Here is a 72,089-nt window from a genome sequence, read left to right as displayed (position 1 = left end):
AAGGAATGGGGTACTCACTGCCAGCTTTTTGAAGCTTATTCACTCACCTGTCTAGGTATCCTTTTTAGACAGGGAGAGATTATGTGCTGTGTACTGACTCCATCTACTTCAAATAAACTCTGTAGGTATAAGTGTATTCCATTACAACTTTACAATGTTCTCTTTCCTATAAATGATTTTTTAAAATTTTTCTTCAGAATAGTTCAGCTGACTCATTTGGTCTCCTCAGTTTCAGGATCCAGAATTTCAAATAGTTGGATAATTAAGATGAAATAAAATATGTTTCTGTATCTTACTACTTTTTGTTCTGTTGAGAGACGTGTATAACAACTGAGTGCTATTCAGATTTCTTTGTCTTCTTTAGGTTTTTGCTCTTTCTTTTTTTTTTTTTTTTTTTCCATTTCTGATTATTTGAGATGTCTCACTTTGTAGTTTAGTCTGGCCTGGAGCTCACTGTGTAGCACCAGTAGCTCTTGAACTCCAGGCCATTCTCCTGGCTCGGCTTCCCAAATGCTGAGATTGCAGGTGGGCATCACCACTCCTGCTCAATATTTTTAGGATAGGCAAAGATGTTCTATCGTGAATCTTTCTACCATCTTGCACAGCCCTTCAGTGTGCCTCTAACTGTGTGGCTACATAAACATGCATGAACAATGTGGAAGCCTCTGTTACTAGGAAAGAAGAAAAGACGGCACCCTGCATCTCTCCCCAAATGGAGTGAGGTGAGGTGATAAAATTTAATTGCTTTCTCCTGAGGAACATGTTCTGCTTTACCCCATTTTTGTAACCTATTCTGAGTCATTTCACCAGTTTTAATTGATATCCCTTACAAATTGTGTCATAGATTTTAATAATAAATTTTTGAAAGGATTTCATAAATTTGTTCAACATTTCACTGTGAGTTTTGGGATTCCCTGAAATTTTAATTCTTCATATGAATCATCCAAACTGCAGTAGTTGAAGCTCAAGAAATCTGTGTCTGTCCAGCAGTGTGTACTTGATAGGTAACAAAGGAGGGGAAGTAGCTGGAAGGTGGGAGCCAGTGCAAGCAGAAAACCAACCAGGCAGAGTGGCCTAGAAACCAAGAGTTAAGTGCCTGAACAAGATGTTTCCTAAAAAGATAAACAAAATGGCTGTAACTCCTTTGTTCTTGGGACCAATCAGAAAGTGCTTTCATTTGTAATCCTTTACACGGACCTGGCACCTTTCACAGGACTAAGCAGCAGGTGCTATTCCCAATCCTTCGTTTACCTATGAGTAGGAAAATCCAGAAGACTCCACTTCTGATATTTTAGTTACATCTGGTAAAGAGGATAACACGGTTTTTCCATTAGACTACTTACCTCTTGTGTGAGACTAATGAGTTTTGGACAAATAATTATCCCAGTGCCATATCTAGAAGAGCTACAGAGCAATCAAAGTACATTGGGTTCCAAAAGTACCTTTCCCTTTTATCCTCTCTTCTACCGTGAGACTTCTTAGCCACTACTCACGTCCAGAAGAGGGTACATATTTCTATCTTCAACATATCTACAGCCTTGCTGCCTTTTCTGTGATTTCCAAATCTTTGTTCAGGACACCAAGGAATGAGAACTAAGCCCCTTGAGACCACATCTGCTACCATATACATGAATTATTAAATTCTGTATCTTTTGCCAAAGGGACAAGAACTAAAACTCAGAGTGAGGGGGGAGAGCAGAGTAGGAGAGGAGGTGAGAAAAAAAAAGATGGTTTACATCCATGGACCAACTCCCCACGCAAAATTATATCATTACTCTCAAATATTTGACAAAAGAGAAAGAAGTAAAAAGTACATTCACGTATCATGCCCAAGTACAAATTCCCTATAATGAATGTTATTATTGTGTGCACCTGAATTGTACCAATAAATCTAAACAAACTAATATATATGTGTGTGTGTGTGTGTGTGTGTGTGTGTGTGTGTGTGTGTGTATTCTATCAAGTGAAATAGAGATTTCCTTTTTTTTTTTTTTTTAATCTACCTAAATCAGGTAAAGAAACTCTGGCTAGAAGGTATTATGACTTTCCCAAACTTGAGGAGATATTAAGCACTAGGTATTAAACTCATTAATCTATTGACCCCAGAAAAGGTGATGGTTTTATGATATCACACAAAAAGGTGGATAAATTTTGGAAATTAGTCTATTTTGTGTGGAATGGTTATGTACTTGCAGATATTTGGAAAATGAGAACATAGCTTACTTCTCAGTTTTAAATTATCCATTTTATCAATTTGCATCTTTACTTTCATAGTTTATGACAAGTTTTCTCCAAAAAACAGCAAATACCAACATTGAGAAGTGATCTGATTCTACAGGGTATTCTATATCTAATCGGCAGTTCTTCCCTTTCTTCATGGTCATTATATTAAATGGTTCATGGGCTCTTAAACAGTGGGACTTCAATATTTTGATCTTCATAATGTCATTTACCTTTATGATTGTTTTAAATAGGAGAAAAATATCACATAAATGAATGAATCTTTTTTGTATTGTTACTTTATATAGTGTGTTTGTCATTTTGCCTCAGAAAACTGAACAAACAAAAAATACACAGGAGAAAGGCAAATACCACGTTTACAGAACTGATCTTTCAAGTAAACATGTTTTTTCCCCATGCCATCTTTTAAAATTAAGTGTTATGGAAGAAAATTTGCAGCAGAATGTCAACCCCTTGTTCAGTATAAATAATATATTTCCGCATGAGACTAAGCAGGAATATGAAGGCTGCACAGGAAAGTATATGGAGGAAGCCAAATAAATTAAAATGTTGACAGCATTTGCCTAAGTCACAAATTCATTTGCATATTAAGGCTCAAAAGTAAAATCAAGACCTGTACATTCTAGCAACCAAATATATTTCCTACATGAGAAAATAGCAGAAGCAATGAAGTTAGGCTGCAAAACATGTGGATATAAAGCTAGTTTCTATTCATCTAATGTTCTTCTAAGTAAACTAGTCGAGAGACTTTAATCTCAGTGGAGAGCAAGTTGTTAAAGGAATATTTTTAACAGTTGGAGAGAAAAGGAAGAAGACCTACTGATATAAAAAATCTTTGAAGATATTTTAGAAAGACAGTAGGATCCAGTCACCCAAGTCTTTATTTCAGAGTGGCTACATTAAGATTAAATAAAACAGACTTATATATCTTAAAAATCATTTGATTAAAGTGAGACCTGTATAAGAACTAAGCACTATTCACACTGTTTAATTAAAGGCAATGGCAGTTTATTGTGAATCACTGTAAATTCTTGGTTAGAATTTTTAACATTCTCTAATTAATTGAATTTATAATACATGGCATTTGAAAAATAATTTACAAATATGATGTAATGTTTCATCTTCCAGGGATAAAAGAAAGATATTTTCAATAGAATCTTCTGATATAAAATCAGTTTGCTTTTCCAATAGCTGTGTGTTTATGGGGGAGACAGTATCAGTTGATTTTAGACATTTATCACATATAACATTATATCATAGGATATTAAAATGAAATTATATACAGTTTACTCATTAATTTATTTTTTAGTCAAAATTTAGTTGTAACTCTAAAATCAGGCTTGAGGTGTGTTAGAGGTCTTATGTGAATTAACTTCCATATATTGTCAAGCAAAAATTTCATACTGAAAAAATGTCCATTTTGCATCTATTTATTGCTGTGACTTTTACATCTTTGTACTTTGTTTATATTTCTAAAATAATTTTTAAAAGGTGCACTAAAATATTTTCTATTTTTCTATGTGCAAAATACTGTATTCTGCCTCATAGAAGAAAGTTTATCTTCATTCAGAAAATTGTTATTTTGTTGCCTGAGAATTCAATGTTAGTGAATCAATAATGTATAAAGGCATGTTTTGTTTAACAATGAGCATGTGATTTGACAAATAAATCACCAGACATTTTTTTCCCGTCCAAACATCATGAAGTGTATTGATGCACACACACACACACACACACACACACACACACACACACACACAGAGAGAGAGAGAAAAGAAAAGAAAAAAACAAAACAACAACAACAAAAAAAACGCCTTGGCAAAATATTAGTAGCTGATATCACCTTGTGGAACCATCACCTTGTAAGTATTTTTTCCTTGACCCAAACACCTTTATGCAATGCATGAGTATATACTTTTAAAAGTGTCTCTAAACAAAAACACAAATTAAAAACACTTTATATGTTGCTCAGTTTTTGCAAATGCTGCGACAAAGCCTCACTGCTCTGTAACTCTCTACTTCTCCTACGAGAGAGGGTTCAATATTTGCCAACTTACTTTTGGCAGGAACATTGCAGAGCATAAATCCATATCACAAAATTGACTGCATGTGTGAATGTGTATATGCATGGATAGTCAAAAGTTCTGCCAGTAGTTTGCCATTTTATCTATTTGATATTTCATTAGAGGAAAGATTTTTGGCTGAGATTTTCTTTTAAATTTTTTTTAAAAATTAAGTGCTTTGAAGGAAAGTAGCGGGCAATCATTACTTTTGCAGAGTTTATTATTATCCCAGACAAAGGATATTTTTAGTGGAAGAAAACTCACACTTTAAAAATGCTTCCCCTATGCCAGGGACTATTTGAAAACCAGGAGTGATCAAAATGAAAGCAAACAAACTCTCACAAAGGGATCATAGGGCAGTGGAATGATTACTGGCTACATATACTATGATACAGTAGATATTATTCTAGTAGTATAAACAAAATTTTAGATTAAGAGAGTAACTAATGCTTAAGGCAACTTGGGAAATCTTTCCAAAGAAGATAGTTGCCTTATGCTTTTCAGAGTAAATAGCACTTCTGAAAAGTGAAAATGGTATTCCAGATATTGGTTGAGGTAATAGAAGTACATCGCAGAATAAGAGGAAAATCAAAGTCATTACAGACGTATTAAATATTTCAAAGCTTAAAACAAATAAGCAGTATAGAAAAGCTAATATACTAGTGTATTATCAAAGTTATCAGTCTGACAATTGGATAAAGGTGCTCAATTTTGCTTTCTATCCTCAGTATGAATAAAAATTGTCTCTAGAATTTGTTGGCTTTCATTCTCTCAATGTTTGTGAGCTAAATCTCTAATGGTAGGCTGTACATTCAAGCAGACCAAATGGAAAATCCCCTTTCAGAGTTAAAGATAGAGCACTGGTTTCTAAGAGATGCTGTCACTATGCTTTTAATATCGCTTTGCATATACCTACATACCAAGCTATGGCTAACCTCAGAGATGAAAGCCAAGAGAATACTCCAGTAGCACAGTACTTTCCTGGTAAGCACAGGGTCCTGAGTTTAATTTCTTGTACCCAAAAATAAAATCAAATGAAATAAAGTAAAATAAAATAAAAAGTAAAATCAGAGATGATCTGTGATATTGAGACATTAACTGTTATCAGCAATTCGATCTGCACCTGAGAATTTATATGACCATTAGAGTCAGGTGGGTACTCAAATATTTAAAATACAACCCTAAACACACAATTGCCTTCTAATATATATTGTCTTTTTCCTTTTTATCGGTACCGGGGATCAAACTCATGACTGCCTGCTTTTAAGGCAGGCACTTATGCCGCTGAGCTAAACCCCCAGCTCCTATATATATTTTTAAATATACTGTTTTTTTATTTATTGGAAAACATCATTATTAAACATTCTACTTCATTTTTATGGTGTAATGATATCCAAACACTGTTGCATAGTTCCTGCTGAAAGAAAGACTTGCTCTGCTGGTCCAATCAATTTGTTACAGTTTATATCTCAGGTTTTTTGGTATTACAGAGTGTACTGTAATTCTGCTTAGGATTCTAATCCTGAAAATTGTGAACAGAGCTGTTCCTTTAACAGAGAGAATTGTATATACAGGTGGCTGTTCACACTGAAGAGCTACAGAGAGCTACAGAGACCAATGAAGAGCAGTGACAGAGAGCAGTGTCTGGCATGGTCTCCTGACAATGTCTGGCACAGAAGTCTACAAACACCGGTGACCAGAAGAAGCAGAGACCAGTAGCCACAGGTCCAACCATTGACATAGAGCACTACATGGTGTAGACCACTAGCAACAGGACTGCTAGCAGTTCACCATTTCTATTTAAATTGAGCAGAACCATGAACTAATTTGAAGTACTCCATGTATACTACTTAGAAAAGATCATGGGAAGAAATCATGGGAAGCACAGAAGAAAGCCCTAATAGAAACTAAATTCTACAGATCTTTATCTTAGATTTCTTAGCCCCATCATGAAAATCTAAGTCTCTATTGTTTGACCAACTCAGTCTGTCATAGGTTTTCATGAATATCCAAAATATTTCATATGTGTACAAAAATACACACATATTATATAGAATATTACATGCAATAAGTACCATAACTTTAAAGGCTATTTTAACAAGTAGCCAACAATAATAAAAACAGTAAAAATTTGAATTGCATACCCAAAATTGAGGGTAAGCATTTGATAATTCTACAACCTATAGAAGTTTATCTGTCCATGAAAAAAATACATAGTGTTTGGTATTGATCCAGCTTTTTATTGAATAGCACCAACCCATTAAGAAACACTTGTGTATTTATTATTCATAAAGTAAAAACATTATTTTTTCTGAAATGCAACAATTTTGCTTTCCTGTTTCAGAACAAGAAATTGCACCATCTGCTCCAAATGATATATAGTTACTTTCATTTGAACAAACAGATTGAAATAAAATTTGTTTTGGTGCTTGGGCTGCAGGAATGGATATTTGAATGGCTTCACAACGCCATAGTAATAAAATTTGTAAATCTCCATCACTACAAAATAAATGATGCCTGAATACCTCAATGCTTATGATAAACGACTAAAAGTATTTTCTCTGTTGGCATTTCTATACATGTAGCACTAGGCATATAAAATACAGTAGATTACCAATTATGTATAGAATTTGTTAATTCTATAACTTTGAAAAATTATTCACATCTAATAATAATTAGAAATTTTAAGAGGGCATAATGAACTTCATGGAGTGAATTTTATAATTAGAAAAATGATAGTTTGTACTTTTTAATGAGCATTTATTTTTAAAACTTTTATTTACTTTTTCTATTCTATAAAAGGCAGATAATGATTGTTGATTCATGATCCTGTTGTGCACTCTCTGGACAATTTGTATTTTTAAAACTTTTGATTCTCTTTACCCTCCTGCAAGGAATATAATTGGAAGTGTACTTATTTGTAAATACGTTTACATAAGAAGTCTACTTTGAAATGCATACTTAGTTTACACGTATATGTGATTGAATTGGAAACTCTAGAATTCCACTGCAAACATGACAATGACAACATTATCAACAAATGAAGTTCAAATAGAGTGATATTTTTTTCTTGAAACAGGAGAAAACTAAACCTAAACATAAAGAACACAAAGGTTGCTTTTATTTGCAAGCACAGCTCACATTTTATAAGATTGAAAAACCAAAAAAGAATAATATATTTGGGAAGATGTTTAGATAGTCATTTCCACATGAAAAGTATCCAAAAAGAAATAAAAATAAATGGAATGAAATTTCATTCTATGTGAAGGAAGTTGTATTTAAAATATAATTGGAACATTTATGAAGAAATAAAAATAATTAAGAAAAGTTACAAATAACTAAATTAAAACATATGTGGACATGTCTTATTAAAGATTTTGGTGATACTTTTTTTATTTTGTTAAAATAAACTTGTAAAGTATTATCTATCCACAGGAATGAAAATATACTGCTTAGGAAGCACCAGTGAGTACTGAGAGTTTATCTCAGGTGGTAGAGGGCTCAACTACTATGCATAGCACTGCATTGAACAAGTTTACATTTTCACCAACAATTTAAAAGGGTCCATTTTCCCTACAACCCTGCCAGCACTTTTGTATATTATATACATATTAAATATATATTATATATTTTATATTATATGCAAATTATATATTATAATTTATGTAAAATTAAAAACAAATTAGAAACAGTAATACATGTCATGTTAATAATTTTCATAAGAGTACGGATGATGAAAAATAATTTTTGAGCTTAATATGCAAAATATAACAATGACAACTGTGACTATAATATTTTATAGCAAATTTATGTTTTAAGTACTATACATGCTTCAGTTTTAGTGACTAAAGTGTCCTGCTTAAAGTAATATGATTATCTCCACTTTTAAAATTTCAATGTCTTTTATTATTTAAATATATTAAAATATTCACTGTATCTTTAATCAAAACTCATGTGATTAACTTTAAGGTGTTTTAAAAGAAATAATTTTAAAATGATAGCAAAAGCGCTAATTATATACTAGCAAGTAATAATAAAATCTGTTGCACTAAATTAAATATGTTCTCTGTCACTAGTACCTTAAAAACAATGAAAACCCAAAGACATTTTAGTCATCTGTACAACAAAGAACTAGTGCTTAAAATACATAAAGAAGAGGGGCTGGAGATTTAGCTTAGTGGCATAAGCTTCTGCTTTGTAAGCAGGCAGTCGTGAGTTCAATCCCCGGTACCGATTAAAAAAAAAAAAACAAAAAACAAAAAACTACAAATCAAGAAAAAGAAGCAATAGAAAAAAAATGAGCCTGCCTGACAGGACCAGCAGCTAGACAGAAAAATATCATTTTATGCATATCTAGCTAACAAATACTGAGCACTCAAACACAAGCAAGATCAATAATATGTATAAGAAATTACCGGGCAGGAATGTGGAAAAAAAGAAAATTTTGCATCACACCCTAAAGTTAAATATTTTTACAAACTGACAACTCAGAAATTCCAGTCCTACATGCATTTCTAAGCATATCTCTTGAGTATATGTAGTTTGCTAACACATTTTATAGAAAACTGTGATCTACTGTTTGCTCTAAAGGTATTTTTATCTTTTTTAATTCATACATGTTTGTAAGATATGCTTACAGTCCTTCTGTGGAGTCGGTACATGGACACAACACATCTTAATTCCTTTCATTGTTTTAATTCCTTTTATTTTTTTCCCTGCCCTAGTCCCTCCTTCCATCTCTTGATTCTCTTCCCTGTTGAGAAAGATCTATGTCCCTATTCCCTATGAGATCTATATTTTATTTTGTTCTTTATTTATAATTTGGTTAACTTATATAAGAGAATCCAGGTGATATTTAAGGTTGTGTTTCTGATTTAGGTCACTTAACATTACGGTCTGGGGATGTATCCATTTTCCTACAAACCACTTAACTTTACCATTCTTTATGGCAGAGTAGTATTCTATTGAGTGTAAACATCACAATTCCTTTACTTATTCATCTATTCAGGGACATATAGGCCATTTCCAAGATTTAGCTATTATAAGTTGTGCTGCTATAAAACTAGATACACATGGTAAACTGTAATATGAGGCTTTAAAATTCTTTTTGGAACATAACTACATCAGTATTACCTGAATCAAATTGTGTTTCTAGTTTTCACTTTTAAGTAGTCTCCATACTAATTTTTATAGTGATTGTACTGGTTTACATTTGTATAAATTATGAAAAAAGATTCTTTTTACCCTGAAACCTCACCAGCATTTGTTATTATTTGTTTTCTTGAAGGCAGGGAGACACAATATAACAATGTACTACAATTAAATGATTATTCAGCCAACTTTGAATTTTAAACTAAATGTCCTTAAATCTAAGTGCTAAATTCCTTCTAGTCTCTCCATATAAATTCTTCTAAATTATCTTATGGATTTTCAACTTTAAATTCCTGATTTGAGGATGTCTCCATTTAATGATCATATATGCTAGAAATGTGGGTATAGTAACATGACAGTATGTAATAGGAAATACTATACTTGTGACAGTCTTCTTGCTTAGAAACATTATTTGGTTTTCCTTTGTTTCTTCCTTAAAGGACATGAAGAGAGGGAATGAACTGAAATTGATTTACTTACTATGTGCAGGTGCAGGTAGTGACTGAAACATACTAGATTTTGACTTATTCTCATTATGTTCATAATACATAGGTCAATAGATATTTTTACAATTGTTTTCACAAAAATAGGAATAAAATATTCCTTTAAATGATCCAAATAAAAAATGCAATTAGGATCTGTTATTCTATAAAACACTATACCAAATTCTATTTCTGCTGCTTTCTTTGCTGTCACCATACATATATGATAACACACACACACACACACACACACACACATACCTTGTAACTCATTAGACTTATTTTGTGTGTGATACTAGAGAATGATCATAAAACCTTAGGCTTAAACTATAACATCAGCTTTTCTTGATTATTTTTAAGAGAGCATCCCACTAAGGGACTAAGTTGTCCACTCTGGGCTCTAATTTGAGATTCTCTTGCTTATTCTCCTACAATGCTGGAATTACAGTCATGAACCACCACGGTGAACTTCTATATATATTGCTGATAGTTCCACTTCTTGCTTCTGTTTTACATATATCATGTAAAACATATCATTTATTAAAGAATAAATTATTTTCTCAGCTATTTCTCTGTAAGGGCCTTAGTGATAAAATTCAGTTTATTTTTCTATTTCTATACTACTGCTTTCCTTTGCTTCTTGCCTTTCAACTATGATGTTACTACAAAAATATATTTCATATATTATATATGGTCTGTGTTTCCTTAAACTCTATTGTGTTTTAAAAAAATAGAAACTGATTTTAATATTTCTTCTTTGAAAACATATATTCAAATACATTATTGTCTTGGTTACTTTTCTTAAGTAACTTAGACAAATACCTGCCTGACACCAAAAACTAGGGAAGGAAAGGTTTTAGTTCACATACAGTTTTTGGAGGTTTCAGTCCATACTCAGCTGACTCCAAGGCAGGGGAGCATAGTAAGGATGAACTGTTCATGGCAAACATTAAGAGCAAAAAGGCCCAAAGAGGAAAAGCACACCTCCTTCTCTCCATTATATTGTATGCTGGCTCCCTGCCCCCGAGTAGGTGCAGCATTTACACTGCCGGTCTCAGCAATACACCACAAACCAATCACAAACACTAGGCTCAGCCTTCATGACTACATGAGGCTTTGGGGAGGGGTTTAAATACAAACCATAGCAATTATGTTTTGCTCTCAGTTCATTTACTTTGTGCAGATCAATTATTCTTAATAGGAAACAGTCTCTCTAAGAGTAAGAGGTTGTGATTTTGGTCCCTCAAAACAACAGGTCAATTGTGTTGCTCAGTTTCCAAAATCAATCATTTCAGTGATAAAGGAAGTCAAACTGACTGAGTATACTATAGATACAAATAAGTCATTTCTTTCCCCCTTTCAAATATATCACTCATACACATAGTCTTTTTCAAATTGTAATACAACCTATTATTTATGAAAGAATCAAAGTCAATTGTCAACAATCAAAGAACACAAATTTTCTAATTGTGTTTTCAGATAGAAAGGCACAAGAATTAAATTCATAACCATTTGGCAGCAGTTTTCGTGAAGAACCTAGCTATGATGAAAGAGTTTACAAAAGCATTTTTAAAAGCAAGCCTTTGGTGCACTGATGTTCAAATTTCAATACTTTCAACTAAGAAGTTCATTTTATTTTGACAGCTACTAAAATCATGGGGTAGTTAGATGGTATAACTGTAAATAAAACCTAGCTTTTGTACTTCAAAGCTACTCTACTGCACACATACACACATTTATGGAAAAATTTCATAATGTACAATATTATGTCTAAATGTATAAAATTTCCCAATAGAGCCTTATCCTCCAATTGAATATCTTTCTATATTTTTGAACATAGTGATTTCTGAAAAAACCTGTGCCCTTTACAGCAAATACTTTATGCTGGACAGTTAAGTGCAGTTGTTGAGGAAAACTATGATTGAAGTATACCAGTAACGTAGAAGCTATTCAGAGCAATTTTGGACCACATGTAATTACACTCATTCATATAGATGTCACCACTTTCTTACAAAAAAGCTCTCTTACTTTTGATACACGTACATAAATAATAGTCTGGTTTCTTATTATAATTATTATTATGAGAAGTTACATTATCTATAAATTGCAGCTGACAAAGAGAACTTAGTGTCATATCAGGTAGCTCTGATAAGGCACAGAAGACACAGTATAGATATGACTGCTACCAGTCGCAATAAGAAAAACAAACATTTTCTAATAGTGCTCTCAAATGAATCCCCAGGCTGTTCGTGTAATTTTTATTATTACAACCATTCAATAATTTAAAAGTCCAACCTTCATGCAAAGTGAAACTCAAATCTCTGTCAAATAGATACCACCCTCCTACACACACACACACAAACACATACACATCTCCATACATAGATTTCATTCTTTCAAGGAGAAATATCCCTGTGGCGAAAAAGAGAATGACCAGTCCTCCCTCTAGACTCCATCTTCTCTCATCTACTCCCTGGCTGCTCTGTATGGCACACTAGTATATAATTTGAACAGAAAAGAGAAGAGGGGAAGGAGATATTCAGCACAAACAGCTGCTGTCAAGTTTCGGCAATATGTAGAAACAGTGGCTTGTCATTGTCCTCCACGAAAATTAGGACTGACAATGAATCTCACAGTAAAGGAGCTGCACTGGAACACGCTTTTGGAAGCACTTCACAAGTTGGCAGAGGTTGTCTCTTCCGTGCTGTGCTGGAGCTGGCTCACACTTGCTGAAGTGTGCAGACTGTATGCACTACTTCCTTTTATTATCCTGGGAAGATTGTTTGACCTTATTTTCCAATAGGGGATACAAAATAATACCTCCCTTAGAGTCCGGTTATAAAGTAAAATGCATAACATTGGGAGTATGCAATAAATGTTTCCTCATAAAAGGTATTATGAAGACGTAAATGATGTGGTGGTGGACATATTGCTGCTTGGTTTAATTAAAAGCCACAGGCAATTTGGCATTTTGTAATATTTCATGTGTCTTAAGGATTCCAAAGATGTGACTGCACTTAGCCTGAACTCTTTTCTAAAAAACACACAAACCGAATCTGAAAGCAAATTACAGAGAAAAATCAATTTTCAGTGCAATTATCATATCAATGTGTGACCAAGTTTGTAAAAAAAAAGTGTCCTGGTCGATTTACAGTTGGTACTCAAGGTCACCTCAAGAATATTATAGTTAATATTTAGAAAAGAGGTTTGTGCTGAAGTAAACAAGCTAATTCAGGCTTCATGGTTAACAATGAGGTCTGCTATTTGGATTGCATTTAAACCGGTCACTTTGTTAGAGTTCAGCTGTAGAAATAAACTATGACTCATGTAAAACAAACACACAATTTTTAATTAAAATTGGAATGGCCTAGAACTAAAAATTTTCTAATGATATTGGTTAAGCAAAACAACAAAAAAAAAATCAAAGTAATAATTAGTCACGGGCCGTATCTTCTTTATTTAAGGAATAATGTAAAACTAAATGTATCTTTATCCTTTCTAAATATTGTAATAACCTAGTTCTTTAATCACAGATGTATTTTGTTTACCTGTGGGTGGAACACTGATAGAATTGAAAGCTGGTATTAAAAATGTAAGCAATTGTAAATACAAGTTAGAAGTTTGCAACTACATACTTAGAATGAACAGATTCTGAAAAAGAAAACCATGTATGTAAAAAGTTTACAACTTTCACAGTGGTAACTTTCATTTATACCCTCACAGCACTGACAATGAATTCTGATTTATCATATTTATTTTCAGTGCTAGTGACTCAGTTTCTAAGGACACAAAATATCTTCTAGCTTATGTCATAAATTCAATGCCAAATTCGAATAATTACCAAAACATCCATTCATCAACGATTTTACAAAAATCTTACCAGTTTGAAACTAGTTCCTTCAAAAACAAAACTGAAATGAATACAATTAAATAATACTTGTTAAAGTTTACAGCTAGTAAATTGCAAGTAAATGCAAAATCAAGTCTGTAAGATTACAGATAGTACAGTCATCTCCTTTTCATTAACTGTATAGTGAGTACACTCAAAACGTATATATTGAATCCATGCATTCTTTAGACTATAATCAAAATTATAATAAAAAACATCCTGATTGATACTGCATGCTTGATGAGGCCATTATTAAGTGGACACTCTGACAGTATCTAGTGAGTTATTTTCTGACACTAAATATTTACTTTGTTGTGTATTATTTATATAGATTATTACTTTATTCCTTGTTTATACTTCCAAAACAGGAACATTTTTGTCTGTATCTTTAACCTGAAGAAATTCTACTTGATATGTACAGAAAATAGACAACATATTCAGAAAGTTTTGAACACAATGGTCCACAGCAAATTCTATTTGGTTTGAATTTGCCCACATTGTGGTCACTTTAGATAAAATGTCAATCACTAAAAAATTATAATATGGATAAAGAGAATGGATAACAGTATTCTATGTGACACCTCAAATGGTTACATACTTTCCTGTCACCTCATTTTTCTGTTGTTATATACATCAACCCTCACCAGGAAAACATTTAAAATGAGAGAATACATATGAGAATGTACAAGATTGTACTGCCTGCAGAGTCAGGTGTGCAAAGGTCACATACTTGGGATCCAAAGAACCCCCAATTAAAGGCCTGTAGCTCCATATACCATCTTGGGTGAGTCCGTATCAGAACTCAAAAGATCGACCAGGGAAGACTGAAGAGGCTGGGCTGAGAGGCACTGATAGCCAGGAGACAGTGCTCAGTGCTCAAGGTGAAAGAAAAGACTCGTGTTTCCCCAAAGAGACACAAGCAAGCCTTCCTACTTCCTATTCTCTTTATATCATTTTTGTGATAACCCTCCGAGGGTGAGCCTTCCTTATCAAGAAGCACGCTGAGCCAATCATGTTGGGTGTTTCTTACCCAAGTTGACACAATTAATCAACCGTCACACTTGTGAAAAGTGAAATTGGCTCACATCATCTCAAAACGTCCTTTATATTCATATTTTCATGAACATAGCTCTTATACCAACAAAGTCAAATAAGTATAGCTGTTATGTAAATATATATCTTCCTACATGAAATGAGGATTTCATTTTCCCATAGTCTGACTTTTTTTGTAGCATTTTCTTTGAGTATGATCTGCATTTGTTTTTTCGCGGGGGGAGATTGTTTGTTTGTTTGTTTTGGTACTAGAGATTGAACTCAGTACCTCGCGCTTGCCAGGCAGGAACTTAACGCCACTGAGCTAAATTCCTGGCTTACGATCTACATTTGAAAGCTGAAAATATTCTTAGCTTTATGTTTTAATATACCCTGATGTTTCATGAAAATAATTTGAAAAATAATGTATTTACCTAGATATTATTTTTATAACTCTTTCTCCCTCAGTCTATTGTTTCATTAGATTACCATTCCTATGGCCAGATTTTCATGTTGACAACTGAAACAGGATAAGCCACAGCAGTGTTTTATCTATCAAACTACAAAATCTTGGCTACTTTTATTAAAAATTAAGTTTCCTATTACATTTTAGATATGCATAATGGTCATATCCATCATAAGGAATTTGCAGCTATACAGGGTATATTTTGATTTATCTTTTTTTCTCAGTTCCTCTTTCTGCCCTTCAACTCTTCTTCCCCTCCTTAGTTACAAAGCTATGTTTCTATTTTATCTTTATATTGGTTTTAGTTTTCTTTCCCTACCTTTCTTTCTGCCTTCCTCCACCCTAGTTCCCTTTCCTCTTGAAAAGTTTCTTCCTATTTCATAGTATCTATTTTATGTTTTGGTTTTTATACATTCATTCAGTTTCTCACACCAGGGATACAATGTGATGTCTATAAATGAGTCCAATTTATTTTTTTTAAAGATTATGATCTCAAATTGCATCCGTTTACTTAAGTGCTTCACACTTATCCTTTTTATATCATAGTAGTACATGATTATATATATATATATATATAATGTAATATATAGTATATAATACATAATTTATATATGGATTATATTTATATAAGTATAAACATATAAGTACGTGTATATATATGAACGGTACATCTTATTTATTCATTCCTCAATCAATGTTCATTTGAGTTATTAGAAACTGTGCTGCTTTAAACATGGGTGCACATATATTTCTGTCATGTGGTTTTTTTAATTCTTACAAGCAGATAAGGGAAATTTCTGGGTGAAATGGGATCTTTAATCCTAGTTTTTTTTTTTTTTTTTTTTTTTTAATTCCACAGTGTTTTCACCAGTCTGCCCACTTACCAACAATCAAGTTTGGTTCCTTTTTCCCACAGTCATTCTAGCCTTTGTTGTAGGTTGATTTCTTGATGATAATTATGCTTTCTGGACTAAGACAGAACATCACCTTTGTTTTAATTTGCATCTCTCTAATAACCAGTGATATTGAATGTTTTTCATGTATTTATTTGCTACTTGTATTTCTTCATCCAAGAAGTGCATATTCATCTCAGAGGCCCATTTTTGCATACGATCTTCAAATTTGGGGTCTGCTGATTCAATGTGATGTATGTTCTAAATATAAATACTTTGTGTGAAGGACAATTAGTTAAGTTTTTCCCCCCACTCTGTGGTTGTCCTTTCACTCTGTTGATGATTTATACTCTTTTGCAAAAATCTTTTTAATAGGATGAAATTCCAGTTGTTGATTCTTTGTATTATTTCCTTGTGATCAGGCGTTTAATTCACACAATCTTTGCCTACTTTTATGTCTTTACGATTTGTAGCTATATTCTCTTCCTGAAGACTCTGATTCTGTTTTAATGTTTAGGTCTTTGATCCACTTATATTTTAGTTTAGTACATGATGAGAAGCATGTGTCTAGTTTTAGTCTTTGCCATGCAAAAAATTAGGTGTCCAGCATCATTTATAAAAGTGGTTATATTTCTTTCAGTGAGCATGTTTAACCCATTTGTCAAGCACAAGGTGGCTGAGTGAGTTTGGAGTTGTTTCTGCATCATCTAATCTGTCCCACTGATACGCAGGTATGTTATTTTTCCTCCAGTACCATGATAATTTTATTCCAGCAGCTTTGTTTCTTATTCATGAGCAAGGATATCTTTCCATTTTCTGATATCATCTTCAATCTCTTTTTTTCATAGTATTGAAATTTTCAGTGTATAGGACCTTTCCTTTCTGTGTTAGATTGATTCCTAAGTATTTCATTTAAAAAATGTTATTTTGAAGGGTATGTATTCCTTAATTTTCCTCTCAGTAACTTTGTTGTTTGTGTACAAGGAAAGCTATTGATTTTTCAGTGTGAATTTCATATCTGTCTACACAACTAAATTTGGTTGTTAAATCTAAATCTCTTTTGGTGAAGTTTTGGGGTCTTTTCTGTGGAATATTGTGTCATCAAAAATAATGATAATTTAGCTTTTTCCTTTTCTATCCTTATTCCTTTTATTTCTTCATCTCATTTAATTCCTCTGATTAATATTTCCAGAGCTATATTGAATAGAAGTGGTGATAGCAGGACATCTTTGTCTTGTTCTTGATTTTTGAGTGAAAGCTCTCAACTTTTGACCACTTATTACTATGCTGGTAACTGGTTTGCCATAGATAGTTTTTGTCCAATTGAGGTAGAGATCATCTATTCCAATCTTCTCTAAAGTTTTTATATCTTGTATAAAAATCTATAATAGATTGTGAAAAGCTGTTCCCTTCTTCCACAGTTTTTTTAAGCTGGGTTCTGTGAGACATTATGTATATGGAAACACTCATAATCATCAACCCTTTCTTATGTCCCTTTGCTATTCCATCTCCATTAGTAATATGACTTTTTTGATATCTTCTCTCATTTTGAATTCATTTCCATATAGATAAGATAATTTAGACAAAATAATCTCTTCTATTTTCAAGATTGAATAAGATTTGGACATATTGATGCTACAAGTATACAAATATATATTCAACAAATATAAATGACATAATGTTCTGGTTATACAATAGTTGAAAACAGTCCTCAAATGACACAAAATACTTGTCCCTAAGGTCTCCAAGTTTCGAGAAACTGAGGCAAGCATATAGATATATTAAGATTTGTATATTTTCATGGATGTGTGTAACAAATTTTAGAACCTTAATAGATATGAACCACAGCTTTTAGGTATTTAATTGTAAAAGACATACTGGAGTTGCATCCTAGAAAAAAAATTAAAAACGTAAACGAAGATGTTCACAACAATTTTTGGAAGTGATTAAGACACTGAAAAACTGAAATGACAGAGTGAAGTATGCTCATTGTTGTCAAATGTAAAATGGGATGTGAATTCGATCTAATGAGGAGTGCCACCTGAACTAACTAATAAGTTTGCCTAACTTGAATTTGACACCGTGTGTTGCTCTCCCTATCTTGTTTTGACCGATTTTCCTCTATTCTGTTATTCTTGATAGTATAGAGTTCGAAAGTATAGGCAACAACTATGAAAACAATAAGATTCATTATGACGCCCATTCTGGTTGACTATTATCTTCTTTTGAAGTCCTCTAATGTCTACAATGTTTTGGTTTTATTGGTCTTGTTCTTTGCTGTTTTGTTCAATTTTATTATAACTGATGATATAGGCAATTCTTTTTAAGATAGCAAGAGGCATTATGGTAACCATTGTTGATCACCTTGTATTTTGTTTTTATATTATGTATTATCCATCCTTTTGATTTGACTGACTCTGTCCTGTTATGTTATATTTGGTTTTACTTTCTTCAAAAAAAAAAAAAAGTAATAATAACTGTTGGAGTAATAAAACCCAAAATGTGTAATTGTCATTGTACAAAAGAAAGGAAAAGAAAGTGCTCTAAAGGATATAACTGCATATATATTTAAGTGTATAAGATAGATAACCATATTACTGAGTTTTGTTGGATCATTGAACAAAACTGTTTACAGTCTCACTGTCTGAAAATCCCTTATATATGCTTTAATTTTGTAACTTGAACAACTCTTTCTAAGATGACAATATGTAATTAACTACTGATTTCCTACTGTTTATTTTCTCTGAAATTCTGTATAACTTGAACCCTTTTTCTGTTTTTTTTCTTTTTTTCTCCTTAAATAAAATTTTAAAAAATTTATAAATCTAGAGAAGGTACATGGATTTTCTAGAAAGTATGAATTATTGAAGTTTTCTAAACAGGAGATTGAAATGTTTGGTTTTACTTTAGAACTATAGTTCTGCCCATAATAAGAAAAGTAATGTGGAACCTGTATTTATGCGGTATTACATGACATAGATGCAAACTGTGGTGGGTTAACTAAAAGTCAGCTTATAACCCAGCTGAACTGAATCGCTGTGGCTCTAGGTATAGAGGGCTCACCTGAAGAGTGTTGCCAACCACATAAAGAGAACTGTAGGGGAGGATGATATACTGTACATTCTCAGAAAAGCTGGTTACTCTGGTTTTCTTGCTATAAACTCAGAAGTTCTCATTATCAGAGGAGCTTCCATCCTCACTGTCCCTGAGGATGGCTATGGTTCTTTTTGGACCTCCAGTATTGCATTTGACTCTTTGGGTGAATACTGTAAAAAAAACCCTGTAAATTATGGACCCAGTTCCTTTGTAAATCCTGCCTACAACACAATTTCTTGGAGACTATTTCTATGTGAATGACCATTTTCAACAGATAAAAAAGCTTTAACACAAGATAATACTGTTTCCCAAGACATAAAGTGTATGTTACAGTAAAATCCTGTTAATGGTAATGCTAATAAGGGCCAGGGTTTTGGCTTGGCAAGATAAGCACCTGCAAAGCACAAAATTTTGAGCTCCATCCTTGGTATTACAAAAAAATAATAATATCAATAAGTACTATTAAAACTTAATTTACATTTTTCAGTTCAAACCTATTTGACTCTATGTGCAAATATAACAAACACACTGTATTACTTTTTTTTCAACTAAACATTTCAAAGATGCCTATCACATTAATTTTATTTAATAGTACTGTTCACTGGGTGCTTGAGGTATAAAAATTCATCCAATATATTTTAAGCCAAAGAAGACTTATTCAGACAATAGCATTGAAGACTCCAGGAGTAGAGGGAACATGAGATGCAATTTGATCAACATTAGAATGTTACTAGAACGTCTTTATTGCTTTGTTCACCTTTCTTAATTATGCTTATAGAATTCTTTCACTTTTTGTCAAACAAATCCAGTAAAAATGAGGGACTAATTTTCAGCCACTGTATCAGAAAAAGATCTTATTTTGCTTCCATGGATCTGGTGGATTTATCACATAAGCATCAAAAAATTAATCCCAGTGTCCAGGGTAAACGTACCTCCTTGAGTCACTTAACCAAGATTTCTTCTGCTCTTAGCCATTCTATTCTGACAGCATAGACTGAAGAGTGAAGCGTTAGAGGAATATGTACTATAGAGGGAAATTTGGGACCAAGGAAAATAATTTTATTCTTACAGACACAAGTATAGACAAGAACTTTCTGAACAAAATCTCTAACTACATAAGGAATAAAACCAAAAACTAACAATTGGAACTATATCAAATTAAAAATCTTTCATGCTGGTGAAGAAAAAGGTAAAGAAATGAAGTAACTGCATAAGAATGAAAAATAATTTTGCCAGTCATCCCTTGGAAAACTATTATCTAGAATGTATAAAAAGACAAACAACCTAGCCTCCCACAAATAAAACACCAAATCCAAATATGAGCAGTTTTATTGAATCGACACTTTTTTGAAATAGGAAATAAAAATGGCAAATGGGTACATGAAAAAGTATTTGGCAAATAGGTCATTAAAGAAATCTAAAGAACATGCAGATTTAATCTTACTCTAGAAAAAAATATTTATCTTCAAAAACCCACAAATTCTGGTTGAGTTGTGGAGAAAAAGGAAATGTTTTACACTATGAAAGGGGATATGATCAGTGTAACCACTGTGGAAATCAGGATAGAGATTCCTCCGACAACTACACACAGAGATTAAATTTAATTCCACTACACCACCATGTGTTTGTTATCTCCCCCAAAGAGTTACTGACACCATATTACAATGATCCTGTATATCCCTGTTCAGAGTAGCATAGCTTACACTTGGGGAATCTTGAAGCATCTTACATTCCTATCAACAGAAGAATGGGTAAAGAAAAGTGATATAAATATGCATATATATATATATATTATATATATTTATATACATATATATATACATATGTGTATCTATATATAGATATGTATATACATATATATGTAAAACTATGAAGATGAATACATTTATTTCATTCATATGTGGGAAAGTGGGTACAACTAGAGACCTTAATGCTAAATGAAATTAATCAGACAGAGAAAATTAAATATCCCATGCCTTTCCTCATATGCAAAATCCAAAATATAAATTATTTATAACAGAATAACAAAATATGACAGGAAACAAGGAGATAGACTGTGGAGAGAATGGAAAGGCACATGAGAAAAGGGGAAGATATGAGACAGGAAAGAGAAAGGAAAGTACAAAGTATTATGATGCAATATGTACGCATACAAATAAGGTGTTTAAAAAGTAAAAGACAAAATGAGTTTGACATGGAGGGGACAAGGGATGCTAATTAATCTAAAACTGCATTCAGAATAGCCGATGAGAATATTCGGCTTCTTAGGACAAGTTCCCATTTTCAGCTAAGAAAGACTATATTCACCCTTGGTAACACAGGAGAAAGAAATACTTTTAAAAATGGTTTTACACTTATTTTGTCTTGCAAAATATCCTGCATAGTGTATCCTGCACTGAGCTCTAACTAGAATTAACTGCCTACACAACTGTGATATATTTATCAAAATTAAAATAAAAAATAAGTTGATTATTTTTTTCTTAATAAAAGAAATGCTTGGGTCAAATATTTCCAGTGTTTCCACAGCCCATCATTGCTGGTTGATTATTTCAAAGACCAAATACTTTATTACCTTTAGGCATTTTTTCATCATTTTAAATCCTGATCTGTGAAAGGTTTATTTATTTGTCACCTAAGACCTTGAAACTTTGCAGAATAATTATTGGACATTTGTAGATTACTTTTAACATTTGATGGTTCCTTACAACAGCCTGGAAGTACAGATTTTGTGGAAGGGATATTTAGAGTAGAAATGATAAATTTACCTGTTGCAGAATATTAAGTGGTATATCATGTCAAAAAAATAAAAAACTTTTGATGACCACAGAGAATGCTTGCCACTTTTCTTCATGTAAAATTCCTCTGTCCTGATTTATATTCAGCCTGTTAAAGAAGAACAATCCACTAAAATCAGTTTCATTTAAAAAGGGATTTAAACTCTCCGTTTCCTAAGTAAAGAAAACACAAGAGTCTGTGATGTAAATATAAAGTAAATAGTATTTATTAAGCATTGGAAGAGACATTTTGAGACTATGAACATATGTTATTTATCTTTAATGTGTACTGAATTTAACACTCATCAATGTATGTTGCATTCACCAATTTTCTGTTTGTTTCTTTTTTATAGGTTTACAGATTGCATCAGCATATATGTCAAATTTTAGACCTTGAAATTATAGAATTAAGTGACTTAAAAGTTAAATAATTGCTACCATGAATGATCAAATGGTGCTTGGTTATCATATTTATTTTTTTGAATTTAATGACATAATTTTTATTAAGTAATAACATCATTCAAGATGAAACAATCCAACCAATCTAAAATACCTTTTAAGTCTCTCTTCACAAACAAAAAGCCTAAATTAAATTTGTAATCATATTTGATAGGACATCTGATAAGTGTTAGGTTAATTTAAATATCCATTTAACCCTTTTTAATTTTCTCATAATCAGATTGTTGAAGAAAAATTCAATTTAAATAGTTTATCTCAGTAACTTAGCAATGAATACATTTGTCTTTTGTTTCTTTTGGCGGTGGATATTATAGTCAAGTGGATATAAGCACCAATATAATAAAGTACTGTCTTGACCTGAACTTTTTTCATTTTTGTGAGAACATTGATCAAATTCATCACAGAGTTTCATCAATCTTTGCAAAATATTGCCTGTATTTTGAACATGCAGACTTTGCCAGAATTTCTTTTATTCTCAGAAGCTTTTGAAGTAATTGGGTAAGTTTAAAAACATATTCACTAAATTTCTTAGAAGGGCCTACTTTATCATTCTGCTAATCATTTGACTACCCTTTGGCTAAGTTTGTTGAAAAATAAAGTATCACTATTCTAATTCTCTGAAGAAAAGGAAATCAAAGTGGCCAAAGTTGGTTAGGATGTCATTAGAAGTCATCAAGCATTCAAGGTCATTGACACTACATATATTTTCTACTTGAGTATTTATTTGTTTAGAAGATGCTTTTGAGTATACACTAAGTAGGAGACATGAATGTCAGCATTTTATAAAGACCAGTTCTCTTAACTTGTGAGTATTTGAAGTGATGCTCAAATCTGAAAAGCTGTACTTGGTCGCAAAACTTTCTTTGCAAGTATTTAATTTCTAGCTGCTACAATTTATTATTGTCTTGATCTGAAGAGTTTACTTTTCAGTTATGAATACTGTCATTGTGAACCCAAGCAAATTTCATAAGGTACAACATCAAAATTGTTTTAAATACATGTGGAACGTACAGTAGAATCTTCATTGAATCTGGAGGATATTGAACTGTTTGAATAAATGTCTCGGGGCTCTGATAATACATGTCTAAAAGTAATGGGGTAGAGTATAAACACAAGATATTGGACTTTTCAAAGAAATAGATTCCTAGGGATTTGTCTTTAATAATATGCGCATTAGGAAATTGAGAATTTTAAATTTAAAATAAACAAAGCATGAGCACATAAAATGCATAATAAGTAATAGAGGTAATGAAATTTCTGGTGTACAAATTTTGTCTGAAGACCTGCTTGTGCACCATTAATAGTTGGTAAATATGCTATAATTCTTGATCACTGCATGCTGAAGTTATGCTTTGAGCTCTATACTAGCATAGAAAATTAGTAAATTCACTATCAATGACTGAATGCAAAGGTATATCACATATTTCTATGAATTTTTTTACATATACTAAAATGTATATAAAGTAAAATAATGAATAACAATAAAGAAAACACCATATGTTCATCATACTGGTAAGCAAGCTCTATGTACTCCTGGAAGACTTAATCATTTTCTCCAAGGAATACAGAGTTACAAACTCATTTTGTAGCAGTTATGACAGAGAATAAATTCAAAATATTTTATTTCTGCTGCTTTACAGAAAAAAGATTCCAATCACCATGAAATTTAGACACAAAAATTGTTTTCCTAGATGGAAAAAAAAACGCTAATTTTATGCTTGTAGTAATTGTGTCCTGTACACCTATGAATTTCACTTTTAAATGCAAGTTTTCTGTTAGAGACCCCTGAGTCCTCTGAGTTTTCTGCAGTCCACTACACTTCATGAAGTCACCAATAAACAACTGATGTTGTCATAGACATAGTAGAAATTCTCACAGAAAAGGTCGCTTCCCATCATTCTGTTTTGTGTATTTCTTCCTTTTTGTATTGTGTCACTATTTATACATTAACAATTATTCTTGAATCCAGATTTAGCTAATTTATAATAATTGTTCACTTTAGTGTGCCATCCTGACCAAAATGGAAGTCTATGTTTATGATAGTCTCTAAGCTTTTTCTTTACAGTTTCTTAAATAATTATGTTAGGGATTCCCAAAAGTGTTTATCTTCATAAATATCAACATAATGTTTGTTAATTGTGAGACATGAAGAATAGAAATAAGATTGGAATGAAGGGATCATGACTTGGTAGCCAGCTGTAAAATACAACTAATTTTCATAACACAAGACTTTCTCAGTGTTTTCCTTCCTGTTTTTGTTTTGATTTTAAGATTCTAGAATTCTGTGTTCCTTTGAAATTACATCCCCCTGGAAATATACTGGGTAATTTATGTGTTAGATCCAAATGTCATATATTTGAGATTACAAATGCAACATACTAAGTCATGACAGAATTATACATTTATTTGCACATGGTACATTTTCTTACATACTAATACCTTCAATGATTTTTTTTAAATATTAATGAGTTGATTGGTACAATGTAAACATGCATAATGATCACATTCATCATAAGAAACTTGTACATGATGTATTTTGTTTTTTTATCCCTGTTCTCATTGCATAGTTTAGGTCTTTTTTTTTTTTTTTCCATTGCCCTCTCTACACGTTATCTCTTCTTCCCATTCTTGTTTACAAAGCTTTGTTTCTACTTACCATTTTTCTCAATTTTTTCCTTTCCCTTCTTTCCACATTCCCATTTTCCCTTTCCTTTTGAATATTTTTTTCTATTTTACAGTATCTATCACATATTTTGCTTCTTGTCTTACATTCAATTTCTCACACCAGAAAAACAACGTGATATTTAAACATGTGTGTAGTAGCACTTTGTAAAAAAATTGAACTTGCTGTATAGCCCAAACTGGCCTCAAACTCTGCAATTTTCCTACCTCAGCCTCCTAAGGGCTGGGATTAGAGTTGTGCACCACCACACCCAGATGAAAATGTACTTTATGAAATGAGTTCTGCACTGTAAATAGTCTATGGTGTGGACCTTAATTTTCCCTGTGAAAAAGTTCATGTACACATACAATTTCAATATATGGAAAGGAAAGTACAGAGTATATCTTTTTAAACATTTATGTCTATGAGAAACTTACCACATAATATGAATTGAAACTATTCCTGACAGTGTATACCACTGCTATTTTGCACATATCAATAATATTATTCAGGGTAATTGCTGTGATATTTTAGGGTGATGCTTATAACTACTTTATATGAAATTGTTGAAAGATTTTCTGTATGTGAATATCAATCAAACATAAATTTAGCCAGTTGTGATGGTGCACACCTGTAATCCAGCACTCAGGATGCTAGGCAGGAAGATCATTGTGAGTTTGAGGTCAGTTTGGGCTACATAGTGGGTTCGAAACCAGCCTAAACTACATAGTAAGTTCCTTTCTTAAATTAATGAAAGAGCTGGAAGAAAATAATTCCTATAAATCTATACATTTTCTCAGCACTATCATATCTTTCTGGTGATCCCATTTCTTTTAGTATAGCACAGCACAGGCATGGCACCTATGATATATTCATCACCAGAAGTGTTAAACCATACTCATTGAATCTTGATGTCTTTGTAATCTATGCTATGCTCATAGGATGCCTAGTGTATGTACAATGAGGGCTTAAATCAATAGAAGCAACCTTGCACACAAAAATGTATACTATAATATAATCCTTAAAAGAAAATTGGAAATTGTATTAGTGTTTTAATAATTCTGTAACTTTAATTCTTGCTAACTACTTTACTACTACAAAAACTAAATAACAGATTATAAACTCACAGTCTTCAACTTTTTAATATTTTAATTAATTCTTTAAACTTCATAGGTGTATCTTGAGGTAACTTTGAAGCAAGTTACTCAAAAGCAAATAATATGTATATCTAAGACGGAATATCATTATTAAAGGATATAAATGGCTAGATGCATATATACATTTGTACCTATTGTAATTACTATGAGAGTTTTATCTATTTTCTGACACCTACATAATCTTGACAAAATTCCTTCTATTCTTGTTCAACATTTATCAAACTGAAATCTAGTCCAACAATATCAGTATCATCTTCTAATTAGAAATCATAGAACCTACTTCGGGTCTACTGAGTTGGAAATTCTGGAGTTTGAGGCAAGTAATTTTAGTTTGAACAAGTTGTATGTATGATTATTACACATGTTAAACATGGGAACAATCGTTTTCATTCAAAAATCTTATATTTGACCCAAAAATATTATGATTGGCAGAAAGCAGGTCCCAGATGGACTCCCATTAGCACCATTGACCCAGCCTACAGTGACTGGCAGGAAATGAGTCTGAGACAGTCTCCCGCTACTTCCATTGATGGGACTCAGGGATGGAGACCAGTGGGATAGCCAGGAACACAGTAAGACCCTGGCTAGAGCTCACGTGTTGGACCAGCAAGACTGGTGGCCAAGAAAAATGAAGCAGCAGTAAGTAACAGTACGAGCTAGCAGTTGGTAAGTTAGGTGAACCAGCTTGGTGCTGGGAACAAAGACACATGAAATACAAGTGGACAGTAGAGTCACATTCGGTTTACTTCTTTTCTTTTCCGTATTTTTGTTTCTTTCTTTTCTTTTTTCTCTCTCTTTTTTTAAATGACTGGGGAGAACTCTAGCCATAGAAAACTAACTGTATTCTCAAACCCCAAGACAAAGTTCAGACCTAAAACCAGCACAAATCCATGTGAAATCTTGGCTAGTGTACACATTCGGGGTTCAGACTGGACCTACCACAAAAATGCAGATGCTAGAGGTTTCTCATTACTTTTTCTTTTTCTGTCTGATGGTTTTTTCTCTTAGCAGCCTGGTTACAGCTTGTGCTCTGTTTTTACTTTTATGATTTTTGTTTGTTGTTTATGTTTTTGTTTTTATTCCTTTTCTTGTCTCTCTTTTTGATTAGTTCTGTTTTGCCTTGTTTTGTTTTTCTTTCTGAATACTTGTGTTTTTTCTATATGTGTAGTTACTTTTGATTCCTGATTATTTTCTTTTTTCTCTTTTCTTTTCTTGTCATTTCTACATTCTTTTCTGTTTCATTCATGACATAGATCTCTAAACTTTCACTTTGCATTGTGTTGCTAGTCCTCTTCCTCTTTTTCATCAACTATTGAATTTGATTGTATAAAATTTTCATGTGGGTAAATACTGTCTACTCCCTTTCTGGTTTACTTCAACACTCCTAAGCTTTATTTTCCAATGTCTTCATCTTGTATCCTATAGTTACCCCAAATTTGAAAGTTCACACTATGTGCAAAAAATTGGTCTCTGCTGTATTTAACCTCATTCACCTCTCTATCCTACCCCGTACCCCTTAAAAGCCCTCCAGGGATAAAGTCACTCTACTAATTGGAAAATGTTTGTATAAAAGTTCCTCGTATAAATTGAATTATATTATGTCACTATAGAATTTCTCCTACAATTAAAGACGTCAAGCTAATAGTTACCACAGTTTGTCAGTAGCCATTCTATGCTTGAGTCTGTTGTTACTGCTAACCGGAATACATCAACAAAGATGCCATACCTGTTATAATCAGTTTTTCTTCTCTGCATGACAGTACTGAGATTAAAAGGGATCATAGCCATCACAACAGTCTAATAAGAAAGGAATAAGTCTTGAGTCAAACATATAGCAACTCCACATCCTTAATATTTTGGGAAGGCAGATTCATAAGGTAGAGAGAAAGTCCAAGAATGACTATATCTAGAAGACTTCCCAGGAAAAATACAGAGCACAAAGAGATAAAGGAGATCAGAAGTCAACCTCTGGAACTCTCTGAAATGATAGTGAGAGAAGTAAAAAAAAAAAAATCCAGAAAAAATAATACATAAAGTACAGAAGGAAATGGCAATAAAACTAAAGACATTATAGCATATTCAGATGAAAAGTAGAAGATCTTGGAAAAATGATGCAAAACTTTAATGCACAGCATGCATAAGAAATGAAATCAATGAAACAAACCCATACAGAAATCCAGGAGACTAAAATCTCTCCTGAAAATAAACACACAGGTTGAATGAAAGTAAGGATAGATTATGAGATCTAGAAGAAAGGAACATGACTAACCCTCAAGAAAAGAAAGAAAACTTTAATATAGCAAAGGATCATAAAAATCAATCAAACAGTTAAAAGATAAAACAACGAATAATAATGTAAGTTGATTGGAGTCAGTGAACTCAAGATAGTGAAAAAGTCAACAATACAAAGAATCAATCAATTGAAAAGGTATTTCTTTGAAAGAATTAATAAAATTATGGTTATCCAACCTTGTCCAAAAGCAGAAAGAAAGATGCAAATTCACGCAACTATTAAAAATTTACCAACAAAGAAAATCTAAGGCTGGGGAGAGAGCCATTGACACAGTACCTGCCTGGGAAGTGCAAGGTCATGATTTCAATTTTTGATAGGAAAAAAAAATTTAAAAAAAGGAAAAGAAAAGTCCAGGTCCAGTGCATTAGCTATTGAATTCTACAAGAAATGTAGAGAATAACTAATAATACTAATGCTGAAACTTTTGAAGGAAATTTAAAAGGGAAGCAATACTTCCAAAATCATCTCTAGAGGCAAGTATTACCCTGATTCCAAAACCAGAGAAGAATCCAACCAGAAAATTAAAGCCAATGTCCCTAATGAAGATAGATGCTAAAATATTCACTAAGACACTGGCAAACAGAATGCAGCAAATCATAAAAAAGATTATGTATCATGACAAATTTGGATTCATACCAGGAATGCAGGGACAGTTGAACATATGTAAATCAATAAATGTAATCCACCATATCAACAGACAAAAGATAAAAATCACATGATCATCTCAATAGATGCAGAAAATGCATTTGACAAAATCCAACATTCATTTGTCACAAAAGCCTACAGAAAATTGGAATAGTTGGTCTTTATCTTAATCTAATAAATTAGTGTATGACAAATCAAAAGCTAATGTCATACTACACAGTCAAAACTGAAATCTTTCATTGAAAAATCAGGAACAAGACAAGGATGTCCACTATTATCCCTTCTATTGAATAAATTCTGGAAATATTAACTAGAGAAATTAGACAACAGAAATGAAAGAAAAAAGATAGAAAAGGAAGAATTTAAATTATCATTAATTGCAGTTGACATGATACTTTACAAAGAAGACTCCAAAAACTCCACCAAAACAATTATAGATTTAATAACCAAATTCAGTATATAAGCTGGATATACAATCTACACTAAAAAAATCAATGGGTTTTCTGTACACAAACAACAAACTAACAAAGAGAGAAAATATGAAAAACACAGACTTTGAAATACCATCCAAAAAATGAAATACTTTAGAATCAACCTAACAATTAAAAAATATATACATTGAAAAATGCAGTACTCTCAAAAAGGAGATTGAATAATATATCAATAAATCAAAAGATATCCCTTGCTCATGGTTAGGAAGAAACAACATAGAGAAAATGGCCATCTCTCAAAACTGGTACACATATTTAATGCAATCCCAACCAAGATATAATTAGCAAACCTCAGAGACCTAGAGAAAACATTTTAAAATTCATTTGGAACCAGAAGCGACTTACAATAACAAAAGCAATTCTGGGCAACAAAGGCCAGTCAAGGGGCATCACAATTCCTGGCCTGATTTTACAGTGTAAAGTTACTGTGATGAAATCAGTATAGTATTGAAAAACACAAAATACCTGAAGATTAATGGAACAGAATAGAAGACACAGACACAATACACTCTAAGCCACCCTATCTTTAACAAAGGAACCCACCATGTTCACTAGAAGAAAGATAGTCTCTTTAATACATGGTACTGAAAACACTGACTTTTCACATGCTGAAGATCAAAACTAGACCCATATCTATTACAGTGAATTAAACGAAAGTCCAATTAGATCAAAAGTCTAAGTATTAAAGCACAATACTAAATATACTGGAAGGGAAAATAGGTAAAATGATTGAAGGCACCGGTGTAGGTAGATATTTCTTGAAGAAAACCCAGATCATATGGAAAATAAAATAAAGAACCAATAAATGACACTTCACCTCATTAAAAAAATTTTGTTCAACAAATAAATCATCAAAAAAAGGTGAAAAGACAAGCCACACAATGGGAAAAATATAGCCAATTGTCCCTCAGACAAAGAAATTCTATCTAAAGCATAAAAAGTATTGAAAAATCTGGCTCTCAAACTTCAAAAACACTATTCAAAAATGGGTATCTGAAATAAATATACAGTTTTCAGATGAAAAAATACAAACAGTAAATGAATACATGAAAAACTTTTCAACATCATTGATCATTAGAGAGACACAATTTAAAAGAACACTCAGGTTCCACCTCACTCTTAAATAAAGGCTATCATCAAAAAAGCAACCAATAACAAATGCTGGAGGAGCTATGGGTAAAGAGGAACCCTTCTCCACCTTTGGTGGGAGTGTGAACTGTTGAATCCACTGTGGAAATCTGTGTGGAGATTTCTTTAAAAACTAGGATTAGATATTTAATTCGACCCAGCTATTCCCCTTCTGGGTACTCTTCCAGAAGAGTTAAAAAAATTATACCACAACAATATATGTGCACCCATGTTTATAGCAGCACAATTCATAATAGCTAAGTCTTGGAAGCAACCCAAATATGCATTAACTGAGTAATGAATAAAAGGATGTATTTTTAAAATATAATTAAATACTCCTCAGCCATAAAGAAGTATAAAATTAAGACCTTTATAGGTAAGTGGATGCAACTCAAGACCATCGTTATAAATGAAATATATCAAATCCACAAGTGTAAACATCACATTGTCTCAGCAGTGTGAGAATCAAAAAGAGTGAACAAGTTCCAAAATGTACAGGCTACATTGTGAACAGAGAAAAACTCTTCAAAAGAATGGAAAACTCTCTCAATCCAGGGAACTGAGCGGCTGGAGGTGAGTATCTTGCACACCATCCTGAGCTCTGGGAGTTTGGGATCACTGCTCCCGTGGTCAAGGAACCTTCTAGCTTCCTTCTGCACTGGACTGGACCCGTGTTTCTTGGGCCTGCCAGTGCTATCCCCAGAAACACTGTCTCAATCCAGGGAAATGGGTAGCCACAGGTGAGTGTCTGCACACCATCCTGAGCCCTGGGAGTTTAAGATCATTGCTCCCAGAAGTCAAAAATTTCCCAGCTTCCTGCCACACTCAACTGGATCTGCACGTTTCAGGCCTGACTGGGCAATGCAGTGACTTTCTCTCAATCTGGGGAATGGAGTGAAGTATTTTAGATCCTAAAGGAAAATGATTTCCAACCTAGACTGATATACCCTGAAAACCTGTCCTTGAAAACTGATGGAGAAATAAGATACGTCCATGACAAAGAATAGCTTAAGAACTTCATGATCACTGAGCCAACCCTGCAAAGAATACTGAAAGATAATTTACACTTAGGAAAAAATCACTAAGCAAAGCAGACATTAAACAGAATGGAAAGATACAGATGCAACAGCAGAAAGATAACATGTCAACAATATACCAATATGTAACAGTTATAGCCTATATGTAAATCGTCTCAATTCAACAATTAAAAGAAATAGACTGGCAGAATGGATCAAGAAACAACATCCAACAATATGCTGTCTACAAGAAACACATTTAACCCAAAAGGAAACTCACAGACTGAAAGCTAAAGGATGGAAACAATACTTCAGGCAACCAGAACCCAAAAAAGGCAGGGGTAGTTATTATGATTGCAGACAATGTGAACTTCAAACCAAGAATGATAAAGAAGAGATATGATTGCAGACAATGTGAACTTCAAACCAAGAATGATAAAGAAGAGATATGATTGCAGACAATGTGAACTTCAAACCAGAAGAGATAAAGAAGGTCACTAGCTAGGTTAAAACTTCAAGAGGAAGACATAACAATCTTAAATATGTATGCACCAGGGGCTGAGGATTTAGCTCAGCGGCATAAGCACCTGCCTTGCAAGGAGGCATCTTGAGTTCGATCCCTGGTACCGATAAAAATGAAAAAGACAAAAAAAAAAAAAAAAAAAAAAAAAAAGGTATGCACCAAATTCCAGAGCACCAGTTAAACAAAGCAAGTATTAATAGAAATGAAAAATCAAATAAGCAAGAACACAATCACAGCAGGAGATCTTAACACACCATTTACATAAAGGGACAGATCAATCAGACAGAAAATCAGCAAAGAATCACACCTGTGAAAAAATGGACTTGATAGACATATAGAGTGCTCCATCCAACAACATCAGAATACATATTCATCACAGCAGTACATGGGACATTCTCTAAAATAGAACATATACTAGACCACAGAACATATTTAAATAAATTCAAAAGAGTTGAAATGATTCCATGCATGTTATCAGATCATAGCACCAAGAAACTAGATATCAATGATAAAAGATACTGCAAAAATCCCACAAACACATGGAAATTAAATAACACACTCTTCAGCAATCAGAGGGTCACAGGGTAAATTAAAGAAGAAATTAAACAATACCTACAGGAAAATGAAAACATAAATACAACTTACCAGAATCTGTGGGATGCAATGAAAGTTGTCCTCAGCGAAAAATTTATTGCACTGAAATCCCACATCAGGAAAACAACAAATACACCTGAATAACCTGATGTTACACCTCAAATATCTAGAAAAATAAGAGCAAGTCAAGCCCAAACCCAAAAGGAGGAAATATAAAAATTAGAACAGAAATCAATGCAATAGAGATTAAGAAAACAATCCAAAGAATCAATGAATCAGAGTTGGTTCTTTGAAAGAATAAATAAAATTATAAAGCCCCTAGCCAACCTTACTTAAAAAAGGGAAGGAAAAGCTCAAATTCATGCAATAAGAAACGAAAAAGGTGAAATCACTATAGAATCTGTGGAAATACAGAAGATCATCAACACATCTTTTGAAAACCTCTACTCTTATAGGTTCGATAACACGGCAGAAATGAACAGATTCATAGAAACATATGAAGTACCAAAGCTAGGTCAAGAAGATATAAAAATGCTAATTAACCCAATTTTTATCAATGAAATTGAAAATGTATTTAAGTCCCTATCTACAAAGAAGATCCCAGGCCCATACAGATTCACCGCGGAATTTTACAAGAAATACAAACAAGACTTAATGCCAACACTCCTCAACCACTTCAATGACATTGAATGGAAAGTAATCCTTCCTAAATCATTCCTGGAAGCAAGTATTCTTCTAGTACCAAAACCTGAGAAAGACTCAACTAAAATGAGGACAACAGGCCAATCTCCCTAATAAACATAGATGCAAAAATCCTCAATAAAATATTGGCAAATAGAATGCTGAACATCATCAGGAAGATTATACACCATGACCAAGTGGGATTCATCCCAGGCATGCAGGGATCATTCAACATACATAAACCAACAGATGGAATCCACCATATCAATAAAGCCAAAAATAAGAATCACATGATCATTTCTATAGATGCAGAAAAAGTTTTGATAAGGTCCAACATTCACTCATAAGGACCTTACAGAAAATTGAAATAAATGGTCTTTACCTCAATGTGATAAAGGCTGTCTATGACAAAGCAACAGCCAGTATCACATTAAATGGCCAAAAACTGAAGGCCTTTACCTTAAAATCATGCACAAGACTGAGATGTCCCTTATCATCGCTCCTGTTCAATACAGTACTGGAAACACTAGCCAGATGATTTAGCCTAGAGAGGGAAATAAAAGTGGTAAAGAAAGGAAAAGAAGAAATTAAATTATCATTATTTGCAGATTACATGAAACACAACATAGAAGACCTCCAAAACTCCATAGAAAGTTTCCTAGGTATAATAAATAAATTCAGCTATGTAGATGGATACAAAATCAATCCTCAAAAATCAATAGCATTCCTATACACTAACAATGAAATCACTGAGAGTAATAAGAGAAGCCACAACCTTCACATTAGCATCCAGAAAAAATGAAATACATAGGAATTAATCTCACGAAAGAAGTAAAAGATCTATATAGGGAAAATTATAATGCCCTAATAAAGAAATCAAAGAAGATGTCAGAAAAATGGAAATACATCAGTTGCTCGTGGATAGGAATAATAAATCTTGTAAAAATGGACATTCATACAAAACTGTTATACAGATTCAGTGCAACCCCAATAAAAACACCATCAACATACCTCATAGATCTAGAGAAATCAATCCTAAAATTCATCTGGAACCAGAAGAGACCTAAAATAGCAAAGACAACTCTAAGCAGAAAAAGCAATGAAGGAGGCATTACAATCCCTGACTTGAGGTTTTACTACAAAGCAACTGTAGTAAATCAACATGGCACTGGAATAAAAACAGAGCTGAAAATCAATGGAATAGATTAGAAGATACAACCACAACTACAAACACACTCAACCATCTTATCTTTGATAAAGGGGTCAAACATGTTCACTGGAAGAACAACAGTCTCTTTAATAAGTGGTGCTGGAGAAATTGGCTCTCCTTATGCTGACAACTAAAACTACACCCATGCCTATCACCATATGCTAAATTAAAATCTAAATGGATCAAAATATCTGATAACTAAAACAGAAACACTAAATCTATTAGAAGACAAACTGGGTAAAAACCTTGAAGACATAGGGTTAGGCAGACCATTTAGGTACAGGAATCAAACTGCACAGGAAATACTTCCCAGAATCAATAACTGGGATCACATCTTATTAAAACATTTCTGTACATCAAAAGAAATCTCCAGCATAGTGAAAAGAAAAGCCACACACTGGGAAAAGAATCTTAGTGAACTATACATTAGACAAAGAACTTCTTTCTAAAATATATACAGAATTTAAAAATCGACCCCAAAATTGAAACATTAAATCAAAAAATGGGCACCTGAGATGAATACATAGTTCTCAGGTGAATAAAAATGAATGTCAAATAAATACATGAAAAAATGTTCATCATCATTACTCATTAGAGGAATGCAAATCAAAACCATACTGAGATTCCATCTCACTCCTGAAAAATGGCCTGGATCCAGAAAACTACCAACAACAACTGCTGGAGAGTGTGTGGAAAAAGGGGATTCTCCTGCACTGTTGTTGGTGGGAATGTAGACTGGCACAACCATTGTGGAGGTCAGCCTAGAGATTTCTCAAATGCTGGGATTGGAAGTCCCAATTATTCCAGCTATTCCACTTCTAGGCATATTCCCAGAAGAACTGAAAGCATCGTACCACAGAGATATATACACACCCATTTTTTATAGCAGCATAATTTGTAATAGCAAGATCTTGGAAACAACCTAAGTATCCATCAGCTGAGGGATGATAAAAAAATTGTGGTATTTTGATATAATGGAGTACTAGTCAGCTATAAAGAATGATCACATTGATATTTTTATAAATAAATGGATGCAGCTTGAGACCATACTCATAAGCTAAATGAATCAAACTCACATGTGTAAATACCATAGAGACTCCCTAGTGTAAGAAATGGTAAGAATACATAAAAGTATATGGTAACCATGATTCCTCATTATATTTTTTTGAAGCCTTATACTGTTTACATTCATTAGTTGGAATGGTTTTATTCTGGTTTGTTTGATTTTATTGTCTGTGATGGTTTGAACAATTATTTTGAAGAAAAGACATTATAATAGCTATTGCTGATTTAATATCGCCTTGTTTTGAAGTACTACCATGCTTTTCTTCTTTTGTCTCCACTGATTTTATCATGTTGTGTCTTACTGGATTTTATTATGTGTGATAGTATAAACAAAATTTTTATGGGCAAGGAGATAATATAGTAACCATTGTTTGTTTTCTGACAGTTGGTTCTGAATGCTCTGTAATACTTTCATTCTCTTGAATAGTTTTATACTATTTTGTTATGTTTGATACTACAGTGTATGAATGTATACTCAAATATTTCAAGGAAAGAGACACTAAAGTACCTACTGTTATGTCAGGTTGTCTTGTGGTGAAACGCTATGTTGCTTAAATTGTTCTGTTTTGATCTGTTTTGTTATGTCTTCTTTTACCTTAATCTTTTTAAAATAAAAAAAATTTAAAAAACACAGGAATAGAAAACTGTGATAGGAGAAAGAGTAAATAAAGGAAGGGAAGATGTATATATATATCTTAACTGCCTTAACTCTCTCTCTCTCTCTCTCTCTTTCTCTCTCTCTCTCTCTCTCTCTCTATATATATATATATATATATATATATATATATATGTCATTCATATATATGACACATGCATATATATACATATATATAGTAAAATAGTTATATAGCTAGTGTCTCTTGGATCACTGAGGGAAAATTTTGTGCTAGCAATTTTGTGAATAATGTTTCATGCCTATGTCTTCTTCTTTGAACAACTACTGTGAATATCACAATGTGTCTGTAATGATGACTCTCCTACCAGCCTGTTTTGAAATTATTTTATTGTACTTTTTACTTTTTTCTGTTTAAAACACACAAAAAAAATATTTAGTTAAATGTGATTATCGTAGAATTGTTCACATGGTGAACATGTGGACTATTTTCAAGATTTAACTATTATGAATTGTGCTGTTATAAATATAGGTATATGTATATACTGTAATATATTATCTTAACTCTAAGAGTACTACTCTGCAATAAAGAAGGATAAACAAGACATTTGCAGAGAAATGATTGCACCTTGACAGTACAATGTTAATTGAAACAAATTAGGCATGCAAGCTTAAATATCACATAGTTTCTCTTCAGTTAAAAATTAAAATATAAATAAGAAACAAATTTTTTAACAAAAAGTAGTGGGAAATATATAGATCCTTTTCAGGTATGAAGAGGGTCAAAAGCTACATTGAGGAAAGAAGAGAGTAAAGGAGGGAAAATAGAATTAAGAACCTCACAGGATTGTAATAATTATGTACTATAAATGTGTACTAATGAAATATGAATCCTGGTGCAGAATCCTGTCCCAGCCTGGGAGAACTCTCTTCCTGGCTTGGGGGACCAGGCCATAGTTCCCTGCCAGCACCAGTGAGTTGGGCCGAGGCACAGAATTCCATCCCAGTCTGGAAGAAGTCTCTTCCCAGCCTGGGTACAGGCCATGGTTCCCTGCTGGGTCCAGTGAATGGTGCCGCAGCAAGGGACCCCATCCCAGGCTAGCAGAACTCTCCCCTGTACTTGGAACAATACTTGAAGCTCAAAAATATAGGAAAATGACAAAAAAAGGCCAAAATGCAATCTCAAACATCCAGCCCATCCCAAGAAAGCCTAGTACCCATGTGCATAGAAGAAAACACATGCCACATACCTGAAATATGTGAAATAATAGTAACTGAATAAGGAAGCAACTCTGAGAAGCCTTAATGGAATTCACACTAGAAATAATCTCTCAGGTAAAATAAGAAATGATAAAAGAAATGAAGGACATGCTGAACATATCTAAAGAAGACACAGTTAAAATATTGGAGGAACTAAACAAAAAGATAGAATCAATGGATGACCAATATAAGAAACAAACAGAATACATAAAGCAGATGCAAAGAGATTTACAGGAAATAAAAAACTACATTGAAAGTTGTAAAAACCGCCTCAATGAATGTGAAGATAGAATCTCAGACCTCGAAGGCAAGATTGCAGCGAGAGAACAGGAAAGGAAAGATCTTTTAAAATTAACAAGCAATCAGGAAATAACAATTTAACACTTGCAAGATGATGCAAAGAGGAACAACATAAGGTTGATAGGGATAAATGAAAAAGAAGGTGTCAACATAAAGGATGTCAAGAGGATATTTAGAGAAGTAATAGCTAAAAATTTCACAAACACGAGATTGGAAACTGATATCAAGATCAGTGAAGCATACAGAACACCAAATAGCCATAACCAAAATAAATCTACACCCAGACATATAATAATGATCATCACAGAAATTTTAAAAAGTAATAGAATATTAAATGCTGTCAGAGAGAAAAGACAGATCACCTATAAAGGAAAACCTATCAGAATCAAAGCAGACATCTCAGCACAAACAATAAAGTCAAGAAGAGCATGGAGTGAAGTATTTCAGATTCTACAGGAAAATGACTTCCAAACTAGGCTGATGTACCCTGCAAAACTGTCCTTCAAAATCGATGGAGAAATAAGATACTTCCATGACAAAGATCAGCTGAAAAACTTCATGATCACCAAGCCAACTCTGCAAAGAATCTGAAAGATAGCCTAAATAGATTTAGGGAAAAAAAAAAAAAACTAAACAAAGCAGATAATTAAATAGAGCAGAAAGATAAATATGCAACAGCAGAAAGATAACATGTCAACAATAAACCAATATATAACAGTTCTAACCATTAATGTAAATTGTCTCAATGCACCAATTAAAAGAAACAGACTGGCAAAATGGATCAAGAAACAAAATCCAACCATATGCTGTCTACAAGAAACCCATGTAACCCAAAAGGATACTCACAGACTGAAAGTCAAAGGATGAAAAACAATACTTCATGCAACAGGAACCCCAAAAAAGCGAGGAGGGGGGTAGATATTCTATTTGCAGACAAAGTGAACTTCAAGCCAATAATGGTCAGAAGGAATAAAGAAGGTCACTACATACCGGTTAGGGGAAAACTCCAAGAGGAAGAGATAACTATCTTAAATATATATGCACCAAACTCCAGAGCATCCAGTTATATAAAACAAGTACTAACACAAATGAAAAACCAAATTAGCAGTAACACAATACTAACAGGAAATCTTAACACAACATTGACACTAATGGACAGATCAACCAGACAGAAAATCAGCAAAGAAATAAAACAACTGAATCGCACCTGTAAACAAATGGACTTAATAGAGTCCATTTGAAGAGCATTCCACCCAACAACAACAGAATACACATTCTTCTCAACAGTACATGGGTCATTCTCTAAAATAGATCATATATTAACTCACAGAACATATTTAAATAAGTGCAAAAGGGTTGAAATTATCCCTTGCATGCTATTGGACCATAGCACTATGAAATTAGAAATTAATGATAAAAGATACTGCAAAAATCCCGCAAACACATGGAAACTGAACAACACACTCTTGAGTAATCAGTGGGACACAGAGGAAATTAAATAAGAAATTAAACAATACCTACAAACAAATGAAAACACAAATACAACTTACCAGAATCTGTGGGATGCAGTGAAATCTGTCCTCAGAGGAAAAGTTATTGCACTGAGTTCTCACATTAGGAAAACAAAACGAATACAAATAAATAATCTAATGTTACACCTCAAACTTCTACAAAATGAAGAGCAGGTCAAACCCAACGCCAAAAGAAGAGAAGAAATCATAAAAATCAGAGCAGAAATCAATGCAATAGAGACTAAAAATTTCAAAAAATCAACAAACCTAAGAGCTGGTTGTTTGAAAGAATAAATAAAATTGGCAAGCCCCTAGCCAACTTTGTTAAAAAAAAGGAAGAAAAAGCTCAAGTTCATTCAATAAGGAATGAAAGAGGCGAAATTACTACAGACCCTATAGAAATACAGAAGATCATCAACACCTATGTCGAAAACCTCTACTCTTAAATCTTTGGTAACACAGAGGAAATAGACAGATTCCTAGAAGCATACAAAGTACCAAAGCTAAGTCATGAAGATGTAAAAGTGCTGAATAACCCAATTTCTATTAATGAAATTGCAAATGTAATTAAATCTTTACATACAAGAAGAGCCCAGGCCCAGACGGATTCACTGCAGAATTCTACAAGACATACAAAAAAGACGTAATGTCAACACTCCTCAAACTCTTCAATAAAATTGAAAGGGAAGCAATTCTTCTTAAATCCTTCCTAGAAACAAATATTACTCTAATACCAAAACCAGAGAAGGACCCAACTGAAAAAGAGAACTAGAGACCAATCTCCATAATGAACACAGAGGCAAAATTCCTCAATAAAATATTGACAAATAGGATGCAGCAAATCATCAAGAAGATGATACACCATGACCAAGTGGGATTGATCCCAGGCATGCAAGGATGGTTCATTATACGTAAATCAATAAAACTAATACACCATATCAATAGTCCCAATAGTAAGAACCACATGATCATTTCTATAGATGTAGAAAAAGCTTTTGATAAGGTCCAATATTCATTTATGATAAGAACCTTGAACAAAATTGGAATAGATGGTCTTTACCTCAATATTATTAAGGCCGTCTATGACAAGCCAACAGCCAATATCATACTAAATGGCCAAAAATTAAAGACCTTTACTTTAAAATCAGGCACAAGACAAGGATGTCCCTTATCACTGCTCCTATTTAATATAGTACTAGAAATACTGACCAGAGCAATTTGACAAGAGAGAGAAATAAAAGGCATAAAGATAGGAAAAGAAGTTAAATTATCATTATTTTCAGATAACATGATACTCTATATAGAAAATACCCAAAATGCCATTGAAAGACTCCTAGATATAATAAATAAATTCATTAATGTAGCTTGATACAAAATCAATACTCAAAAATCAATAACATTCCTATATACTAACAACAAATTCACAGAGAGAGAAATAAGAGAAGCCACGCCCTTCAACTAGCAACCCAAAAAATGAAATCTTTAGGAATTAGTCTCATGAAAGAAGTGAAAACCTCTACGGGGAAAATTTTAATACACTGAAAAATGAAATTGAAGATTATCTCAGAAAATGGAAATATCTCCCTTGCTCATGCATAGGAAGAATAAATATTGTGAAAATGGCCATTCTCCCAAAACTTTTATACAGAGTCAATGCAATGTCAATAAAAATACCATCAACATATCTCATAGATCTCAAGAAATCACTCCTAAAATTCATGTGGAGCAAGAAGAGACCTAGAATAGCAAGGACAGTTCTAAGCAGCAAAGCCAAGGCAGGAGGTAACACAATCCCTGACTTGAAATTATACTACAAAGCAACTGTAGTAAAATCAACATGGTCCTGGAACCAAAACAGAGCCAAAGATCAGTGGAATAGATTAGAAGATACAACCACAACTACAAACACACTCAACCACCTTATCTTTGATAAAGGCGCCGAGCATGTTCACTGGAAGAAAGACAGTCTGTTTAATAAATGCTGTTGGAAAAACTGGCTCTCCATATGCTGAAAACTAAAACTAGACCCATACCTATAACCATGTACTAATTAAAATCTAAATGGATCAAAGATCTAAATATTAAAAGAGATACACTAAATCTATTTGAAGACCAATTGGGTAAAAATCTTGAAGACATAGGAGTAGGTAGAGGATTCATGAACAGGACTCAAACCGCATGGGAAATACTTTCCACAGTCAATAATTGGGATTGTATTTTATTAAAAAGTTTCTGCACGTCAAAAGAAATCTCAAGCATAGTGAAAAGAAAACCCACAAACTGGGAAAAAATCGTAGTGAACTTCCCCTCAGACAAAGAACTTCTATCTAAAACATATAAAGAGTTAAAAAAAATCAGACTCTCAAAATTCAAAGACCCAATCCAAAAATGGGCATCTGAGATGAATAAACAATTTTCAGATGAAGAAATACAAATGCCAAATAAATATATGAAAAAATGTTCATCATCATTAGTCTTTAGAGAAATGAAAATTAAAACCACACTGAGAGGGGCTGGGGATTTAGCTCAGCGGCATAAGTGCCTGTCTTGCAAGCAGGCAGTGGAGAGTTCGATCCCTGGTACCGGTAAAGAGGAAAAAGACAAAAAACAAACAAACATAAAAACAAAACAAAACAAAACAAAAAAACCACTGAGATTTCATCTCACTCCTGAAACAATGGCCAAGATCAAGAAAACCACCAACACCAAATTATGGAGAGCCTGAGGGGAAAAAGAAACTCACCTGCACTGTTGGTGGGAGTGTAGAATAATTGTGGAAGTCAATCTGGAGATTTCTCAGAAAGCTGGGACTGGAAGCCCCATTTGACCCAGCCATTCCACTTCTAGGCATATTCCCAGAAGAACTGAAAGCATCATACCACAGTAATATATGTGCACCCATGCTTATAGCAGCACAATTTGTAATAGTCAGATCTTAGAAACAACCTAAGTGTCCATCAAGTGAGGAATGGATAAAAAAACTTGTGATATTTTTATACAATGGAGTATATTCAGCTATAAAGAATGATCACATTGAGATATTTTGGAAGCAGCTTGAGACCATACTCATAAGTGAAATAAATCAAACTCACATGTATAAATACCGAATAGTTTCCCTAGTGTAAGAAATGATAAGAATACATAAAAGTATGTGGTAATCATGATTCCTAATCATATTGATTTGAAGCCATATAATGTTTTCACTCATTAATTGCAATGGTTTTAACCTGGATTGTTTGATTTTAGTATGTGTGATAGTACGAATAGCTATTTGAAGAAAACAGCACATCATAAAAGCTAGTGCTGATTTAATATCATCTTGTTTGGAAGTCCCATCAAGCTGTTTTACATCTGTTTTCACTGGTTTTAACATGTTGTATCTTACTATATTTTACTATATGCGATAGTATAAACAATTTTTTTTTTTTTTTTTTTTAGGCAAAGAGGTAATATAGAAACCGTTGTTCGTTTTCTGTTAGCTGGTTCTAAATACCCTGTAATTCTTTCATTTTCTTGAATGGCTTTACATTGTCTTAATATCCTTGATGCTCTTGTGTATGAAGTTATACTCAAATAATTCAAGGAAAGAGGCACTATGGTGACTGCTACTATGTTAGATTATATGGGGGTGAAACACAGTGATGCTTAAATTGTTCAGTTCTGACCTGTGTTGTTCTGTTACAATGTCCTCTTCTATCTCAATCCCCCCCACTTATTTAAATTAATCTATTTTTATTATTTTTTCAATTAAGGGAAAACTAAATTAAAAAATATTAGGTTATATTATAGTAACTTTTTTGTTTTCCTATTAACCTGATTTGAACCAGTATTGCTCTCCCCATCTTGCTCTGTCTGATGTTATTATATTCTATTTTGTTTGATAGTATGAAGTTTGAGGGTATAGGCAACCACTTTGAAGGCAATAAGATTTAAAATGATGCCCATTATGGTTTGACTATTATCTTCTTTTGAAGTCCTGTAAGGTCTCCATTGTAGGTTTTATTGGTCTTGTTCTGTACTGTTTTAATCAATTCTCCCTGATGATATAGGCAATTCTTTTTAAAAATAGCAAGAGGCACAATGGTAACCCTTTTTGATCACCTGATATTCTATTTTTGCATCATGTACTATGCCCATCCTTCTGTTCTAACCGACTCTGTCACATTAGGTTTATTTAGTCACATTAGGTTTTATTCTCTTCAAAAAAAATAATCAGAACTACGAGAGTAAAAAAAAAAAAAGGTGTAACTGTTATTGTAAAAAAGAGAGGAAAGGAAGGTGGTCTAAGGGATATAACTGCATGTATGTTTGAGCGTGTAGGATGGAAAACCATATTACTGAGCTTTTGTTGGATCATTGAACGGAACTCTCTGCAATCTCACGGTATGAATGTCCACTTTATGTGCTTTAATTTTGTAATTTAGACAACTGTTTCTAAGATGACGGTGTGTGGCCTATTAACTAGTGATTTCTTAATATATATATATATTTTTCTTGAAATCCTGTATTATTTGTACCTGCTTTTTTTATTTCCTTTTTTCTCTTTAAATAAATAAAAAAAGAAAAATGAATCCTGAAAATGATATATAACGTCAGTACAACATACTAAAAATCCAAAAAGAAGTGAAAAAAATAATTCAAACATACTAATTAATCATTAAAATATTCTTTTGAGTAAATTAATAAACTACACAAAACTGTACTATGTTATTCAATTTTAAAACATTTAAGAAGAATGATAAATAATGAAGGATGCAGTATTAAACCAAAAGGCTTCATTTCAATGATCAAGAAAAATTGCATACACAGACAAAAATTTTCCTTTAACCATTACTTAAATGTATTTTAGTAAACTCTTGCATCTGTGTTAATGACAAATAATCAGAATGAAATTATTCAGAGAGAAAGAGTAGCATTAGGGGTAATTTTAATTCATCAGAATCATCAAGAAACTATTCATTTCGAGTCCATCCACTACATTTTCCATGAAGGACTACATAAATTTTCTGCATTACTTTATATACAATTCTATAATAATTTATATTTATATGAATAATATTTAACAACATTATTTTTCCTCCTATTTGTACTTTAGAAAATAGTTATACAGTACACTAGTCAAAGCTTCTTTATTCTGATTGCTTCTGGACATGTGCCCACGGTCCAGCTGCCCACTCTGCTCTATATGTTTATGTATCCATCTGTGTTTTCCACTATCTAATCTGCACAATTCTCCTTTTAAATCTCTGTATCTGTTTTATTGGTATGAAACCTCCATCATTTGATTGAATTTTATCTAATCTGTATTAATTTTCATTGGTTTGTGCATATTTTTTCTACGGTGGAAGTTTAATTTTTGAGTTTTCCCATATGGAAACATCAAAGCAGATTACGAATACAGTGCAAAAATCTTGCAGTTTTTATATTATTTCTATCACTGGAAGTTTTACAAATTAATTTCCTTTTAAATTGCAACAAATTTAAGCAATTCTTGCAAAAGATAGTGCAGTAATTGATTTATTTGGATTATTTATTGGACTATTAGATTATTGGATTTATTGGATTATTTAGGTTATTTATTTAATTATTTATTGATTGCATTTTTTAATTTATTATGGCTAACCACTAAATCATGGCCATATCTACTCACAATAAGTATTCAACAGGTAATTCTTTATGCTATGTGAAATACAAATATGCATTAAGGCAAACAGGTAAATTTGAACTTATAAAAACTAATACAAACAATGAAAAATAAAACACAAAATATAAAACTACATGGTTTTATCCAAAATATTCTGTGCCTAATGTAGGATTCCCACAAGTCTCATTTTCTAAATTTATGACTCAGGGAAAAAGAAAAAAAAAAAAAGAAAGTTAAGATAATAATACAACCCACTCTTATTTGTTCCTGGTAAAGAATGTTTTAGTGCCAATATTGCTTAGACTAAATATCATGCCTGTATGCTGTGCTCTGAATAACTACCACAAAGATAACAGTACACAATGTACCAACTCTTGTAACAGTCCTACTAACCTGTTTTGAAACTCGGTTTCATTGTTTATTTATCTTTTTTTTTCCTCTTTAAAATAAGAAAATCACTTTGCATTTGAAAATTATCAAACATTTCACACACATTCATCAATCATGATTTGCATAACATGAAATGTTAGTGTACCTTTCAAATTTAATATTTTGGAAAGGAAATCAGATCATTCTAATAGTATAATCTACTTCTCCTTGAAATTCAGTATTCCAGTGAGTGGTAATTCTCTTCTTCTAATTACTCAGGCTAAATTTTGGTTTGTCTTCTTTCTCTTTCACCATACAATTAATTTGTATGCTATTACACATTTATGTTTTACCCTCAAAAATAATACAGAATCTGATCACTTTTTGCAAACTCTACCATTTCTGTACAGGTCACAGTACCATTATTTCCTACACACTTTATAACTTATCCTTAATGAATCTTCTGTTTCCAGCCTAACCCACCTTCTTTTCAATGACATGTTCAAGAGATGATATTTAAAAGGAAATCTGATCATGGAAGCCCTATCTTTTATAGATGTAATCCAAATATAAATCCTAACAGTGGTCTACATGCAAATCCTTTCCTCCACTTCAGGAACCCTCACCCTGGCTACACTGCTATTCTCTTGTCACTATGCCAACTCCTTATTCCTTGCACATTTTAGGCAACTTCTTGCCTTCGAGCTTTTACCCTGAAAGTCTTTTGCCAGCTCTTCCACCACACAATCTAACAACTTATTCCTTTGACCTTTGTCTCACTACTACTGGATGTTACCCTTTCCATGGGACTTTCCCCAGTGATTCTCCCTCATGACTGAAGTCCAGCCAACTATTCTTTGCCTCCAGAGATTTACATATCTCCCCAACATTCGTCTCCAAGTAGCATAATTAACACCCGTGAATGCTCATTTCAGATGTATTAGCATTGATAGAACAGTTTCCACAGATCTTTAGTCCAATATTAGCTTAGATTTTTCTGCAAAATATTTTTAAAGCACTAACTTTTATATCATTAGACTTTGAGTAAAGCAGATTATTCTCATATGTGGTTGTCTCATCAGCTCTCTATTTTAATAGAGAAAATACTCATGTCACCCAGGAAGAGGAGCTTCTGTCAGAGGATAGTTTTGGATTCTATATCTAAACTTTCTTTGATTCTCTGCATTTTTAGGTTGGCATATGTACATTCAGATCTATATATGCACACACACATACATATACTTATATATACACATATGAATACTAGAATATAAAATATAAGCTCCATATGGGTAAAGGCTATTCTCATTTCTTCTGCGTGCCCTGAATAATGCTTTACCCTGGGTATTCCTTATTTGTCATATGACGGAATATAGTTGATTTTGTCCTATCTAAAATTTCCTGAATGATGCAGAGAAATTTTATTTTCAGCTGAAATGTGAGAAACTTTGGCTCTGCCAGTCAGAATTTATTAAAGAGAGTTAAGATTTAGGTTGTATTGTTTTTTCTCTCTTTAAAATAGGTTGTATTATTTATTATGAGCTATCATGTTTCCTAAATATAGATTGAAGTCTGAGTGTTAAAGCTTATAACTAGATGTTCCTCCAAAGCCTCATGAGGTCATAGGTGGTGTTTATTTGAAGTGGGTAGATGTAGGGTAGATGTGGATGCTAAGATCAAAAATGTGACGCCTGGGTTGATCTATGGTGTGATGCTAAAATTAAGGCAGTGCCACCCTGTGTGCAGCACACCAAGTGTAGACACACTAAGTTTTCTTTAAGTTGCTGTCCACAATAGTAACTGAATATTTTGCCCATCTTGTGACAGAGTGACCCTCAGATGCCATCAAGTTAAAAAAAAAAAAAAAAAAAAAAGAAACTCTATTTGCTCCTGAGTATAAGATGTGGTGAAACCTGACCTTCTTACTTACCTATTAGAATTGCTAACTAACAATTGAACTGTAAAAATTAATCTGTACTCAGAAACACTCTAAAATGGCCAAAAATTTAGAATTAATTTTCATGCATGATAATAAAAAACCCCATGATTGAACCAGAATTTTAAAGAAATCTAGTAGTTTCTGCAATTACCACACCAGAACCTTCTCAATCTTATACCCAGGCTGTATCCAGTTCTGAGCTTCACCAACCAAAGACAGATTGTTTTCTCCCCAATATGTTTATCAGTAGACATATTATTAATCAAATGAAAATATGATTTATTCAGAGTCTTTTCAGTCAGAGCTATTGATTGGACCATGAAGATTACCCCAAGGGTAAATAGATCATAATCTACCCTGTCAACACCACCTTAAGGGATTCTGGCAGCAAGATACCAAAGTGATTATGCAAATACCAAGGCTATTGACTTATCAAACTCACCCCCAGGATGCCTGAAGATATATTTCAATAAAAAGAGATGGACTCTATCAGTCTCGCTTACATTAATAATTTATGATTAATCAGTTTCGGAAGACTTGCTAACAGCAAAAGGAAATAGAGAATAAGATGGATTCTCTCCTTTGGCACTTACCTTACTTTTCTCTAATCATTTTGTCTTGGAAGAGGAGATAATTGACCAGCCATTTAGTTAAAATTCCTCAAAGGCTATCAATAACAGGGCCCATCTTTGATAAGTCAAGGTTAAGTTCAATTGCCTCTTGATTATATATAGAGTTAAGGGAGTAGCCAGTATGCAGCCATCCAGAAGGAAGTCTACGGTACTTCATTAAGAGAACCCAGATGAATGTGTAAAATTGCAGTGGAAACCTTTGTGGCCTCATTAATTTATATCCTCAGTTTAATGAAATAAAAACAGCAGTAAGATGAAGAACTAGTTGTGAAAGCATCAAGGTTAGATCATTTGAAACATACATTGGGTTAGGGATCTAACAGAAGGGACTCCAGAGAGCTCATTTAATCTTTCAATATATCACATGAGAACATGGCAAAATGGTACTATCGATAAAACAGAAATGAAAACAACCAAACACCAAATCTTCCAGCACCTCAATTTTGAACATCTTAGCTTCCAGGACTGACAGAAAGAAACTCATTTTAATGAGCCACCTGGTTGGTGGTTACATTAGCCTAATCAGAATGAAACAGATGAGGACAAACTTTGAAAAATGTTAAAAGTAAATATCACAACACTTTTAAAGCCTTCTATTTGTGATTATCTTATATTATTGTGTTGAAAATTGCCATTATAAATGCCACCTGGAAAAAACTAGAAAGTGATATTTAAATGAATGATTCTACTTTATTCTGGGTTGAGTACACATTTCCAAATTATATATTGCGGATTTATTTTACCTCTGCTAAAGAAGATAGCAAAATACCTTGGTTAATTAATTAGAGATTAATTAAACATGTGGCAAAATAACTTTCATTGGCATGCTTTATTAGAATTTCCACAGGAATATGAAAAGGTTGATTATTTCAGGCTCAATTTTCTTAAAACAAAGAAAACCAGAAAAGTCTAACCCTGATCTTTAGTAACGGCTTTGTGAAGAATAGAAGTCTCCACAATCTTTTACATTTTATTTGATTAAGTAATCAGCTAAAATTACTAGAAGTGTTTTTCTACTTTAAAAAGAAAACAAATAATTCAAGTAAAATAAACATGTTTTCAGGAAAATCTTTTCTGATATGTTTCAATTTTCAACATAATTGCAAGCATTGCACTCCTACTAATTATCAATTATTTTCTACTGTGATAAAATTAGTTTCTGGAGGAATATTAAAAATTGAAATTTGGTTGTTGAAAGGATTATGGTGGACTCAATTTTGATTTTCATAATGCAAAAAATCAAGGCTTCATTCTCACACAAACATAGGATCATCTCCCAGTGTTCAAGGTGGATCTATTCCAAACCATTTCCCTCACAGATAACGAAATTTAGGATGCTCACGTTTCTTATAAAATGATATACATTTATTATGCAACCTTGACACATCTTCTTACATATTAAATCATCTCCAGATTACTTATAACACCTCACACATGTAAATGCTCTGTAATTAGGTGTTACATCTCATTAGCTAGGAAATATGGTCAAGAAATAAGTCTATATTTCAGTACTGACCCAATTTTTACAATAATTTTAGTGTTTGGTTTGTTGAGTTTATGGAAGCAGAACTTATCAATATGACACATTACTTTTTTCTGATAATACAAAAATAAAAATACCTAAATGAAAAACCTTGCCTAAAGTATTTTGCTTGGTATTTGAGAGAAGGAACAATAAAGTACATGGTGAAAACAAGCTCTTCTCCCTGGCTTATGTTCAATACCAGTGAATTAATTCAGATCCCGTCTTTCAGCTTCAATCCAATTGTTCTTCACTTTCTCTTCCGCTTGTTCTTCAGAATCAAAAAGTCCTGGCTGTCCTGTCGTGGTTATTCATCTGACTGATTCCTAATCTTGCATGCGTATTGAATTTCTAAAGGGAGAAGTCTGGCTCTGAAGTCTTTAAACTTTTCCTCAGGTGTTGGTAACAAAAAACAAAGGTTAATTAACAGTTAATATATTTGCTAATAATATTCTTGGGATGCAATCTGACTTTGATATTAATAATCATGCCGAAGTTTGACTTCTGGTATTATACACTTGGGATCACAGTCATTACCTGTTCCACCATGCAGTCCTTCATTTACGTAGTACGTAGGAGTGTTATAACATGTACAAAATAAAATGCTCACAGTAAATACTGAGCCTCCCTTCTGAGATCTTTCAATTTAGAATCTTTGATAGATATTAGGGATTACATGAATTATTACAGCTTATTTACTTAATGGCCTCACAAATGTACTTGTTCATCTAATGATAGAACCTCTAACTATTCTGCTCTGAGGCCTTTTAAAAATAAATTCATTGACAAGTCAGTCAGACCTTCTAGATGGTATATATTCTCTGAGGACCCTTTTCTCTCCCACCTCTAAAATCTGTTCACTTATTAGTAATGTTACTTCAGTTAGCTTAAGGATAGCATACCTTCAAAACGTTATTTTATAGAATCCCTTACTTACATCTATGGACATAGGAAATTGAGTTATATAAATTCATGAGTTAGCAAGTATTTTTACAAATATTATATATATTTTATGTAACATATATAATATATACAATTTATAATATATAATATATATTATGTGTATATATATATACACACACACACACACACACACACACACACACACACACAGATGCAGGATTGATGCACTGATAGAATTCAGAGAATGAAAAATATTTCTGTTCCAGTATATTGGGAAGTAACACAGTGCAATTTTAAGACCAAAAGCAGAACTTGTATGTGACATAGGTATTTCAGATACTTTTGTCAACAACTGTGTCTTTTCATTATTTATTTATTTAGTGTTGGGCATTGAACCCAGGACCTTGTGATCGTGAACCACACACTGTTACTGTGCTACACCGTCTCATCACAACTTTTCTGTATTAAAATATTATTCTGGTCATTCACTTCCTGCTCTTATTAGTTGGCCTGTTTCTGAAGGCAGTCAATATCTTGCTTATATTGCATAACAATGGATGTTGATTTTCATCCCTTTTTGTATTAGACTTAAATTTTAAAGATATTTTATGAATCTTTTGTTATTTGCAAATTTTACTGATAAGATATAGTGCTTGAGTTTTTACCAGAAGCCAGGGAAACTGAAATGCATCTTATTGTGACTTATTATTGTGCAGTTGCTGACACAATGTGAGTTTGACTCTAGATTATCTGATTCCCACTTACGTACCAGTCCTACTACAATAGTTACAGTTTACCTGCATTCTACAAAACACTGCTTTCCATGTAATGGACACTTATTAAATGTTTCACATATCACTTAATTCTTCACATGTGTCAGTGTTTATCTTACTCTTGTGTCTGACAATATATCAAAGAGTTTCAAGATGAGCAATTCTCTGAGGACGGATTTTAAAAAGTGGATGTACTTCCTTTCCAAAAATGCACCATGTCCAGCTTCAGAGAAGAATGGATTTTTATATGATCCATTTTCTTATTGATCTACAGCTCAGTCTACATATGCAGTCACAATAAACCTAGATGGCAAAAAAGGTTGGATTTTCAGAATCACTTACCATATTTAATGTTTGTTCTCAAGTCTGTGATAAAATGAGATCTTACTGAAGTTTTATATAAGGATGAGAAAGGGTAAGAATTTCATAAGATTAGTTAAATTAATGTGGGAAAAAAGGAGTTTAAGAGGCAGTGGTAGAAGGAAAAGTTGGTATGTGGTTTAAACAAGTACAGAATATGAAAATGAGTGAGTAAAACTGGTGTCAAGTAACATAGATTTTTTTTAGCAAAAAATCTAATAATACTTAATCAAGTACTTATGGAGAGTAACAAATCTAAGATAAAAAGGACTTAAAGATACCCAAGCTTTGCCGTTTGCAAAGAGAAAACTCCAGAACTTTAGCCTTTCTATGAGCATTACAGATGACATTGTTTTAGGTATGTGAACCCTGAAGCTAGAGTTTAAGTTATAATAATACACATAATTTGAAATAATAAAAAAAAAATTTATTGTTATTCCTGAGTTTTGCAGACTTTCTCAAAAAGGAAAAAAAGAAGTGATTCATAAGAGCTCCATGCAGTTAGAGCCCTGTATCTGTAGAAACTTGCCGGATAGTACATGTATGTTAAATAAAATCAATTTTTTAAGAGTGGAATATATTTATTGAGAGAAAGAAAGCTTCGTCTGCAAGAGAGATAGAAGGGGATGCCGAAGACTGTCTTTTCTAGGGACATTTATAAAGCACAGGAGGAGGCAAAGTGGGGGAAAATGGGAACTGGCTAAGCAGGTGGGCATGAGATGGTACAGAACTATGGCCAACCAATAAGATTAATTGTTCAGGTAAAATGGAATAAACTGGGGAGGAATGGGGAAGTGAGTCATGTAGCAACAGGGTATGCTTAAAGACCAGTGACTCTTCCTGTAGGGAGTTGGGATGGTGACTCCTAGCTTCCTCAAGGTGACCCATACCTATTTAGAATGTAAATTCTTTGTTGTTGTTGTTTTGTACTGGGGATTGAACTCAGGACCTCACACTTATCAGTCAAGTACTTGAGCTGCAGAACTAAATCCCTGGCCCTAGTATGTAAATTCTTGATATTTATACTTAGAGCTGGTTATATTCGTTTGATCTTTTGTTTTAAGGTCTGGCCCACAGCAGGAAGTGTCTGAAGAAAATCAATTTAAAGGTTTTCATTTTCTTTGATGTGGTGGAAATCAGATCTTGAAATGCTATGCAACTGACCTACCAAGCATTAACTTGAATTTTTGCAGGGCATTCTTCATGTTTTGCTTACATCTTTTTTTAGACAAAATGGTTGTGTGCTAGCTTCTATTCAGTCAATTCTAGGGAAACCTACCACAATGTTGTTTTCCAAGTCATATTAATTTGGCAAATATTCCACAATTTATAAGCTTGTTACTTGAAGAGAGGCTTTTTAAACAATAAACATACGTTGTCAAGTCTATCATTTGATAAGGAATATAATATGATAATGAAAGCCATCTTAGCTTTGTCGTAATATCAGAGGTCTCATACCCTGTTCAAGAAGCAGGTTCCTATATACTAGGACCTCCTTCACTATTGCTGTGGGCTACAGAGGTTCCCCCACCCTTCTGTTCATGGCAAGCCTCCGGAGCACTCAGTGACATGTGTTCCTACCTCTACTTCTAATTCTGTGTCTACCCCTGTCTATAAGTGACCAGCAATTAGTGATAAAATTACCAAAGATACTGTATTACTATCAGGATAATAAAAACTGAATGTTTATATCATCCTAAGTAAAAAACAAGTATGTACATTCTTTACTGCACACTTGACAGAGGAAGATAGAGGTGTGTTTTTCACAGTTGCACGTTTTCTTTTTATTATTGCGATAATTTCTTTCATGTGAATCAAATTTCTCATAGGAAAGCTTTGTCAGTTATTTGAGATATAACAGCAACTAATAATTCAGCATAAAATATAAGCCTTTGTTTTACTACAGGCTCTGTTCATGTCTTTATAATTGGAGGCAATCTGACAATTCCAAAAGAATTTGAAGATATAAATTATTACAAGAGTTTTGGCATATTAATTTGCATTAATTGAACCATTTTACCCAAACCTCAGCAGTTTTGCTGTTCTAGTACTCTAAAAGGTAATTCTGAGAGCTTCCTAACAGTTACATTTCAAGATATTGCATCATTATTTAACCACAGAGCATTTTTCTAGTGCTTTTAATAGCTCGTGCTGTAATTAAATTTTGACACGTTGCACTGCACAATGCTTCTGAAGCTGTAAGTTGTGTGGCTAATTGATAATTTAAACCCTAATTGAGATAATGAAGCTGGTCATGGACATCAGTGAGATGGTCATCTAATTGGCTTCTTAATATCTGTTTACTAGATGAGTGGAGAGTTAAACCCAGGGTGATGATGGTGCAGTAAAGTTAATAAGAGAGGAATTAATGCGGATGAAAGGCATCAGAGTAATGGATGTAGTTTCCAATTAATAGACCTCTGTAGTGCTTCAGAGCTTCAAAAGAACATTCTACTCATCCAATCCCCATCCACACTTTCAAAGTACAACGGAAGAGGACCTGATCAAGTATAACCCACAAATGTTGAGTACCCTAATTCAGGGAATATCGGCTACAGGGAATAGGCTTTTGCAAGATTTATGTGAGATAGGGGATACAGATTTGGAATTTATATAATCAATTCCAAACACTACAATGGCAGTAATGTTTACATACCAGGCTTCTTGTGTGAAAAAAAAAATAAGGTGATCTCCACTGTCTTAATTTATTAAGTATAACAATCAATACAATGATGATAGTGATAATATAACATTTAAAAAATAGTTTCTGCATTCTAAACAGTGAACTAAGTGCTTTATATACATTGTTTCTTAAATACTTACAACTCACTGATGTGAATTATATTTATATATATAAATTAATAAATGAGATAAACAAATTAATATATTTTTCATTCATAAACCACACATGAATATGAATTAATGTATAGATAGAAACATCAAAGTATAAAAGAAAGTTAGGCTTGGAGAGATGTTAAGTAACTCACATGCATTATTTAAGTTACAAATTGTGAGATCTCACATTCAAATTACAACTTTATTCCAACCATCAAATATCTACCACTATATCATGATGCTTGCAATTTTAAGATCATCTATAAGCAAAGCACTAATCAAAGTAAGTAACTTATTACATACAGGAAATTAGATAAGATTAAACCAATTAGCCTAACATCAGACCAGTAATATGTATTTAGGACTATTAAATATGAATCCAGTATGTTAAACCGTAAAAACTGTGCTCTTCGTCACCAAATACTGTAGTGATGTAAAATATAAATGATTTCATTTTTATGATGACGTAAAATAATAAAGATCAAATTTATTTTTATTTACTGTTGTCTAAAATCTCCATTAAAATTTAAATTTGTAAATTTCAAAATATGTTGACTTTCAAAATACCTAATTGATGACCTAGAATTTAAGAAGCCAAGTCTTTTTATACTACATTTATTTATATAATTAAAATACTAAATATTAAAAGGTGAATTACCTGATACACCGGCGTACCAGGACAGAAATGCCTATTTTCATTTTAGATAACATGTCAAAGATCAACAAAGTTAGACCTTATCGGGAAACATGGAGAGAAGGTGATGAGTGAATTTCAGGTTGTGAAATATGAGTTTCTAAATTGCTATTTTACCAGAGTTGATTTCAACTTGGGGCAACAGAATTTTTTAGAACAAGAACAAATTAAAGATTGTGATTCTAATTTCATATAAATCCAAAGAAGGGAGTGCAAACCTTATTTGTCAAATACTTCATATCTGTATTAAGTGACTTGGAAATTTTCCCACACTCAGCAGCTTTCCCTTCCATCAAGGTGCTATTTTTCTCAGTCTTGGTTTCTCTGATCTATCCCTTATCCTGCCAATAAATGTTCAGACTACACTCAAACTTCCATTTATTTTCTTTCCATCTCAGGGAATGAGAGGTTGCTCTTTCTTTTCAGTATGGCTCTAATACAAACTGTATAACTTTACCCAATTCTCTGCTCCCCCTGTAGGTAATTTCATCAATCTTTTCTTTTTAATCTTCTCTTTTCATTTTTTAAAATTTCTTTTGTCTTTTTAACTTTTTAATGTATTTTGTCTCAAGATTTTCTTGGATGCCAATCTGTTCAAAAAAATTCCATGCTTGGGGCTGGGATTTAGCTCAGCGGCATAAGCTCCTGCCTTGAAAAAGTGCAGTTGTGAGTTTGATCCCCAGAACCCCCCCCCCAAAAAAAAATATTCCCTGATACAATCATTATCTTCCAGAAATAATGACGCTCTGTTTTTCACACTCACATGAAAACGTTTAAACCAGCATGTCTACATCTCCTCGAGAATATTAAAATTTTCTGAAGACTGTGATGTGCTTGATTTTCATAGTGGTATCCTTGTTGATTATCACTGTGTTCCTGAGAATTCTCCTTAATGATTTCTTTGTTTTTTTCTCTTCAATTTAGGGATACTAAGCTCAGCTATCCTCATTCTGAATAACTTTAAATGGTATAACCGAATTCTTTCATGGTTTTATTCATTTAGTCATTAAAGATGTATTTATACTTTTCTTACTCGATAATTTGAAATTTTCCAGATTGATAGGATGGAGAATTAAAAAAAAAGTATCTGATCATTTAGCACTACTATTCTAGTCATTATGTACAGATAATACACAAAAAAATGGTTAAATATAGCTTTTTAGATGTTTATAATTCTACTGAAAAAATAAAGCAATATATGAGACTCTTATGACTTATGTCTGGATGTTCCCCCAAAACATCATGCAGGCATGGGGGTGGCTTTTAAGAGGCAGCTGAGTCTCAGTTTTGTAGTTGATTTTTGTACAACACTGGAATTGGTAGTGTGAGAGCTGCACCAGCCTAGGGCAGGTAGCCTGCGTACTATATAAGGCAGGAAAAGAGTTTTGCTCCTCCTGCCTTTTGCTCTTGTTTCTACTGTCAACTGCTGCCATGAACAGTTGACCGTCTGCCATGCCACCCAGGCTTGAGCCATCTGATTACAGACTGAAAGCTCCTCAAACTGTGAGCTAAATAAATCTTTCCTCCCTTAACCTTGAGTATTTGATATTTTGCCTCAAAAAAAAAAAAAGTAATTTACAAAAGTAACTAAGAAAGAAACCAAGAGTGCTACAGGGTATTGTCTAATAAAATGGCATTTCAATAATGACCTAAGTAAAAGTAAATGAAGTGTGTTTGGCATACATTTTAGTGACTTTCTTCACCACTGGAGCAATAATACCTGACACAATTTAAAGGATGAGGGCTTTATTTTGGCTCACGTTTTAGAAGTTTCACTCCTTGTATGGTGGTCAGTATGCAGGAAAGTCCAGGAAAAGCTTCCTATCTCATCACAAACAGGAATCAGAGAATAAAATAAACAGAAAAGCCAGGTCACACCTCCAGTGCCCACCTGTTTCTTTTTACTAGACAAATCAGATACTGTGTAAAGCTTTCATAATCTAATTACCTCCCAAAGAACCCTTACCTATGAACACATGTTGCTTTGGGTGGGCACTGATATAACCATAATAGCATGTCCTAGGAATACAGTAGAGAACACTATGTCTGAGGTAGGGTAAGCAGGAAAGAGAACAGTGTGATTGTGTTCAGAGAGAAAGAAACACAAAGTTCTTAAGACCTTTGTAGGATATCTAGGCTATGATAGGATTTCCAGCTGCTCCATGGACCAAAATAAAACAGAATTTAAATATATTAGAAGTGTGCCTTTCCTCTAGATGACTAGGATTAGACCCTACAGAAGTAATGAGCTAGTTCCATGAAATGAGGATACCATGCAACCAGATTATATTACTTTGGATTCTTAAACACAGTGCTCCCAAAATCATATCCAAGGTAGCTACCTTTTTATGGTGCAACATATCTGTACTGCAACCATGAAAAGATACGGAGATGAAAGAAAAAGTCTTTAATTTGGCAAGAATAACAAAAGTTTAAATACATCACTTTTACTGATGTTCCTCTTGCCAGAACCCAACTACGTTAAATCCAAGATGAAAAATAAGCCTGTATCTATACGTACATATTACCATACATATTACCAGTTGAAAGTTCAGTTAAAGAGGTCAAATAATGTGAGATTGCCATGTTTACAGCAAAGGCACACATAATTTTGGGTTTTACTGTGGCATGATGTCAAAATAATCTGGGAATATTCTAAATAATTGAATTGTTTGCATAAACATGTAACTTAGATTTTGACAACAAAGCTATGAATTCTGTGTGGGTATCAGAAGCCAGCTACTTGTTAGACAGGAACTGATTTGTGCAAGGGATACAGAGACAAGGAGACTGGTTTGGAAGTTATGCTTTCTAATATACTCACGTGCTTACAGGCATCAATTCTAGGTCTTTAGACTAGATTATTGTTTTGAATTTTTAACTACTCTTCTTATACCTTATAATTCATTAGATAGTCCACAGCTGTATTCCAACGAATCACTCATTTCATTTATTTGTAGTGGACATATTGCTGCTTTTACAACATGTTATTGATCTTTATTCTCATACTCCCCCTCTCAATAGATCTAGAAAATATGAATCCCTTTACATCTTTTACATCTACAACACAGTAATTCATCATACCATTTCTTTTTCCATCAATAGATTTTGGGAACAGTTCTATATTTACATAAAAATTTGGCAGATAGTACATCTATATATAACTTCTCCTCCACATACATTTTTTCTGTTATTTTGAATTATGTGGTACAAGTTTATAATGAGTAATCTAATATTTATAGTATTATTAACTTAAACTATGTGAATCAAGGTTAGCTCTGTGTTGTAATGGTTTTGACAGATGTCCAATCTCAAGTACAAAATATTTTATTATCATAGAAAATATGTTCCATCCCTTAATAAGGCCTCCCCTGACCATCCCTCCCTTTCTCCTTGTGTGCCTGCCAATCACTGATCAATTAATGATTTCCCAATTGTTCCTTTCTCAAAACTACATCATGTAGTTGGAATAATGTAGTATACAGCTCTTTCTAGACTGACGTTTCTTGCTAAGTAATATATATTTGGATTTCTTTATATCAATGAATAAAATTAATTTGATAGATGTATCACTGTATGGAAGTTGGGTTTTCCAGAGCATAAGACATGACAATTGTGTGTTTGTGTAAAGAAAGAAAAGCAAAATATGCTAAGTGTTATAAAGGATTGACACAAGGATTGTGGGAAATACACAGTTCAAGATCTGCAGCTTGTACCTTGACAGGGTGGAGACTTCTGCTGGCAGAACTCTCTTTTCCTCAAGGGAAGTAATTCATAAAGACCTCTAAAAAGTTACACAAGGTCCACTTGTCTATGGAAGATAATCTGCAGTGTTCAAGATTTAATTATTTAAATGTAAATATTATCTTTAAAAATAGTCATTGCAGAACGATTTGCAATGTGTTTGACCAAAATAGGGAGGTATAATGACTTAGCCAAGTTGACCTATAAAACTAATCTTTAAAATTGTTGATCATTAATCTCTAGTGGATGCCTTGGTTGCTTCCAGGTTGAGAAGACAATGATTATGAGTGATATAATTTTGTGTTAATGTAGTTTCCACTTCAGCTGAATATTACCTAGAAAAGTGGTTGTCAGCTCATACTGTAAAATAATTCAGTCTTCTCCGAGATTGTTTTTCTAAACACATATACTCTCACTTCATACATCCAGTAGCTCTTTGCCTGCCAAGATAATTTTGTATCTCTGCATATAAACAATGCAGCAACATTTTCTGTTTTGTGATTGCACATTCCTTTTGAATAAAGACAAGTTTTCATTCAAATTTCTTTCTGGTGCATTTACCACATTGATGGGCACATTTTGAATACTCAGTAAAACTATTGAGAGAAAATTAGATCAAATGTATGATCAAAGACATGAGCTTTTTATTCATAGACTGGCAGAATTTCATCTACATGAGATCTTTCTGAATAAAGAGACTTTTTTCAAAGACGAGGTCCAATGATAAATGTCAATCTCATTTTCAGCATCTGTCCATCTCTTTGGAGTTCTCAAGTTAATTGTCAATCTTCTTGATTTTTCTGTGTTACCCAGGGGAATTTGTTCTTCTTCCAGTACCAATTATCTTTGGTTACAACTCTAGTTAGTCAGGATTCAGTCTGCACAGGTTATTGTATTTCAGTGAGTGCCTTCTCGAGCCATACGCAAAATCTTCATATTTAAAATAAAATAGCATTTATTTTTAACTACACAGTGACTGCCTTCTAAACACCTGTCTATTTTTTCCCTGGATTTTCTCTTTTCCTTCTGATTAGAGACATGAAAATATATAATTTGTTTCAAAATATTGAACAAAATGGTATAAAGTTGCCACAAACTAGCCCATTATTTTTCACTCAAACAAATAATTCTTTTTTCAATTCTTTGATTGTTGGGTCAAAGGAATTTACTTCAAGGGGTTTCTCAGCATAAATTTTAGTATAATTTAGTATACACTAGAAAAAGACAAAAGTACATGCTACATATTGTTTATTTCAGCATTTGCAGAGCCTGTCATTATAAACAATTCTTAATAGATGTTTATTTTTATTCTGAGCCAGTGTTTGGATCAGGAGTAGAAATTCCAACTCATCTCTCATTACTTTGATTGTCAAAACATATTTTCCTTATTTTTTCATTTTATTTCACTTTCAATCTTATCAAAATATTTACACTATTGTAATTAATATAGCCATTGACCTTTATTTCATAAAGTAAATATGTACTTTTACAAAGCAACAAATAATCTTTGTTTAAATTTCCAAATTAATGAGATGGAAAAATCATCTTGATTTATTATAACCAAGGCCAGTCCTGGTTCCATGACCCAGAGAACCTAATTAAGAAAGCCCATGTCATGATAAGTAGCAATTAAATCTTCTAACGGAGAATTCAGTAAGGAGTGAATATCTGAATTACTTTTGTCTCATTTATCAAATGTGACTCAGAAAATTTCAAAGATGATTCTGTGGATTCAGAAATATGTGACATATACATAGATATGGTTCTTTATGTATGGGTATGGAAATATTTGTGGGGACGGTTATACATACCTACACATATATGTGTAAACATTACTATTTGTATTCCACCATGTGTGCAATTTTTAAATAATTATTTATTAACTACATTGTATATAATTGATATAATCATTATTTACAGATGTGCAAATAAAAATTTGATGACATATATACCTATACAAAAATAAGCATATGCATATATGCATTCATACATTTATAGTTATATTGCTCTTATGGTACTTAAGGCATCATATATGTCTGTATTTTGTGCACAGTAATATCTTAACTCTACCATTCTTTTATGAAACAGTAAGTTTCTCAACCATACAAAATGATTTTTGTGTTTCAGAGTAAAGAATTCCAACTGAAGTTCTTAGACACAAAAATGTACACACTAATGAAATATAGACACAGAATTATTTCAGTTAATGAGTAAAATACTTGAGGGAAAAGCATTATAAGTAAATAGTATAAACTCCATAAACTGCTTTCAATATAGACTTTCTGCTCATAATGTATCAAAAATATTTTAAAACAGTAGCATTAAAGGAAGATTTATAAAACACTATAATAAAATCTCTCAATGTATCTATTTATAAATCATATTAAGATTACATTTTGAAAATAATTTTCTTAATATCACTCTTAGAAAAATTGTAGACATTTAAAAACACATGTTTAAAGGTAAATGACACTAAAATTGCACATATTATCTCAAGTCCTGGAGAAATTAAGTCTTCCACAAAAGATGTACTTTATATTACACTTACATAGTATACTCAAGTTAATTTAAATTTTTTACTAAGTACCAGTGGTCTGGGATGAAGAGGCATTTGACTGATTCATATCTTAGGAACATGCAGACAGAAAGACCTAACTTGGGATTGGAGATGTAGCTCAGATTTGCAACATGTGTCAAGCGATGGATTCAGTCCCTAACAAGAGAGAAAAGGAGGAGGAAAAGATGAGAATCAGGGAAGGAGACACACTTGGTTGTCTCTGGGCATCACTGATAAAGGTTACTTTATTATGTATTTATAAAACACTTAAAAATAAGTTGCTAAGAAAGAGTTGCATATTGACTTAGAGACAAGAAAATTAACATTAAATCATACTGCATTTTCATCTTGAAAGTTGTGAAAATTAGATGGAGAGAAAAACCAGTAAGGGAAACTTTGATAGCATACTAATTTAATAAATGATCTAGATGAAAAACCCAGTAAAGTGAGATTTCAACTGTAAAAAAGAATTAAGTTGCATGTTCTAGGAAAATGATATAATATGAAGCAGGAGAATTCTGTTTTTGTAGCTAGATAACAGTTTCACTTGTAGAATTTGTCTGACGTAAATGTTTTTGGACTATGGATTTTTTAAACTGCTTAAAGCTTTCAGGGGAAGGTACAGATTAGAAATTGGAACTAAACTAAGGAAATTTCAGCTCCCAGTGGTTCAGCAACCTTCAACTCCCACCCAGAATTCCCATAATGAGCATGTTCATGTGTTTTGTGTGCAAATTTCACACAGCTTTTGGGGTGAATGGATTCATGGTGAAATAAATAAACCATTTACTCCAAATATAGAAGACCTGTTCTTTGATAGCATATTGCTGCCTCTTGATTACAGAGATAAAAGTCCAGCCCCTTTTGATGCACTTCGACCTGTTGTTGAAATTCAAGGGAATTGTCATCCTATATCTCTTCACTTACTTGTTGGAAGTAACACATGGAGAGCTAATATATTTAAAAAATTCATAATCAGGTAAAGGACATTGTTTAACCTGGGATGTAGACTCAAAAACTTGAGATGATATTAAAGTTATGAAGCAGTCTGATCCCTGGCAGAAACACAGCCATGAAATTAAAATAACAAACTTTAATAAATCTGATGGCTACATGTAGCAAATTATTAGGTTCAAAGATCCTGTTTTCAAACAGATAATGAAGTATGAAAATACACTGAAAATCTCATCAAAGTTCAAAATAAAAGTAAATCAACATAACCTATTGTAAGAAAATGACTGTAAATGCCTGCCTTAAAGATACTGAAGGAAATACAAAATGTGTGGAGAAAGTCAAGGAATCAAATGTGGTATGAGAAATAGGAATATCAAAGAAAAACAAGAGAACATAAAAGAAACTAAAAAGAAATTTGAGTGCTGAAAATACTGTTACTGAACTGAAAAGTTTATTTATATTGAAAGACAAAATTGAACAAAGAAGATTAAGAATAAGAGAATTGAAGTATAAGGCAATGGAAATCATTCAATCTGAGTAGCGGAAGACAAAAGGTTACAAACAAATAATGACAGCAAAACTAATCTGCGAATGTCAACAATTAAACCAATATGTACATTATGGGAGCTCCAGAAAGAGAATAAAAGGGATAGAAGAGGGAAAATATTTGGATAAATAATGTGATGCTGCTCAAATCTGATGAAAGACATAGATATAAATATCCAAGGAACTCTATCAACTCCAACGCAGATAAACACAGAGATACTCATTTGGAAAATTACAAACAAATTGCTGAAAGCTAAATATATAAGTATTTTGAAATCAAAGAGAGAGAAGTGAATTATTGCATAAAAGTGTCCTCAAAACAATTATCAACAGATTTCCAATTGTAAGCTTTTTGAGGCCAGAATAAAGTGCACTGGTGTTTCAAAGTACTAAAAGAAAATAAAAAATAAGACATTTATACCTGACAAAATGTGTTCTTCTGAAATGAGAGAGAATTTAAGATAATCCCAGATAAATAGAACCTGAGGAGGTTTGAATAACAGTAAACCTGTCTTGCAAAAAAAATCTTAAAACAATCAAAGAAGGGTGCCATATGGTAATTCAAGAACTTATGAAGAAATAAAAGGCTAGCTAAAGCTAAACTATAATCAAATATAAAAGATATCTTATTATAAAATTGCTTTGTAACTTCACTTGTTATTTTCTACATAATATAATCAACTATTATATTTGTTAATTACTAACCTAATATAACATCACTATACCCTTGGCTTATAATACCACATTTTTCTACAAAATGTAAGAAATTAATACATTTTAAAATTCATTAGTTTATAGTTTAGACTGACAGTATTTATAACCAGTTTTGTGACAACTATAACAGGAAAAGTTGGGGATAGGTATATTAACATAGTAAATATTTTGCATATTGGGGAAGTTAAACCGTAAAAATTCAGATTAGTGTGCTATTACATTAGGATGTCAACTATAATACCAAGTATAACAATAAAAGAGTCCACAAAGATGTACAAAAGAAAAAGACAAAAATTTAAATATTTTCTCAGCAATGTTTAAAGAAAAGACAATATCCTAGAAATGAAAGGAGTACACACATACAATACAGGAAGTGAGACAGAATCTACAGTGGATGTTTTAAAAGTTATGACAGCAAAAGATATCTGATATTAATCCCCTTTGAAATGTTCCCTCTCATTTTGAACATACTATCCTATTGTGTCTGTCACATTTTGAAGAGATTATAGAGGTCCTTTTTTCAAGAGTTCCTTTAGTTGTGCTAATATAGCTACCTAAATATCCTGAACTGCTTGAAAATATTTACCTTACGTGATTGTTTTGACTTGGGTAAGAGTCAAAAGTCACTAATGCCATTAATGAATAACATGGTTGAGGATTTTGTAATGTTTTATAGGTCTGGTTTTCCATTGGAAGTTATTACACAGCTACATTCACTGCACTTATACTCATAATTTATAAAGATTTCGCAAAAGGGGTCTTCCAGAGCTGGTTTATTGTGTTCAAAGTGAGTAAAACTATTTTTTTCGTGTGTATGAGATTAGTAGCAATGTGTTTTTTACTGTAATAATTTCTAAAAACAAATAATCGATGACTGTTGTGAAACAATATATATATATATTCATATATATATTCATATATTCATATATATATTCAATATATATATATATATTCAATATATTCATATACATATGAAGTAGCAAAGTGAAAACCTTAAATTGTACCTTATTAGTGTCGATTATAAATAAAATGGATAAAAAACTTTAACCAAAAAGTAGAGATTTCAGAATGGATGAAGAGGTATATTTTGTAATCTTTAGATTCACTTCAGTTCTAAAGTCAAAGGATAGAAAAGAACATGTAAACAGTAACTAAAAGAAATAGCAGTGAACAGTCTCATATCATAAAATAGATTGTAAACTAAAAGTAGTTTCAACAGATAAAGGACATATATGTAAATCAAAATTCAAAATCACAACAATTTTAAACAGTCATATATGTAACAGAGGTCATTACTGTATATTAACTAATAATTGAAAAATGGTAATAAAGATTTAGACAAATTTAATTCTGTGTATATGCCTATTTCTTGGAAGTTAAAATGATGTCATTATTATGTAAAACATCATGTTTTCTGAGCAAAAAACAAAAAATAGAATTATAATATATTCTATCACTTTCATTACCAGGTATATACGCAGGATCATTGAAATCTGGTTTTCAAATATGTATTTGTACATTATTTTTATAGTAGCATTCTTGATATGTAAAGCAAGCAACCCTATGGTTCAAAAATATATGAATGAGTGAATAATGCTCATTCAAAAGAAGGAAAATTTAGATATGGTACAACATAGATGAAAATTGAAAACAATAATATAGAGTGTCAGTTTTAAAAAGTTCAACAGATAAATTTGAGAGAGAGACAGCATCAGAATGTATTGAGTAACCAGAATTAAACACTAAAAATGGTTCAAATAAAAAAAATATATTCCATTCCTTTTTTTTTTTGTAAAAGCAGAAAAAGATATAACAAAGATTAAAAAGAAGCGTGTTTTTCAAAATGCAGGTTCAATAGCCAAAGGGGTTCCTATAGGCAACTTTTCATGGGATCATCATAGCAAAGCTCACTCTTATGGGTAGACATTTCCCATTACAATGACTGCCTCAATATAATAAATTTCCTGAATTCTGCTAGACCTGACATAATCCTTTGTTCATTTAAGTGTAATGAACTTCATTTCTCAAGAATATTATCTACAAAAGTTCTTTCCAATTTTCAGTGATACCCAACCTCTGTATAGTTACTGCTTTCTCTATAAATATATCTACATTTTACTGCACCAGTGGTCTGTAATGAAAATATCACAACAAAATTCTTTTTCTATTTAAAGAAAGACAAAACAAATTGAAATAGTATATGCTATCAAAGAAAAAAACACTAGTAAGTCACTTGTTAATGTTTACATATTGTCCTCTTACAAATAATTGTTCAAGATACAAAAGTGGAACAAATAAATGGGAATTCAAACAGAGAGACTGCAAATAATCCTGTTCAACTATCTAATAAAAACTTAGTAATATGGTTGTCAATCCTATATACTTAAACATGTATGCACTCATCCATATCTTCATTTATGATGAGATTAAATTAACTAAAGCAGACTAAAACCGCTCTGAATGCAGTTTACTAGTAGTGCTGGATTTCACATCATGACACTCCAGAATCAGCACTGGGTACTATAGTGCCCTTTTTTCCTTCAAAGCCTTGTTTGTTTTATCATGTGTCATAAGATCAGTTCTCATAAACTGTTTATAGGTTTTACATAAGCTTGAGTCTTAACATGTATTTCTATCCTTTCTATATTAGAGGGAAAACAACAAAGCAGAACAGGAAAAAAAAAAAAAAAGCATATGCCTATAGACACCTAAAACTAAAAAGACAAATAAAACTGCTGTACAAGGAGTTCTACCATATGTTGTCTCTTGTTATCATTAACAAAATTGGCTATATCATCGGATAAAGTATAATTGAATATATCAGTACAAAACAGTATTAGTAGAAATACAACTTTGTAGATAGTGTAGAACTACAAAAACAATCATCAAATCAGAATTGGTATTGTAGTGAATCATTGTCATTTTCAGTAATAGTTGTCTATACTCTCTGACTTGATACTATCAACCTAACAGTTTTGAATAAAATCTGTCAATAACAAGCAGCAATCAAATCACATTTAACTAAGATCAGTCATGATATAACTATAAGTTATACAGGTTTCCAGATTAAGTTAATAGGAAATTAAAGATGATTACTGCACTATATCTTGATAATTTGCGGATAGCTGTCTGTGCCCTCAGCCCTAGTGCTTGTAATACAAACTAGGATGGAATAAGTTCTATCTAAGCAGAGTGGTGCGAGTAATATGGGTTTTAATTCCTGATACACTATTAGCAATATCTTCTGCTGTCTTTTTAAACACTAGTCCTCCCCTTTCACTCCCCCAGGGTATACTGAGAATATTTGGGTATCCCCCAACACCCTTGGTTTTATATTGGGGTGGGCAACCTGCTATTTACCTAAGTGTTTCTGAACATTTTCACTCCTGGACTTGATCTCTAGTTGTATTTCTTTACTTATTAAAGCCTGCCTTTCCAACCTATCCATAAATACTGGTCCAGTGGCCCCTATTAATCTCTGGTTCCCTATCACATAGAGCTCTGTTTTCTCATATTTGATTTTGGTCCATATACCCTTCTTCAGGTTAATTATACTTCCTATAAAGAGCATCTCATTGGATCCTAGCACTTGATCCACTCTGCCTGTGATTCTCATTTTTTCCTTAATTTAGTGTATCTAGGCCATCTATGTTAGAAATTATATCCAACCTTCTCCAATGAGTGGAGCAAAAAGCAAAATAAAGAAGACAAACAAACAACTAATGACAGAAAAAGCGCAACAAAATTCTTAATAGGCAATTCTAGAAAAGTATGTCACAAGACGGAAGTAAAATATTGCTGAGGTGTTAAAGTAAGTACTAAAGCAAAACTTGCTTTAGAAAATATTTAATGTAATTATAACCACATGATTAGTTAACAAAAATTTAATAATCACTTACTAGATATAAAAAGCTATGTCTACAGCTAAAGTTAGAAATAGCAAAAAATGCACAATTTATTTGTGACACAGTTGTAAACATTCACGGGGCACAGTATAATGCTTTCACACCTGCACACATTGTGTAATGATAAAAAATAGCACTCATGCATGCATTTCAGATATATTCGAGCTCATTTAGCTAAAGAATAGAGGCTATGACTCGGTTTTAGTAAAGTTAAACTCATAAACTTCTACAATTTGGCTGACAACATTACAAATGCTGTTAAAGACTGTAGATTTAAATTGAAGTAGTACTTAAAAAATCTATCATTCAAATTTCTACACTCAGAGTCTATATATTGGTCATTGGTTACATAGTAAATTTAAAAAAAAACATGGATAATACTGTACTGTTTTCAAAAACTGTGACTAGTTCCTTTTAACAAAATTTTCTTGAGCAACAAAAAGGTTCTAGATCTGGGCATCATTCCAGACTAAAGTTATTAAATCGCTGCATTTCACTGCACTACAAGTTATATTAATAGCCAAAGAAAAGTAAGTGACATATAGGGAAAACATGTTTGGTTCAAGTAATGTCTGCCCTGATGAAGTCTGATAGGTTGACAACCTGAGTGGTGGAAGCTCAATTGTTTTACAACTGGAATCTCAGAGTTCAGTCCCATGGTGCTGAAGAAACAAAATGCAGGCAGAGAATGTAAGGTGCAAGAAAAAATATTTAAAATATATAAATCCAAGGAAAATAAAGTCTCTCACTAGCAAGGAGGGAGTCTTGAAAAAGATATTCAAGAAAGGTCAATGTCTAGACATCCTTAAGAAGTTTAGAAGTGAGCTCTCCTTATGCAAGCAACATAACATCTATCTAACTGTCTGTCTGTCTATATGTGTTTATTAGCATATATATAATATATATATATATTATATATATATATATATATATATAATCCCAATTATGCAGTGTTCACATATTGTTGATGGAAAGTCCATGTGTCTTTGAGCCAATGGCCTTCTTCATTATGTTTTGGGGAGGTCCCTGACATCTATCGGACACTTGTCAAATGTTTTTGTAAGCTTCCTGGAAGGCAATGACTCAGCTGACTCATTTCAGGCTTCATGATTTCATTTTTGGGTTACTGTCTTTACTGTCTAATAGAATCCTAATTCACCTCATCCCTGACTCTGCAGAGATGACTCTGCTTGATGTTAAGGAAAAGGGAAAATGACTGATCTACATGTTTTGTATTGTATGTGTGAGGTGTGTGTGTGTGTGTGTGTGTGTGAGAGAGAGAGAGAGAGAGAGAGAGAGAGAGAGAGAGAGAGAGAGAGAGAGAGGATCAATATTGAGGAGCATCTTTAAGATGGTTTGTCTAATGTCCCACTATGAAATCATGTGGCATCTCCGTGGTGGGTTTTATCAGTGTTCCCATGTGACATTTAATACACTCTAGGCAACAGCAAATATAGTGAACAAGGGAATTCCATGAAGAGGTTGCAAAACTATAAAAGAGTGACAAGAATTCTGATGTGGTATGAAGGGTCTCATGCGGGTCCAGAGCCACCTTCTTAAGGATTTAAGGATGCACCCCAGCCAAGTGTTTTGATAAAGGATGATAATAAGGTTGGAAGCTCTGGCAGTGGAGGAGGTTTTTGGGTTGCAGGGTGATCATGAGAGGAAATTCCAGCAAAATGGGGGACTCATATCATGATGTGATTTTAGGGGTTTTGCAAGGCTTTGAATAATGAGAATGAAAAGAGAAAACTAGGAGATGAGGTAATGTCCTGTTTCATTGAATATAAGGTCCACATTTTGGTAGAGATAACCCCAGGAGACTATTTATTTATTTATTTGTAATGTTCCACTTGGTGGGAGCTCTAGGCATGGTGGTAAAAGAAGATCATATAGTGTTCCTTAAAGCCTGATGGTCAAAGGAGTTTCGGTTTTTCAGACTAAAATTTAAAGAAGTGATTAGAGCTGAAACTAAGCTTCTCCTTATTTTTGGAATAAACAAAGGGAATAAAAGAATCCTTTGCTATTTTATTAAAGCATTTACAAGTCAAGGCCTCCCTTGGTCACCTGTGAGGTTTTAGTTGTTAGCAGTGGCAAACTAGGGTTGAGAGTGTGTGGAAGGCTATGGAATTAGTCTCTCCATTTAGTGTGTTCTTTAACTGCTCTTGCATTTTTGAAGTCCTATAAGTTGTACCCATACTTGGTACTTCTATGCCTAAAAGAAACTGAATCATCTCTGTAAGTGAAACTAAAGATCAACTGCTAGACTCCTATTATATGAGGAAGGATACACAGGCTAATTTGGGGTAGGATCCCAGCAGCCATGAAGCTGGACAAATGAGTAGTTAAATGCTTTTACTTAGGGCTGTATTTGCTATCAAATCCAAAAGCAAAGTGGCTAGTCCTGTAGAATTATCTCATAGAATATCAAAACCATATCATTCTAGAATGCCCGGTTGTTATATCTAGAAGCAGTGTTTTACACTCTCAAGTGGTAAAATCTAAGCTGTAGAGATGTCAATATTTTACAAATATTCTAAGAGAAGTATGCATTCAATTAAGCATATCTGTTTTCATTCTCAATATTAACACAAAAAAACACATAAATGTCACCCAGAGAAAATGAAACAGTCCACTGCCTTTAGAACCACTATGAAATCAACAAATACTGTTTTCCCATCAGCTATATCAATTGAAAAACAATTATAGTGGTGCATACCAAAATGTAATCTTGGTTTAGGAAAACAAATGTTCACTAATTAATATGGCAATCAAAGTAACATTGGAATTGGGGAGGTTAACTTTTGAAATATTTAATGTTTTCCAGGGATTTAAATAATTTTCACACAGCATTCCAGATTTTATCTCTAATCTACTTCAACTAGAACACCTGGAAATGAAGTACTTATGTTGATTGTATGTTTCACTCACTTGCAATAAATGAAATCATTATGATAATGCAAGCAACATGCGATTAGGGAGAAAGTTACTTGAGGTAAACTGAAGTAACCTTATTGTCTTTTTTATCAAATCATATTTCTACTGAAAAAGGCCATAAAGAATGCCATTTTATTCATCCACAGTGTTAAATTCTCTCATATTGCATTCATAGCCAGCTTCCTCTATGGCTCCCACATTCATTCAAACAACAAATGCTATTGAATCTGTTGGAACATTTCATACTATTCCTAAATTCATATTATATTTCTTATCCTGTATAACATTCCAGAACTCTCTTACGCAGCATAATCTTACTTCAGGTATATTAACTCTTTCATCTGTACCAAAAACTCTGAGAAAGCCTGGGTCTGTCATAGATACTGATCTTTAAAGTGTTTTCTGTATCCACATTTATTTATCTCATTCACTAAACTGCAGAAAATGAATAACTTCTAAAAATTTGGAATCATGTGACTTATCATCTAAAAATATTTCTTTGTGAAATACATGTTACATACTTATGTAGGTTTTCAGGATTTCCAATGAAATATTGTACAGTCATATACCATTCTCCATTTTAAGTCCCATTTACTCTAATGCACCCGAATTCTCACTGTTTTTTTTTTTTTTTTTTTAATCAATACCGGAGATCGAACTCACGGCCATGCACTTGCAAGGCAGGCACTTATGCCACTGAGCTAAATCCCCAGCCCCTCTTACTATTTTTAAAATATGCTCCATTTATTCACTTATTTTAGCTTTTCTCAATAGGGTGTAATATTATTCATTGGTCAAACTCTCACCATTTTAAAAAATCTTCAGTGACAACTGGTATCCCTTATTAAAAAGCTTTTGCACAGCAAGAGAAACCACAGAGTGACCAGACAACCCACAGAGTGGGGAAAAAAGTCTGCCAGCTGTTTCTCAGACAAAGGATTATTATTGAGAATAAAGAACTAAAAAGTAAATCAGACGCAATTTAAAGACCCACTCAAAAAATGCACATCTGAGAGAATACACACTTATCAGGTTAAGAAATACAAACAGCAGACAAACATGAAAAAATGTGCAGCATCACTGATTATTTGAGAGGTGCAAATTAAAGCTACACTGAGATTTTTATCACACCCCCCCCAAAAATGGCTATTATCAAGAAATCAATAGCAAATGCCAGCGAGGCTGTGGGGAAAAAGGAACTCTTTTTTACTACTGGTGGGAATGTAGACTAGTGCAACCACTGTGGAAATCAGTGTAGACATTTCTTTAAAAAAATAGGTCTACAAGTTACATTTGACTTGTTCCTGGATATCTTCTCAAAGAATTAAAAGTTTAGTGACATATGCATTCCTATGTTTTTATCCTG

The sequence above is a fragment of the Cavia porcellus genome, unplaced genomic scaffold (assembly GCF_034190915.1).
Source record: "Cavia porcellus strain 051 isolate PalLab524CR breed Dunkin Hartley unplaced genomic scaffold, mCavPor4.1 scaffold_17, whole genome shotgun sequence".
Taxonomy (NCBI): Eukaryota; Metazoa; Chordata; class Mammalia; order Rodentia; family Caviidae; genus Cavia; species Cavia porcellus.
The sequence above is the reverse complement of the archived record's forward strand: the minus strand, read 5'-3'. Positions refer to the sequence as shown.